This window comes from Manihot esculenta, chromosome 6, assembly GCF_001659605.2.
Source record: "Manihot esculenta cultivar AM560-2 chromosome 6, M.esculenta_v8, whole genome shotgun sequence".
Classification (NCBI taxonomy): domain Eukaryota; kingdom Viridiplantae; phylum Streptophyta; class Magnoliopsida; order Malpighiales; family Euphorbiaceae; genus Manihot; species Manihot esculenta.
In genome coordinates this window covers 5,792,916-5,865,004 of record NC_035166.2, presented here as the reverse complement: position 1 = coordinate 5,865,004, position 72,089 = coordinate 5,792,916, and the positions used below count along the sequence as shown (strand labels likewise).

At 38.6% G+C, this 72,089-nt stretch overlaps 5 protein-coding genes across 5 annotated transcripts; all 5 read right to left on the bottom strand.

The window, feature by feature from the left end:
- Nucleotides 1–16,227: 16,227 nt before the first annotated feature.
- LOC110617104 (putative receptor protein kinase ZmPK1) lies at nucleotides 16,228–18,802 on the bottom strand. The gene has a single exon (XM_043957321.1). The coding sequence runs from the start codon at nucleotides 18,715–18,717 to the stop codon at nucleotides 17,647–17,649; it is 1,071 nt and encodes a 356-aa protein (XP_043813256.1). The 5' UTR covers nucleotides 18,718–18,802; the 3' UTR covers nucleotides 16,228–17,646.
- Nucleotides 16,288–17,642, bottom strand: LOC122723835 (putative receptor protein kinase ZmPK1). The gene is made up of 2 exons (XM_043957724.1): nucleotides 17,614–17,642; nucleotides 16,288–17,554 (listed from the first exon to the last, which is right to left on the bottom strand). Exons 1-2 carry the CDS (start codon nucleotides 17,640–17,642, stop codon nucleotides 16,288–16,290), a joined length of 1,296 nt encoding a protein of 431 aa, XP_043813659.1.
- Nucleotides 18,803–48,797: 29,995 nt separating the features above from the next.
- LOC110618222 (putative receptor protein kinase ZmPK1) lies at nucleotides 48,798–51,412 on the bottom strand. The gene has a single exon (XM_021761347.2). The coding sequence runs from the start codon at nucleotides 51,353–51,355 to the stop codon at nucleotides 48,860–48,862; it is 2,496 nt and encodes an 831-aa protein (XP_021617039.2). The 5' UTR covers nucleotides 51,356–51,412; the 3' UTR covers nucleotides 48,798–48,859.
- Nucleotides 51,413–54,220: 2,808 nt separating this feature from the next.
- Nucleotides 54,221–56,787, bottom strand: LOC110608321 (putative receptor protein kinase ZmPK1). Its single transcript, XM_043957340.1, has one exon. The coding sequence runs from the start codon at nucleotides 56,764–56,766 to the stop codon at nucleotides 54,337–54,339; it is 2,430 nt and encodes an 809-aa protein (XP_043813275.1). The 5' UTR covers nucleotides 56,767–56,787; the 3' UTR covers nucleotides 54,221–54,336.
- A 1,466-nt stretch (nucleotides 56,788–58,253) lies between these two features.
- LOC122723834 (uncharacterized mitochondrial protein AtMg00810-like) lies at nucleotides 58,254–58,740 on the bottom strand. Its single transcript, XM_043957723.1, has 2 exons — nucleotides 58,511–58,740; nucleotides 58,254–58,383 (listed from the first exon to the last, which is right to left on the bottom strand). Exons 1-2 carry the CDS (start codon nucleotides 58,738–58,740, stop codon nucleotides 58,254–58,256), a joined length of 360 nt encoding a protein of 119 aa, XP_043813658.1.
- Nucleotides 58,741–72,089: the final 13,349 nt, after the last annotated feature.

The window sequence follows — 72,089 nt, the reverse complement described above, 5'->3', positions numbered from 1 at the left end:
AGGCAAGAGCCGATCTTAAGCTCCTTAGGTGTTTTACTAAGTTTTATGCAAGATCTATGGGTAGAAAGGCATGTTAGGTTATATGTTGAGTTATGGGTTAATATTGATGTTTTGAGCAATGTGTGTTGTTTGAGTATGTTTGAAGTGTTGTAGTTGGGGTATATGATTGTTTGAGACCCCTAGGAACTTGTATGCATGTTTTAGTTGAACTATATGCATGATTTGAGGTTTTGGGAGGCAAGAGGCTCATATGAGCCAAGTTTCTGCCCTTTTGGGAGAAACCAGGTTCGGCAGCCGAAGGAACTTTCGGCCGCCGAACCCCCTTGTGGAGGCAGCATTCGGCTGCCGAAGTTTGCCCCCGAAAGAAGACTTTCGGATCTGTCTGGGACTTTCGGCCGCTGAAGGTGCCGCCGAAAGTGCCTGACTTTCGGCTCTGGAGGGACTTTCGGCCGCCGAACCTGCCGCCGAAAGTGCCCTGTTCAGCCATTTCTTGCATATTTTTATATGATGTTTTAGGGGGTTTTTGGGGAGTATTTTAGAGTTATGTTCAAGTATGTTTGGTCCCTTATTTGAGTCCACCTGTGTAGGTTCAGACCCGAGGAACCGAGGACCCCAGCAGTGAGATCAGCTGCTTCGGTGTTGTCAGAGTCAGCCAGAGGTGAGTAGGACTAAACTTAATCCTTTAAATTAAATGTTTTATCATGTTTCATGCATCATGATTATGCAATAGGATGATTTCATTAGTTTTCACGAATATGCCGCATTGCATCGATTGTTGTTGATGTGGGTGAATGTCGGATGACCCAATTAGTCCATGACAGGAAGACCAGGCCCCATTCTACAGGCCTGGCACAGAGTAAGGAAAGACCAGGCCCCATTCTACAGGCCTGGCACAGAGTAAGGAAAGACCAGGATCCCATTCTATGGTCTAGCACGGGTATGGGACTCGAAGACCAGGAGCCCAGAGGAAGCCCTGGGGAAATGGTAAGTAATGTATGTTCTGACAGGAAAGACCAGGACCCCATTCTATAGGCCTGGCACAGAGTTAACTTGGACTAATTGGTGACAAGTTCACCCAACCCTTATGTGAATTGTTTGTGTTATGATGCATTTCATAGAGCATAGTGTTAATGTGTTTTAATAGCTCTACTCACTGGGCTTTTAGCTCACCCCTCTCCCTTTACCCCCAGGCTTGCAGGTATAGAATAGAAGAGGAAGTCGGTTAGAGTAAAGAAGTCATGTTTATGTAATAGCTAGCAATGGACATGATCAAATTGTAATGTAAAGTCTTAATCAGTATAGTCATGTAATGAGATGATGTATATGGATATTAGAAGTGTGCTTGACCATAGATTGTGCTATCCCGTTAATACATGATCTTAGAGATTTTGATGATGTTTATGTAAACCAACTCAACTTATGTTATGTCACCCCTTTTGGGGGCACTGATGAGATTCCACAGAGGGATCAATATTATGTTAATGTTTATGCACAGGTTGAGTTTGGTTGATGTTCATGGATAGAAAAGTTTAAATTTTTATATATGTTGTTGATCTTGTATGGGATTATACAGGTTTACAGGTTTCATGTCAGGCTTGCTACGGGTCCCGGCGGCCTTAAGCCGATCTGGATCCTAGCGCCGGTAGCGGTCCGATTTTTGGGTCGTTATAGAATGGTATCAGAGCCCTAGGTTCATATGGTCGGACCTAGAGTGTCGGGCTCATAGATGTTATAGAAGGTCAAGCACAATAGGAAAGATCATGTCCACTAGGATAGGATGTGGAGTCCTGTCTTGTATAATGATGTGAAATGCCATGATAATATGCATGTGCATTAATGATATGCTATGATATGTGATGTATGTGATGCGGGTTCATGTGTGCCCACATGAACCATATGATGCTAATGTTTGTGCTATGTGTACTGTTTTTCAGAAAACAGGATGAGGGGAACTCGTCGATCAGCAAGATTGACTGGAGTACCACCTGAGGATGAGGGCATGAGCGCCCGTCCTCCAGCATTGCCTAGGGCAATGTCTAGTAGGTCTAACCGAGAAAGAGCAGCAAGAGACCCTAGAAGGTCTTTGGATCTGGGTAGAAGCAGATCAGTCAGAGGAACAGTTCAGGGAGGAATGTCTGAGAGCATGGGGGATGATATGGATGTAGAGCAGAGGAGGGATGGCAGTCTAGGCGTTAGCATGTCAGAGGAAGGTATGGGAGAGTCCCAAGGAGGCACTCAGGCCTCGGGATTTGTACAGCCACCTCACTACCCACATTTCTCACAACATCCCGGGTATTCGATTGGAGGTACATCGGATTACCCTAGTTTCACCCCTTATCCCACACAGATGCCCTACCCACCATACTACCCACCATACTCTCAGTACCCAATGTATCCACCCCCACCATACTATCCAAATCCAGCAAACCCTACCTCAGAAAATGTTGCACCACCTCCACCACCTGCAGAACCAGCAGCCCCAGTTACTCAGCCTTCTAGACCTAGCTCAGCCAGTGAGAGCAAGGTCAAGATGACCGACTACATGAAATTGGGCGCTCCCCAATATGAAAAAGGGGATGACCCATTTGTATATCTGGAAAGGGTTAAAGTGATCACAGAGGAGTTAGGGGCTGATGATAGTAGAGCCATTCAGATGGCTGGGTTCACGCTTAAGTGCAAGAAGGCACGAGAGTGGTTCAAGAATTATATGAACCCGAGAGTGGACAGCATGACTTGGGAAGAGTTTGCAAACGAGTTTGCAGGATGGGCTTTTCCCGATAGTTCAAGGGAGCTGAAGATGATAGAGTTTGAGCAGTTGAGGCAGACGGATGAAATGAGTGTAGAGGAGTACACCGACAAATTTATGGAGCTGTTGCCTTTTTCTGGACAGAGTCTGGACACAGATTCAAAGAGGTCAAGGAGGTATGTCATGAAACTCCATTCCAGGTATTCCTCCTTGATTCAGTCAGTGGACAGGGAGAGCTTCCATGCCATAGTAGATATGGCCAGGAAAATGGAGGCCAGTGCCATTGTTCAGGGGACAGTTAAGCAGTCAGTGGCACAGTCTTCCGGTTCAAAAACTCCGGGTGGGGGAAGATTAGATCCCTCTACCCTGAGTGCAGCAGCTTCAGGCAGTAAGAGATGGGGTAAGCCCAAGGGTAAGAAGAATAAGTTCTGGAGTAAAGTCAAGTCCAGTCTGGGATTTGGGAGTGGCTCAAGCTCTGGTGCGGATAATGCAGTTTGTGCGAAGTGTGGTAGGCCACACAAGGGAGTGTGTCGGTTTGGGACGAACACCTGTTTCAGATGTGGTCAGGAGGGGCATATAGCTCGAGAATGTCCAAGAGTAGCCCCGATGGCTCAGTCCCAGCAGACAGCTTCGGGCAGTGTAGCACAGCCAGCAGCTCCAGCCATGACTCAGGCCAGTGGCAGAGGCAGAGGGAGAGGGGCAGCCTCTTCTTCAGCGGGTTTCAGAGGTGAAGGTCCATCAGCTCCAGCACGGATCTTCACAATGACACAGCAGGAGGCAGATGCATCTAACACCGTAGTGGCAGGTAACTTAATTATTGGTTGTTCAGATGTGTATGCCTTGATGGACCCTGGTGCATCTCATTCTTTTATTGCTCTGAGAGCCGTTCTGAGGTTGGGGTTGATGATCTCTGAGTTAGAGTGTCCTCTCTGGGTCAGTGGACCCAAGTGTGATCCATCAGTGGCAGAGTCAGTCTGCCAGTGCAGTCCAGTCTTTGTTGAGGGAAGATGCCTTTCCGCCGACCTTGTGGTTCTAGATTTGACAGATTTTGACGTCATTCTAGGGATGGACTGGTTATCTACCCATGGTGCTACCTTGGACTGCAGGGACAAGGTAGTCAGGTTCAGAGGTCAGGATGGGTCAGAGGTTGTCTTCAGGGGAGACAGAAGAGGTACACCTAGAGGTCTGATATCAGCTCTCCAGGCTCGTAGGTTGCTTAGGAAGGGATGTGAGGGGTATTTGGCTCACGTGAGAGAGCTTAGCAGTCAGGTTAGAGAGCCCGCCTCGGTGCCAGTGGTTAGAGAGTTCTTAGATGTGTTCCCAGACGAGCTGCCAGGTTTACCACCTGCTAGGGAGATAGAGTTCGAGATAGAACTGATGCCTGGAACCCGACCGATCTCTATCCCTCCCTACAGGATGGCGCCAGCAGAATTGAAAGAGTTGAAAGAGCAATTGCAGGAGCTGGTAGACAAGGGCTTCATCCGACCGAGTACTTCACCCTGGGGTGCTCCAGTTTTGTTTGTGAGAAAGAAGGATGGATCCCTTAGACTTTGTATCGACTATAGACAGTTGAACAAAGTCACTACTAAGAACAAGTACCCATTGCCAAGGATCGACGATCTATTCGACCAGCTAGCAGGAGCGGGTTGTTTCTCCAAAATAGATCTGAGGTCCGGGTATCATCAGCTGAGGATCAGAGAAGAGGATGTGCCAAAGACGGCTTTCAGGACCAGATATGGGCATTTTGAGTTCCTTGTGATGCCGTTCGGGTTAACCAACGCCCCTGCAGCATTCATGGATCTCATGAATAGAGTGTTTAGCCAGTACCTGGATCACTTTGTTATTGTCTTCATAGATGATATCTTAGTGTATTCCAGGAATGCAGAGGAGCATGCCCATCATCTGAGGATGGTTCTACAGACCTTGAGGGAGCATGGCTTGTATGCCAAGTTCTCCAAGTGTGAGTTCTGGCTGAGGAGCATTTCGTTCTTGGGGCATGTAGTGTCAGAGAATGGGATAGAGGTGGACCCCAAGAAGACAGAAACTGTGGCTAACTAGCCTAGACCCACTTCAGTGACAGAGATTAGAAGTTTCTTGGGTTTGGCAGGTTACTACAGGAGGTTCGTTCAGGACTTCTCGAAAATTGCAGCTCCTCTGACCAGGTTAACCAGGAAGAATCAGAAGTTTCTGTGGACCGATCAGTGTGAAGAGAGTTTTGAAGAGCTTAAGAAGAGGTTGACTTCAGCACCAGTGTTAGCTCTGCCATCTAGTGATGAAGACTTTACAGTCTTTTGTGATGCGTCCCGTGTGGGACTGGGTTGTGTGCTTATGCAAAATGAGAGGGTGATTGCTTATGCTTCTAGGCAGCTGAAGAAGCATGAGTTGAATTACCCCACACATGACCTTGAGATGGCAGCAGTAATCTTTGCACTCAAGATGTGGAGGCACTACCTCTATGGGGTAAAATGTGAGATCTTCACAGATCATAAAAGCCTGCAGTACATCCTGAGTCAAAGAGATTTGAACTTGAGACAGAGGAGATGGGTAGAGCTACTGAGTGACTATGATTGCAAGATTCAGTATCATCCGGGTAAGGCGAATGTTGTGGCAGACGCCCTAAGCCGGAAGTCACTAGGCAGTCTATCCCACATCACGACAGAAAGGAGACCAGTGGTGAAGGAGTTTTATAAGCTCATTGAGGAAGGTCTACAGTTGGAGTTGTCTGGTACAGGTGCTTTAGTTGCTCAGATGAAAGTGACACCCGTGTTTCTGGAGAGGTGGCTCAGAAACAGCATGAGGACCCAGAGTTAGTGAAGATTGCCAGGACTGTTCAGTCAGGCAAGGACAGTGAGTTCAGATTCGACAATAAGGGGATCCTCCGCTATGGGAGTCGATTGTGTGTACCAGATGACATAGGGCTAAAAGGAGACATTATGAGAGAGGCTCATAATGCAAGATACAGCATTCACCCCGGAGCCACCAAGATGTATCAAGATCTCAAAAAGGTTTATTGGTGGCCAGCTATGAAGAAAGAAGTGGCACAGTTTGTGTCAGCCTGCGAAGTTTGTCAGAGGGTGAAGCTGGAACATCAGAAGCCGGCTGGAATGCTTAACCCGCTACCTATTCCAGAGTGGAAATGGGAGAATATAGCTATGGACTTCGTAGTGGGGTTACCGGCGACGTCCAACAGATTGGACTCCATATGGGTGATTGTGGACAGACTCACCAAATCTGCTCACTTCATCCCTGTCAGGAGTGGCTATTCTGTGGACAAGTTGGCGCAGGTATATGTAGATGAGATTGTCAGGCTGCATGGGGTTCCTGTTTCTATAGTGTCAGATAGAGGGCCTCAGTTCACCTCCAGGTTTTGGCGGAGTCTGCAGGATGCCATGGGTACCAGGTTAGATTTTAGCACTGCCTTCCATCCACAGACAGACGGACAGTCAGAGAGGACCATCCAGACCATAGAAGATATGCTAAGAATGTGTGTGCTGGACTTTGGCGGTTCTTGGAGGCAGCATCTACCTTTGGTAGAGTTTGCCTACAATAACAGCCATCATGCTAGCATCGGGATGGCTCCATATGAAGCTTTATATGGAAGGAAGTGCAGATCACCTGTTTGCTGGGAAGAGATTGGAGAAAAAGCCTTGGCAGGGCCTGAGCTAGTAGAGATCACCATCAGGGTGGTACCCTTAATCAGAGAGAGAATCAAGACTGCTGCAAGCAGACAGAAGAGTTATGCAGACATCCGCAGAAGACTAGTAGAGTTTCAGGAGGGGGATCTGGTATTGCTCAAGGTGTCTCCAATGAAAGGAGTGGTTCGGTTCGGGAAGAAGGGTAAGCTGGCTCCGCGGTACATCGGACCCTTTGAAGTCCTGCAAAGGATTGGGAATGTATCGTACAAGCTGGATTTACCTGCTTCAATGGAGAGAATCCATCCGGTTTTCCATGTTTCTATGTTAAGAAAGTTCGTGTCAGATCCGGGCAAGGTTCTTAGTGAACCTGATGTGGAGATCCAAGAGGATCTCACCTATGTTGAGCAGCCGGTACGGATCCTAGACACCCAGATCAGAAAGCTGAGGAACAAGGAAATCCCGATGGTGAAAGTCCTTTGGAACCACCACAATCTGGAAGAATGCACTTGGGAGACACGGGAGTCTATGCTCCGGCAATATCCTCATCTCTTTTAAGGTTAGTCTCTATGTGTATTATGTGTATGATGTGATGGTTCTATGCATGTACTAGTTGAGGAACATTCGGGGATGAATGTTCTTAAGGGGGGGAGAATGTAATACCCGGCTAGACTCCGGTATCGGAATTCCTACCGTCCGGTGGAATCTCGGATGTCGGAAGCCTCTAGTAGGGTAAAATCATGTTCAATAAAAATGTTTTAATGTGTTTTATGATTTTAAGTATGAAATTAAATGAGTTTTTACATGAAAAGTCTTTGGAGGAAAATCCAGGTTCGGCCGCCGAAAGTCAAGTTCGGCCGCCGAACATGCATGCGTTTTGGAGGCACGTTAGGCCCCCGAAAGCATGAGTTAGGGAAGTCCAGTTTCGGCCGCCGAAAGTCAAGTTCGGCCGCCGAACATTGCATGGATGCGGAAGCGCATTCGGCCCCCGAACGTGGCCTGGCCAGCCACCTATAAAAGGGGTACTTAGCCGAAATGGGCGAGCTTTCTCCCATTTTCGGCCACAGCAAGCTTCCGACCTTCCCTTTGCAACTCTTGTGTTCTTCCTCCAAATCTCTTCCATTCTTCTTGAGTTTTAAACTCACATTGCAAGTTTTGAGCATTTAAACCAAGTTTTGGAGCTTTGGGAACTCAGGAGCTCATTTTCGTGGATCTCCAAGTTTAGGTCGTCTCCCTCTCGATCTTCAAGAGGTAAGAGCCGATCTTAAGCTCCTTAGGTGTTTTACTAAGTTTTATGCAAGATCTATGGGTAGAAAGGCATGTTAGGTTATATGTTGAGTTATGGGTTAATATTGATGTTTTGAGCAATGTGTGTTGTTTGAGTATGTTTGAAATGTTGTAGTTGGGGTATATGATTGTTTGAGACCCCTAGGAACTTGTATGCATGTTTTAGTTGAACTATATGCATGATTTGAGGTTTTGGGAGGCAAGAGGCTCATGTGAGCCAAGTTTCTGCCCTTTTGGGAGAAACCAGGTTCGGCAGCCGAAGGAACTTTCGGCCGCCGAACCCCCTTGTGGAGGCAGCATTCGGCTGCCGAAGCTTGCCCCCGAAAGAAGACTTTCGGATCTGTCTGGGACTTTCGGCCGCCGAAGGTGCCGCCGAAAGTGCCTGACTTTCGGCTCTGGAGGGACTTTCGGCCGCCGAACCTGCCGCCGAAAGTGCCCTGTTCAGCCATTTCTTGCATGTTTTTATATGATGTTTTCATGATGTTTTAGGGGGTTTTTGGGGAGTATTTTAGAGTTATGTTCAAGTATGTTTGGTCCCTCATTTGAGTCCACCTGTGTAGGTTCGGACCCGAGGAACCGAGGACCCCAGCAGTGAGATCAGCTGCTTCGGTGTTGTCAGAGTCAGCCAGAGGTGAGTAGGACTAAACTTAATCCTTTAAATTAAATGTTTTATCATGTTTCATGCATCATGATTATGCAATAGGATGATTTCATTAGTTTTCACGAATATGCCGCATTGCATCGATTGTTGTTGATGTGGGTGAATGTCGGATGACCCAATTAGTCCATGACAGGAAGACCAGGCCCCATTCTACAGGCCTGGCACAGAGTAAGGAAAGACCAGGCCCCATTCTACAGGCCTGGCACAGAGTAAGGAAAGACCAGGATCCCATTCTATGGTCTAGCACGGGTATGGGACTCGAAGACCAGGAGCCCAGAGGAAGCCCTGGGGAAATGGTAAGTAATGTATGTTCTGACAGGAAAGACCAGGACCCCATTCTACAGGCCTGGCACAGAGTTAACTTGGACTAATTGGTGACAAGTTCACCCAACCCTTATGTGAATTGTTTGTGTTATGATGCATTTCATAGAGCATAGTGTTAATGTGTTTTAATAGCTCTACTCACTGGGCTTTTAGCTCACCCCTCTCCCTTTACCCCCAGGCTTGCAGGTACAGAATAGAAGAGGAAGTCGGTTAGAGTAAAGAAGTCATGTTTATGTAATAGCTAGCAATGGACATGATCAAATTGTAATGTAAAGTCTTAATCAGTATAGTCATGTAATGAGATGATGTATATGGATATTAGAAGTGTGCTTGACCATAGATTGTGCTATCCCTTTAATACATGATCTTAGAGATTTTGATGATGTTTATGTAAACCAACTCAACTTATGTTATGTCACCCCTTTTGGGGGCACTGATGAGATTCCACAGAGGGATCAATATTATGTTAATGTTTATGCACAGGTTGAGTTTGGTTGATGTTCATGGATAGAAAAGTTTAAATTTTTATGTATGTTGTTGATCATGTATGGGATTATACAGGTTTACAGGTTTCATGTCAGGCTTGCTACGGGTCCCGGCGGCCTTAAGCCGATCTGGATCCTAGCGCCGGTAGCGGTCCGATTTTCGGGTCGTTACACAATTCTTCATCTGGTTCAAAATAGCTTCAATCCTTTGCAGCTTTACATGCAATTTTTTTGTCTCTTCATTAATCTTCATCAACTCTTCTTTAATCTCTGCAATCGTTCTTGATAAGTTGGCCTTGAATACCTCTAACCCTTCACCTATACTGTTTGATGTTGGAGAGTTCACATTTGTTGGAATGCACCACCCAAGAAATGACCCACATTTGTTATCTCGACAGTAATAATACAACTTGTTTGGATTACTAACAGATTCAGATATGCGAACCCCCGCTCTTTTTCGCCAGCAGCAATTCACATTCATGTAACCACCATCCCAGCTTCCCATTGATCCGCTGATGCCAGACATTCTCGCGAAGATTGAATGAATCCTTTAGGTGCTTGATCGTCGGCTATTATGAATGGAGGTGGGATCCTTTCACTGCTTCATCAATGTTGAAGATAGTCCCTCACAGAGAGTATGCTGAAAAGGGTAAAATTGGAGGTGAGAGAGTAAATGGAGGATTGTCTGCCGAGAGATGATGAGAGATTGTTTCTAGGGTTGTGATCGGACTGTATGACAAACCCAACCCTTTATTTCTGCTTAATAGAGATTGAAAAGGGTAAAATTGGATTTTCAAAATATTCTCTCCTTTTCATCTAATTTTTAACGGAAAAGAGGGTAAAAGTGGATGGAACGACTAATTTATTAACGGTTTGATTATGTAAGGACGTTTTAATATGTAGGGACTGACTTATTAATAATGGCAATACCCAGGGGCTAAATTATAAATCTCCCTTAAATTAATAATATGTTATTAACCGAATGTATATAAACTTAGATATTGGTAATAGATTTTCTTACTTTTAGCTACATTAATAAATGCAAGTAAAATACAACCATATATATAATTAAATAAATACATAGATAAATAAAAAAAATAAGTTGAAAAATAACAAATTAGCGGTAAAAAAATTAATAAGGGTGTAAATAAACCGAACTGAATTTTGAAAAGTTCAAGTTTAGTTCATCAAAATTTTTTCAAAATCGAGTCAAACTCGAGTTTTACATATTTGAAAATGGAGCAGAATATTAATAAATTCATATTTGGTTCATTTAATAAATAAACTAAAATGAGTCAAGTTTTTATCAAGTTTAATATTAAATAATTTATAAATAATTTAATTTATTATTAATTATAACAAATTTTAATTTAAAATTAATAAATTTATTAATTTTAGTTAAATAAATACATACACATATCAATTTGTAAATCTATAAAAAATAAAAAATTTTAAATTTTAATGAGTTAAATATCTATAAATTTTATCAAATGTAATTGAATCCAAAAAATCTAAATTTTAGAAAATTTATTCTTTACAAATGAAAATTTATATAGACTTGAATTTGTATTAATTTTTCTATGACATTAAATTGAATTTAATTAATAAATATGTTAATGATTTTACTGAAGTTTGAAAACGAGTGAAGCTCATAAGAGTTAACAAAAAAATTAAAAATTAAAAGTTAAATTCGGTTTTAATTCATTTAAAAATTAGCTTCGAGGATGGTTGAAAACGACACAACACGGAAAGAAAGGCATCGTTTTTCTTCATTGCATGCAAAATAAGGACCGCAGCATCGAGGGTATTCTCTCTCTTATTTTTTTTTATTATTTTTTTTTTTTTATAAAAAAAAATCATAACATATATTATATTATATACAACAAAATTTAATTTATGACTTATGGTAAAAATTATTTAGTTATTTCTATTTTCACAGACGCTAAATAGTGATATTATTATATTTTATAATTTTGTCAATTTTTTCATTTTTATCTGTTTTAAAATATAAATTAATTATTACACTCCTATTTACTTTTACCTTTTTTTTAGTATAATTCTTCATTTATTATTTATTTTTTTCAAATGGGAATACTCATTATCTGTTATTTCTTCCGCTCATAATTTTTATACATTTTATATATATTAAAAAAATAATTTTTTATTAATTTTTTAATTATATTCATTTTAAAAATATTAAATTTTAAGAATAATTATAAAAAATTATCCTGTAATTTATTTTTTTTTTCAATAATAAAAAAATTACATGGTTTCATTTCATTAGTAAGTGAGACATTTTTATCTAACATCATTAATGAATAGCACTTAAAAATTAATTAAAAATAATTTTTAATTAAAATACATTACATTTTAATCTTAAAATTCTATAAAATATATAATTTAATTTAAATATTTATAAATTTAGTTATAAAGTTTTATTTTATAATAAAAATCTTTGAGAAGGGAAAAGTTAAATTAGAAAGATCTCTTTAAACTTGAATTTAGATGCATAATGTACAGGATATTTAATTTTTATTTTATTAATTTATTTTAAAATATTAAATTTAATAAACATATTATATATATATATATATATATATATAAAAGTATTTATTGTAAATAATGATAATATTTAGGAACCGATTTACAAGAATATAGAAATGAAATATCAGATTTTTATCTTATTGTTTTTTATATGTAGGAACTAAAATTGTATAAAAAGAAAAATTAATTTATAAATATAAAAACTTATTAGTAATTATAATATTTAAAAATTAATTCATAAAAATATAGAGATTAATTTTAATTAAATATATAAAATTTAAATTAAAAGATTATTTTATTAATCAAATAAAATTTAATGTATTAAATTTAAAAATATAAAAATTAAAATACAATTTCATTAAATATTAAAAATTAAATTATAATTTATTAGTAATATTTAACAAAGTTAGAGAAAAAATCTCATTTTACTAACCGTGCGTAAAAGTTATAGAACTTTTTTTTATTATAAATTACAATACAGAATTTTACTTAAAAATGCATTAAACGATATGGTAGTTTAAATAGTAAAATATATTTAAACAGATGTTTTAGAAATAATATAAAATTAAATAGAATTATAATAATTAATTTATATATTTTTATGGTATAATAAAAAATAAATAATACTTTTAAAATAATAAAAAAAATATAGTCTAAATTATTATAGTCTTTAACAGTGTATTTTTATCTTTTTCTTATTTTATTAATTTTAATTTATTAAATAAATGTAGTTTATTATAAATAAATCCACTTTTTACTATTAAAAAAATATAAAAAATTTAAATTCTTAACGTGTGAGTTAATAATCATATAAGCTATTAATTCTTTTAAAAATTCAATTAATCCTTTAACTATCAAAATAAATAATATAAGACAAATTTTAAAAGATTATCAAATTAGCCTCAAGGGAGCCATTACCTCTTCAATTTCTGAAAAATAATTAAATAAGTCCTTACACTATAAGAACCTACGGAAATAATAATGAGTTTAAATATGTTATTAGTTCTTTAGTGTTTTATGGTTCGATACTCTCGTGTTTTCCTTTTCTTTAAACCTAATTTCTTTTTTTTCTTTTACTCATAAAAGACGATCTGCGTCAATTGACTTATAGAAGACGATTTGAGTTAATTGACTATTGATAAGAAGAAGATGTTGTTGTCTCTATTAAGAACTCCATAGATATTTCGATCGTCACTTATAATTTCTGTATGGTGGAGAGATTTCTCACGTACAATCCAATACATTTTGTTTTTGATGGAAACACAAATTTTTAATTCTCGTATAAAATTTTTTCATAATTTTTTATATTTTGATGGTTTCTTCTCAGTTAATAAGCAAAAATTGGAAGGAGACATTTTATTAATGTGGAAGAGTCATGTGTCTATTTCTGTAATTGACTTTTCTTCAAATTTTATTAATTCGTTTGTTTCGGAAGGTAATGTTCAATAGAAATTTACTAGTTATTATGAGTTTTCTGAATCGCAACGACGACGTCAGTTTTAAAATCTTATTCGAGTTTTATCTCGTAAAAACTCTTTTCTGTGACTTTGTTTGGAAGACTTTAATAATTTATGTTTGAGAGATGAGAAATAAGAAAGTGTATTTTTGCCAAATTATCTTATGTAAGGGTTTAGACAATCACTTGAGAAACATTTTTGCTAAATTATATTATACAGAGATTTGATTTTGAATGATTATAAATTTTTATTAGACTTTATAATTGATATTTCTGTTAGATGGATTCGTCGTCGACTCATACTTTAACTAGAGAATCTATTAGAAATAATCATATTTCTGTTTGAGATAATATCCATCGTTAATGAAATTTTATTAATATAATTAATAGTTTTACTTTTAAAAAAAATATGTTACTAATTAAATTTACTAATAAATTTTAAAATTTATTATTAAATTAATAATAAATTAGAATTAATTACTAAATTAATTATTAAATTTAATAATAAATTTTAAAATCTATTATTAAATTAATACGGATTCTAAACGTCATTAAATTTTGGAGGAGAATATCGTTTTTTATTTTTATTTTTAGTATTTCATATTTTTTTAATTTAATAATAAATTTAATGTCCTACTAATTCATTAATTAGTAATAAATTTCAGAATTTATTACTAAATTTTAAAAAATAATATCGTTTTTTTATTTTTAAAATTCCATATTTTTTGGATTTAAGAATAAATTAAATTTATTATTAATTTATAAGATTTAGCCTTTGATTTTAAACTGAACCGAAGTGAATAAACTGAAATTTTGGTATTTATAAAAACCAAACCAAATTGATTTTAATTAAAATTAAAATCGAACTGAGTTGGTCTGATTCAGTTTGATTTAATCAGTTTGAATTTTTAATAAATTTTCTATTTTTTAGTATTTTAAAATTTAATTAAAATATTTTAATTTTAATATAATATAATCTCTCTCTATTGAAAATAATATACTATTATCACTAATCGGTTCGGTTTAATTTTTTAAATTTTTTTCTAATCAAAACCAAACCAAACTAAAATAATTGAGATTTTTAAAATTAAAAATCAAATTAAATCGAAATAAATAAAAAAATCAAACTAAAATTTTAAATTAATTTAATTCGATCAATTTTTTCAGTTTAAACCGAATAATGCTATCTCCTACTAATTTACATATTTATATGTCTACACACATTTTTTTCTTTTATCATTTAATTTATTTAATTTCTTTCTCTCATACATACTCTCCTGATTTCCTTTACTTTTTTCTCATTTGATTATATTCTCCTGAAATTATCAAACTCTTCTCAAATTTTTATATTTTTCTTTTGTGTTCTCTCATTTTCTTTCATTTTCTTTTATTTTTTTTATCTCTTTTATTTTCTTCCATTATTTTTTTCTTTTATTTTCTTCCATTCTATTTTATTATATATATATATTATTTACACGTAATATTTGAATTTGCATTATAATATAAATGAGTTTTAATTTAACTTGAACAAAGAGATTGTACGTATATAAAGGGATAATTCAAAAGAATCATGCAATTTACAATTTTTTATTGGACAAATAGTACAAAAAATTTAAAATTTTTCATTTTTTTACAGGTTAATATAAATTTTTAAAAATTAATAAAATTATTTAAAATTTACGCTTCTATTCAACTTTATAACTAAAAGAAAAAGATAGAAAATGAGTTATTAGCTTTTTAGAAACGTGTAATTTAATATATAAGTAAATTAAATTAAAATTAAAAATTAAATAAATTAAAATTTTAATTTGGAGTATATATATTAAAAATAATTTAAAAGTATAATTATTAAAATTGATAAACTTTAAAATTTTTTGATAATTATTCATTGGCATGTATTAAAACGTGACATTTTCATTAAATTCAATTGTTTAATTGTATAAATAAATTTAAATAATTAGTTTAGGATATGTTAGTTAATTTTTATAGTTTACAGTATAACTATTAATGGAAAATAATTAAATATTTTTTTATTATCCATTTTATTATTATAAATTTTAAATAAATATAAACTTGATTATATTAGAATCTTTTTATATTTTGCTCATATAAAATTTTAAAATAAAATCAAGTGTTAGTAATTTTTTTGTCGTCATTCTTTCATTTAATATATATGAATAATAATACGACTAAATTTTTAAAATACACTTAAAGTAATAAATTTTATTTCTTATTTCTGAATATATTATTCACTCATATTATTATATTACTAAAAATATTTTAAAACTAATAATTTTTCTAAAAATATATTAAATCTATATTAAGAAGTTAATATAAATTATAAAGAAAATTTTTAAAAATAAGCGCATTATTTATAAAATAAAGGAACAACGAAAAAGATTTAAAATTTAAAATAAAAATATGTAATAAAATTAATAAAATTTAAATAATAAGTAAATGCAACAATTAAAAATGATGCGCTAAGCATATTAAAAAAAATTGTTAAAATATTTTTGAAAAAAATATCGTCTATCAAGTAGTAAAGCCTCAATTTATTTTTTTTTTATAAAATAAAATAAATTTATTATCGATAAAAAAAATATTTTTAACCGTATTTGATTCAAATTGAAAAAATCGACCCCACTGAATTAATTTAAAAATTCAGTTTAATTTTTTATTCATTTTAGTTCGATTTGATTTTTAATTTTAAAAATTTTAATTATTTTCATTCATTTTGATTTTAATCAGAAAAAAATTAAAAAACTAAACCGAACCAATTAGTGATAATAATATATTATTTTTAATAATATAAAAAGATTATATCATATTAATATTAAAATATTTTAATTAAATTTTAAAATATTAAAAATAAAATATAAAAAATAAAAAAATTATTAAAAATTTAAATTTATAAAATCAAATCGAAATAACCCACGATTCATTTCAATTAAATTTTTAATTAAAATTGATTCGATTTAATTAAATTTTCGATTTTTAAATCAAAGCGGCCGATTATTCACTCCTGCTTGCACATCATATTGAATTAAAGTAATTTATTACAAGTAGATGCATTAAAGCTGACACAAAATTGCAGATAAAACATACTAATTATGCCAATTCTTCTCTAAAGGAAGTTTGATTAATTTGGCTAATTAATGATCATTTTCAAGCTTTTGAAGCATCTCAACCACTTGGCTCATGGTGGGCCTATCATCTTTGCATTCCTCCACGCATTTCAATGCCACTCCCACAAGAACTTCCAATTTTCTTTTATCATAGTCCACTCCGATGGCAGGATCTATGATCTCTTCAACCCAGCAACTACTTGGAGAAGCTTCAAGTTTCTTCTCCCTCACCCATTCGACTGCCCTTTTGTTCTCCGCCACTCCACAACCATTTTCAGCATCATGGCCATCCATTGATGGGCTCCTTCCGGTCACTATCTCTAACACCACCACCCCATAGCTGTAGACATCCACTTTGGAGGTGATGGGCAGATTAAAGATCCACTCTGGAGCCATGTAACCTCTTGTTCCTCTTATCTTTGAGAAGCTTGAATTGTGAAGCTCGTGACCTCTGCTTAGTAGCCGAGATAGACCAAAATCTGATACTTTAGGTTCATAATTAGCATCCAATAGTATATTTTGTGGCTTTACGTCACAATGCAGAACCCACTCCAAGCATTCTTCATGCAAATAAGCTAGCCCTTTAGCAGTGCCCAATGCGATTTTGAACCTCTTTTCCCAATCAAGTTCCATGGAAGAGAGGTTTTTAGCCAATGATCCTTTCTCCATATTCTCATAGACCAAAAGCCTGTGCTTTTTGTCTGCACAGTAACCCCACATCTCTATTAAGTTCATGTGATTAAGCTTCCCAACAGTGCTTACTTCTGCTAGAAATTCAGCTTCTCCTTGGCTTGCATTGTTTAATCGTTTGATTGCTGCAACTCTTTGATCTGCTAATACCCCTTTATAAACTATTCCAGTAGCTCCTCTACCAATTTCTTCGATGAAATTTCTTGTTGCTTCTTTCAGTTCTGAGTAGCTAAATCTTCTGAAGCCAGTAGCAGCAAGAACGTATTCTTCAGAAGTTGCAGCTATCATTTGCCGGCTTTTAATGAAATAAAGCCACACCAAAACCATGGAAAGGATCTCAACTATCCCAGTTGCAATAACAAAACCAAGCAAGAACTTTAAGGACCTCTTTCCATCAGATTTAACATACCTTCTCTCAAGCTGCTTAGCAGCTCCAGCAAGACAAAGTAGAGTGAGCTCTTTAGCTGACCAGTGTTTGGAAGGACTGATTTTCGGCACTTTCAAATATAAATCTCCTTTGAAATTGGGCGCAATCCGCCCATTTAGCAATTGTAACTTTAGGAAACAATAAGGAATATTGTCAGGGTGGTTATGCTCGAAGAATCTGAATACAAACCCTTTACAATCATATCTTCCCAGGCACACTTTCTCACAGTTCTTCACAGAATAATTTTCAAACCGACGAAAATCATAGCCCTACATTTCAACGTTAGGTAATCCAATGAAGGTAGCCTCGGTCTCAACACTAGAAACCATAATCTCTGGTTCGCAGCCTAAAGACAAATCAGCAGGATTTTTAATTTTATATCCTGGAAGACAAGAACATTTCCTACCAAAGCTAGGGACACATTTACACACACTATTAGGTCCGCATGCTCCATGGATCTTGCACGGTTGAGAAAAGACTTGCACTGAAATTACCCAACTCCCATTTCTATTCTCTCTGCTATACAAGCGAAGATTACCATCAAAATCAAGGGTCAATCTTCGCTGAAGTTGCTGTCCATAATCTGCAGAAAAGAAACTGAAATTATCTGATGAAGTAAATTTACCAAAGGAGTCGAGTAAAGCGATTCTGGTGCTGTTGTAAGATGATCTGCCAGCTTCCCAGCTCAAAAGCCTAGAGTCTGGCCAGAAAGCACTTGAAAATTCAGGACCATCATAAACAAGACGAAGAACATTATCATCATGGAAAGATAGCTTGTAGAAACCAGAAGAAAAGTTTGTCAAGCTTCTTGAAGAAACAAGAAGAGAGTCTCTGGTGAGCGGTTGTAGTGGAAGAAGGGTATCTGTAGGTGAATCAAAGCTTTGCCATAGAATGACACGCTCTCTACTAGTAATTAGAACAAGATTTCCAGTATCATAAAGCTGTAAATAAGATGAAGAGAGAGAGAAAGTGTTGGATTCCCAAACAACGGATTTACCAGCATCTGTCAATATGAGATTTCCATTTTTAAGCAGAGACAGCTTTGAGTTTCTTCCATTAACGGGCAGATCTCGGTTTGCCATCCAGACTACAGTGCAACTATTAGAACAAGAGGGTTCAGTGAACCATATAGCGAAGGAATAAGCATTATCCCCGACTGGGTAAAAGCCAGCAGTGAAAATGGCATTAGGTGAAGTCAGAACATGGCCTGGCCTCTCTACGGAGAGAGATGATCTTTGGTTTAAAATGATAGAATCAGTAGGAAAAGTTGAAGATGAAGAAGACGCAGATGAAGGTGATCTAATAAGAAAGAAAACAATCAAGATGAAAGGAGTAGCCATAAGACAACACTAGTCAAATAGATTGGACCATTCATAGAATCCAAGGCTGTGGTGTCTTAATATCTTGCTTTCGTTTGATTAGGTTAGTCAGTACCCCACTAGATACAGTATTCAACAAGCCAAAGTAACCCTAGAATATAAAAAATTATATTATTATTAAGGCTATTCACGTCAAAAAATCTCCATCCTTACATTTAGATTTTAATCCACGCATTTTAATTTTGACATAATAAAAATTTTTAAAACTCTTGTAAATTTGATTTTAAATAAAAATTAAAGTGTAAGTATTTTATTTATGTGTGGAAACACCGTATATTATCTAAAAAGTTTATATGACACATTGATAATTATAAATAAAAAAACGTCTAATTCAAATCAATTCTAATTAGGTACGCATCAAATCAACTCTAATCAATTCTAATTAGACAACAAAATTCAATCTTAACTTTCAATTTCAACCAAATTAACCCAATAAAATCATTGAGCAAAAAATAAAAGATTATGCTAATCTAATTCAAGCAAACCCAGGCAAAATGATCAAACATTGCACCAAATTTTTCTTACATGCAACAACAATAATCTAATTAAAATAAATTATAATCAGAAAGGCAGAAATTTGCCGTTGAAATCTTAAACCAATGGACATGGAAAATTATGAGAATATGGAAAATGGATCTGAGATTTTAAGGAGAAGAGAAGGGAGATTGCAATAACAAAGATTCAACTTTCTTCAACCAGCAGAACAATTTAGGGGGTTAATTTTTTTGGGGTTAAGGGTTTTATTTTATTTCTTTTTAATTATGTTTAAGGTTAATTCTTAGTTAGTTGTATGGAAGACTACAGTAAATATATAATGTGTCACATAATAAAATAAACCAGATGGGGATATACTCTAATTTCAATTTGAAATTAAGATAAAATTTTTAAGAATAGTAAAAAATTAGCTTATTATTAAATTAAAAAACTAATTATTGAATTAGAACTTTTAATCAAATTGAAATCAATTATATATAAAATATCACAGTTGAATATCAATCAATTTTTTTTTTAAATACTGTTTTTGGTCAATTTCACTCTTTTACCCCAACGTTTTAATTGGAGGAAAAAAAATCTTGAGGAAATCTTGCAGTCTTCTCGAATTGTCAAGCAAGCACTAGCAATAATAATAATATATAAATTATTATTCTTAAAATAAAATTAAAAAAATAATAAATAAACATTAAAAAGCTTTGGTTTCTTCCTTAAACTAGAGCACTCACTTTTTTTTCTCACGACCAAATAGAAAAGCTCTATTATTTAAAAAAAAACATATTTTTATTAATCCAAATCTCCTCCCCTTACTCTAATCAATCCATGAACTTCTAAAATTCTCAACTAGATCTTTATTTAAATCAATATTTGAAAATTAAAATATGATAAGTTTTAATTAGACCCAATTAATGAGATTCTATTTTCTTTTGAATCGATGATTTTCATAGGTTAATCTCAATAATATTTATAATTTATTGTGTATTTTTGTTGAGCCTGTGTAATTTTGGGTGGTCTAGTTATACCGAAATATTATCGAATTTTTCTTAAAAATATATTGTAACGACCCGAAAATCGGACCGCTACCGGCGCTAGGATCCGGGTCGACTTAAGGCCGCCGGGACCCGTAGCAAGCCAAACATACATCCTGGAAACATGTTTAATCCCATACATGATCAAGAAAATACATAAAAATTAAAACTTTTCTTTCATACATTCTATCATACGCCAAACTCAACCTGTGCATGCACTGAACATATACATAATCATCATCATAACCTGACCCCTCCATGGGATCTCATCAATGCCCCCAATGGGTGGCATAACATGTGTTGAGTTGGCTAACATAGTTATCAATAAACATCTAGGATCATGTAATAAAAAGGGATTACAATAACTATGGTCAAGCACACTTCTAAACCTCAATATTATTACATTACACATCTATACATCATTATACAGTTTGTCATGTCCATATTCTAACTATTACATACATATGACTTTTACTCTTCTTGACTTCTCTGTCTAGCCCGTACCTGCAATCCTGGGGGATTAGGGAAAATGGGTGAGCTACAAGAGCCCAGTGAGCAGAATAATAGAAAACAATATTTAAATCTCATGCCATTATGTAATGCAACACATCACAACTAATCACATCTCGGATGGTATTGTCACCAATAGTCCTCTACATTTCCAAAGTGCCGGGACGTAGAATGGGTACAACCGGTCTTTCTCTTAACATAACATATCATAACATACCAATGTGCCAGGGACGTAGAATGGGTACAACCTGGACTTTCTCTTACATAGTGCCAGGGACGTAGAATGGATACAACCTGGACTTCCATACCATCTCATGCCGTAGCATCATCATACCATATGAGGACTAAAGGATCATTCAATAACCAATCCACATCAACATCATAAATGCAATGCAACATATTCGTGAATTCTAATGCAAACAACCTAATTCATCACATGGCATTCATGATGCATGAACGTGCTCAATTGTGTAATTCATTTGCTTTAAAAACATAAAGGTTTATTCTACTCACCTCTTGCTGAAGCTCTACTGACTCAGAAGCAGCTGAACTCACTGCTGGGGTCCTTGGTTCCTCGGGTCCGAACCTGCACAGGTGGACTCAAATGAGGGACCAAACAACCAGAACATAACTCTAAAAACATCCCTCAAAAACCCCCTAAAACATCTCAAAACATCCATGCAAAACATACAAAGAAAGGCTGGACAGGGCACTTTCGGCGGCAGGTTCGGCGGCCGAAAGTCCCTCCAGAGCCGAAAGTCAGGCAGGTTCGGCGGCACCTTCGGCGGCCGAAACTCCCAGACAGAGGCGAAACTCATGCATGTTCGGCGGCACCTTCGGCGGCCGAAAGTGCCAGACAGAGACGAAAGTCTCTTTTCGGGGGCAACTTCGGCAGCCGAAAGGCCTGCCTCCCTAGCCATGTTCGGCGGCCGAAAGTTCCTTCGGCTGCCGAACCTGGTTTTTGCCAAAGGGCAGAAACTTGGCTCCTTTATGCACATTTGCCTCCCAAATCCTTCAACATGCATATAACTCATCCAAATCATGCAAATATACATACATTGGCTCCTAGGGGCTTCAAACTAACTTAAACCCCAACTACAACACACAACAACAACAAATCCAACATACATGCTCAAAACATAACATTAACTCAAAAACCTAACTAAGAGCTAAACATGCATTCTACCCCATAGATCTTGCATAAAACTTTCTTTAAACATGAAATGAGCTTAAGATCGGCTCTTATCTCTTGAAGATCGAGAGAGAGACGTCCTAAACTCGAAGGTGGGAGAGATTTGAGTTCTTGAACCTCAAAGCTCCAAAACTTGCTCAAAACTTGCAAATCTTCAAAACAACATAAAAACTTGTGAAAAACTTGAAAGATTTGAAGGAAAGAACTCAAGGATGGTGAGGAATGGCGGAAGGACTCACCTTGGCCGAAAATGGGGAAAAAGCTCGCCCGTTTTCGGCTAAGGGACCCTTTTATAGTGGCTGGCCAGGCCACGTTCGGGGGCCGAAAGTGCCTCCACATGCATGCCATGTTCGGCGGCCGAACTTGAGGTTCGGCGGCCGAACCTGGGCTTCCCTCACTTATGCCTTCGGGGGCCTAAAGCACTCCCGAAGTGCATGCATGTTCGGCGGCCGAACTTTGAGTTTCGGCGGCCGAACCTGAGTTTCCTCCAAGGGTGTTTTTATTCAAAAACTCATTTCCTCTTTATTTAAAATCATAAAAAACATTAAAACATTTTATGAAAACATGTTTTTACCCTACTAGAGGCTTCCAACATCCGAGATTCCACCGGACGGTAGGAGATTCCGATACCGGAGTCTAGCCGGGTATTACATTCTCCCCCCCCTTAAGAACATTCGTCCCCGAATGTTCCTCAACTAGCACATAGTATGGCATACACATAACATACATACAAAACACATAGAACTCACAAAGAACTAACCTTAGAAAAGATAAGGGTATTGCTGGAGCATGGACTCCCGTGTCTCCCAGGTGCACTCTTCCATATTGTGGTGGTTCCATAGGACTTTCACCATCGGGATTTCCTTGTTTCTTAGCTTTCTGATCTGGGTGTCTATGATCTGCACTGGCGGCTCAACATAGGTGAGATCCTCTTGGATCTCCACCTCAGGCTCACTAAGAACCTTGCCCGGATCTGACACAAATTTCCTCAACATTGAAACATGAAAAACCGGATGGATTCTTGCCATTGAAGCAGGCAAATCTAGCTTGTACGACACATTCCCAGTCTTCTGCAAGATTTCAAAGGGTCCAACGTATCGTGGGGCTAGTTTACCTTTCTTCCCAAAGCGAACCACTCCTTTCATTGGAGACACCTTGTGTAATACCCGGCTAGACTCCGACATCGAAATTCCTACCGTCCGGTGGGATTTGGATATCGGAAACCTCTAGAAGGGTAAAAGCATGTTTTTATGAAATGTTTTCACGTTTTTAATGGTTTTAAGTATGAAATTTAATGAGTTTTTGCATGAAAAGTCTTTGGAGGAAAACCCAGGTTCGGCCGCCGAAAGTCAAGTTCGGCCGCCGAACATGCATGCGTTTTGGAGGCACGTTAGGCCCCCGAAAGCATGAGCGAGGGAAGTCCAGGTTCGGCCGCCGAAAGTCAAGTTCGGCCGCCGAACATGGCATGCATGCGGAGGCACTTTCGGCCCCCGAACGTGGCCTGGCCAGCCACCTATAAAAAGGGGCACTTAGCCGAAATGGGCGAGCTTTCTCCCATTTTCGGCCACAGCTAGCTTCTGACCTCCCTCTCCCCAAATCTTGTGTTCTTTCTTCAGATCTCCTCCATTTTTCTTGAGTTTTAACCTCACATTGCAAGTTTTGAACTTTTAAGACAAGTTTTGGAGCTTTGGAAACTCAGGAGCTCATTTGCTTGGGTCTCCGAGTTTAGGTCGTCTCTCTCTCGATCTTCAAGAGGTAAGAGCCGATCTTAAGCTCATAGTATGTTTTAAATAAGTTTTATGAAGTTTTATGGGGTAGAAATGCATGTTTGAGTTAGTTGAACTATGTTAGGTTTTATGTGATTTTTGAACAATGTGGCATGTTTGAGTATGTTTGAAGTGTTGTAGATGGGGTATATGTTTGTTTGAGGCCCCTAGGAGCTTGTATGCATGTTTTGGTTGAGTGGTATGCATGATTTGAGCTTGGGAGGCGAAATGTGCATAGGAGAGCTGAGTTTCTGCCATTCGGGAGAAACTCAGGTTCGGCCGCCGAAGGGACTTTCGGCCGCCGAACCCCCTTGTGGAGGCAGCATTCGGCTGCCGAAGCTTGCCCCCGAAAGAGGACTTTCGGATCTGTCCGGGACTTTCGGCCGCCGAAGGTGCCGCCGAAAGTGCCTGACTTTCGGCTCTGGAGGGACTTTCGGCCGCCGAACCTGCCGCCGAAAGTGCCCTGTTCAGCCATTTCATGCATGTTCTTCTATGATTATTTCATGATGTTTTAGGGGGTTTTTGGGGAGTTGTTTATGAGTTGTTTAGAGTATGTTTGGTACCTCACTGGAGTCCACCTGTGTAGGATCGGACCCGAGGAACCAAGGTGTTTAGCAGTGTCAGCCATTTCAGAATCGGTACAGAGCTAGTCTCAGGTGAGTGGAACTGAACCTTATGTTTTAAAATAAATCAAATGTTAAGCATGTTCATGCATCATAAAATGCCATGATATGTAGTAGGTTGTATTGCATTAGTATTCACGAATATGATGCATTGCATAATATGTTGTTGATGTGGATGAATCTTGAATGATCCTTTAGCCCTCAATACGATATGATATGATATGACATGCCATGGTATGATATGAGATAGAAAGACCAGGTCGCCCCTGGCACTATGTTATGTAAGCGAACACTAGGTGAGGCCTAATCGCCCCTGGTGTAGTTGGACATGTTATGATATGAGTTAAGTAAGCGAATACTAGGTGTGGCCTCATCGCCCCTGGTATAGTTGGACGTATTACGACACGTAGAGGGCTATGGGTGACAAATTCATCCTTGATGTGATATGTTTGTGAAGTGATGCATTCCATGATAGCATATGTTAAAATGAACTGTTTTCTTTATGGTTTCTACTCACTGGGCTTTATAGCTCACCCCTCTCCCCTAACCCCAGTTTTGCAGGGTCAGTGGTAGTCCAGGAAGTCAACAGGATATGGCTATGATTGTGTTATGTAATAGAATAGTAGTGGACATGATGTAATGTAAGTTTATGTAAGGATGTTAAAGAGTTGTATTGAAAAATGATGTTTTGTAATATGTTCAGAGTTATAGAATTGTGCTTGGCCCGAGTTGGATAATCCCTTTGTGCATGAGTTTTATTTTTATGCTTATGTATGTATTGAACCGAGTTTGACATAAGGTATGCTGACCCTAGGGGTTCTATGAGTTCAGTCATAGTGCATACATAGGTCAAACTGGTTAAAGGTAAAGTTTTTAATTGTTTTTATAAAATGTCGTTCATGTTTGTGATTATACTGACTATACAGGATGCAGAGTAGGCTTGCTACGGGTCCCGGCGGCCTTATGCCGATCTGGATCCTAGCGCCGGTAGCGGTCCGATTTTCGGGTCGTTACAGAATGGTATCAGAGCCCTAGGTTCACATGGTCGGACCTATAGTGTGTCGGGCTCATAGAGGTTATAGAAGGGCAAGCACAATAGGAAGATCATGTCCACTAGGATAGGATATGGAGTCCTGTCTTGTATGATGATGTGAAATGCCATGATGATGAGCATGTGCATTAATGCTATGATATGTATGTTATGTATGTGGAGCAGGTTCATGTGTTTCCACGTGAACCATATAATGCTAATGTTTATGTGCTATGTTATGCTTTCAGAAGTCAAGATGAGAGGAACTCGTCGATCTGAGAGATTGACTGGAGCTCCGCCAGAGAATGAGGGCATGGATGCCCATTCCCCTGCTCTGCAGAGGGCAAGATCTTGTAGGACGATCAGGGAAAGTACATCAAGGGACCCTAGAAGGTCTTTTGATGCAGGTCGGAGGAGATCAGTTCATGAAGGTATGTCAGCGGATGTGATGGAAACAGAGGAGGATAACCAGAGAAGAGATAGTAGTTTGGGCATGAGTATGTCAGTAGAGGATATGGGAGAGTCCCAAGGAGGCACTCAGGTCTCGGGCTTTGTTCCATCACAGTATCCACCCTACCCGCAAGGGCCAGGGTATCCGATGGGAGGTACATCAGATTTCTTCAGCTATAACCCATATTCCACCTTTATGCCCTATCCTCCCTTTTACCCACAGTACCCCATGTTTCCATCCTCACCCTTTTTCCCAGGTCCAGCAAACCCTAACCTAGGGAATGCTGCACCTCCTCCACCACCAGCAGAACCAATAGTCCCTGATGTCCAGATACCCAAACCTGGTTCATCAGTTGGGGGTAAAGTAAAAATGACAGATTACCTAAAGTTGGATGCCCCCAAGTTTGAATTAGGTGATGACCCTTTTGAGTACCTCAGAACGGTGAAGATGATAACTGATGAGTTGGGAGCAAGTGACAGTAGAGCCATTCAGATGGCAGGGTTCACATTGAAATGTAAGAAGGCAAGAGAATGGTTCAAAAACTATGTGAACCCAAGGTTGGAAGGCTTATCCTGGGAGCAGTTTGCCAATGAGTTTGCAGGATGGGCATTTCCAGATAGTTCCAAAGAACTGAAGATGATCGAGTTCGAGCTCTGGTTCAGGTAACTCCAGATGTACGAGGTGCAGTAGGCAGCACAAGGGAGTCTATTTGATTGGGACAACATCATGCTTCAGGTGCGGACATGAGGGGCACATGGCACGTGAGTGTCCCACCGCGACCTTGGTGGCACGGTCCCAGCAGACAGTTTCGGGCAGTGTAGCTCACCCAGTAGCTCCATCCATGTTCCAGGGCAGTGGTAGAGGCGGAGACAGGGGGACAGCCCCTTCTTCAGCAGGTTCCCGTGGGGAAGGTCCATCAGCTCCAGCACGGATCTTCGCCATGACCCAGTAGGAGGCTAACACATCGAACCCGATGGGATCAGGTAATCTCACTCCGGTATGTTCTGATGTGTCTGTTTTATGAACCCTGATGTTTCTCTTTTCTTTGTTTGCTTGTGAGCCCTTGTGAGGTTGGGTTGATAGCTTATGGGTTAGAGTATCCCCTTGGGGTCAGTGCACCCAAGTGTGATCCATCTGTGGCAGAGTCAGTCTGCCGGTATAGTCAGAGTATGTGTTGTGAGTAGATGCCTTCCAGCTGACCTAGCGGTTCTAGCTTTGACTGTTTGACGTCATTCTAGAGTTGGATTGGTTCTTCTACTAGTGGTACTACCTAAGTCTGCAGAGACAAGGTAGTCAAGTTCAGAGGTCAGGATGGATCAGAGGTAGTCCTTAGAGGGGACAGAATAGGGATACCTAGAGGTTCAGTATCAACCCTATAGGCTCGTAGGTTGTTCAGGAAAAAGTTGTCAGGGATTCTAGCTCTTCAGAGAGAGTATAGCAGTCGGGTCAGGGAGCCCGCCTCAGTGCCCATGGTTAGAGAGTTTAGATGTTTCCCCAGATTAGTTCCCAGGACTACCGCCTGTCAGGGAGATAGAGTTCAAATTAGAAGTAATGCATGGAATTGGACCAATCTCTATCCCTCCCCACATGATGGTATCAACAGAGTTAAAGGAGTGATAAGGATCAGTTGTAAGAGTTGGTAGACAAGGGTTCCCATCTAACTGAGCACTTCACCTAGGGGTGTTCCAGTGTTGTTATGAGGATGAAGGATGGATCCCTAGGACTTTATATCGACTACAAGTCGTTGAACAAAGTCACTACCCAGATCAGGTAGTTGTTACCGTGGATCGACGATCTAGTTGAAATCAGCTAGCAGGAGCTGGTTGCCTTTCCAAGATAGATCTGAAGTCCAGGTACCATCAGTTAAGATCAAGGAAGAAGATGTACAGAGAGCAGTGTTTAGAACCAGATATGGGCACTATGAGTTCCTAGGAATGTCGTTCGGGTTAATGAACGCCCCTACAACATTCATGGATCTCATAAGCAGAGTTTTAGTCGGTTTCTGGATCACTCCGTTATTGTCTTCATTGACGGTACCTCGGTGGATTCCAGAAATGCAGAAGGGTATGCCCATTATCTGAAGTCAGGATTGCAGATCCTGAGAGGACATGGCTTGGATGCCCAGTTCTCCAAATGTGAGTTCCGGTCAAGGAGCATACCTTTCTTAGGTCATGGTATGTCGGGGAAAAGATAAAGGTGAGGCAGACTCGAGAAAGTTGAAGTTGTAGCTGACTAGCCCAGGCCCATTGTAGTGACAAAGATCAAGAGCTTTTTGGGGTTGGGCAGGTTACCTACTGGAGGTTCGTCTGGGACTTCCTTAGAGTTGCTGCTCCTATGACCAGATGGGTCAAGAAGAACTAGAGGGTTGCGTGGTCTTCTCAGTACGAAGAGAGCTTTGATGAGCAGAAGGAAAGGTTGATGTCAGCGCCAGTGGTGGCTCTGTCCGCCAGTAATGAAGATGTCACAGTGTTCTGTTATACGTTCCGAGTGGAACTAGATTGTGTGTTAATGTAAAGGGGGCAGGATGATTGCTTATGCTTCTAGGTAGCTGGAGAAGCATGAGTTGAATCATCTTACACATGATCTAGAGATGGCAATGGAAGTCCTTACACTCAAGATGTGGAGGCGATACCTGTATAAGGCGTGATAGTAGATCCTTACAAATCGGAAGAGCTTGCAATACATCTTGAGTCAAGGGAGAAGGACATGAGGTATAAGAGATGGGTAAAAACTGCGTAGTGGTTATGACTTCAAGGTTTAGCATCTTTCGGCTGAGGTAGATATTTTTGATAGATGCCCTCAACCGAAAACCACTTGACAGCTTATCCCATCCCTTAGTATAGTAAGAAGAAGGCCAGTAGTCAAAGATGAGAAGAATCAGAACTGCTGTGAGTCAGCAGGAGAATCATGAAGTTGTCCGCAAGAGGCATGTAGAGTACCAGAAGAGAGAAGAGTTTTGTCAGAGTGTGCAGCGGAAGCATGTTGAGGTTCTCGAGGAAGATGAGGTGGCTGGAGGTGTCTCCTAAAGAGAGGGTGATTCGTTACGGGCAAAAAGGTAAATTAACTCTCTAATACATTGGACCCTTGAAATCCTGCAGAGGATTGGGAATGTATCCCACGAGTTAGATTTACCTACTTCAATGGAAGAGATCCATCCGTTTTTCCATGTTTCCACGGTATATAAGTTTGCGTCGGGTCCGAGTGAGGTTCTTGAAGGAACCAGAGGTGGAGATCGCAGAGGATCTCACCTATGTTGAGCAGCTAGTACAGACCGCAGACACGCAAGTTAGAAAGTGTGGAAACAAGGAAATTCTGATGGTGAAAGTCCCTTAGAATCACCTTAGATGATAAGTACACCAGGGAGACCGAGAGTTCATACTCCAGTGACACCGTGTTTCTTTTTAGATTAGAACTTATGTGTTGTTATGATTGTATGTTATGTTTTATGTTATGCATGTCCTAGTTGAGGAACATTCGGGGACGAATGTTCTTAAGGGGGGGAGAATGTAAGACCCGGCTAGACTCCGACATCGAAATTCCTACCGTCCGGTGGGATTTGGATATCGGAAACCTCTAGAAGGGTAAAAGCATGTTTTTATGAAATGTTTTCACGTTTTTAATGGTTTTAAGTATGAAATTTAATGAGTTTTTGCATGAAAAGTCTTTGGAGGAAAACCCAGGTTCGGCCGCCGAAAGTCAAGTTCGGCCGCCGAACATGCATGCGTTTTGGAGGCACGTTAGGCCCCCAAAAGCATGAGCGAGGGAAGTCCAGGTTCGGCCGCCGAAAGTCAAGTTCGGCCGCCGAACATGGCATGCATGCGGAGGCACTTTCGGCCCCCGAACGTAGCCTGGCCAGCCACCTATAAAAAGGGGCACTTAGCCGAAATGGGCGAGCTTTCTCCCATTTTCGGCCACAGCTAGCTTCCGACCTCCCTCTCCCCAAATCTTGTGTTCTTTCTTCAGATCTCCTCCATTTTTCTTGAGTTTTAACCTCACATTGCAAGTTTTGAACTTTTAAGACAAGTTTTGGAGCTTTGGGAACTCAGGAGCTCATTTGCTTGGGTCTCCGAGTTTAGGTCGTCTTTCTCTCGATCTTCAAGAGGTAAGAGCCGATCTTAAGCTCATAGTATGTTTTAAATAAGTTTTATGAAGTTTTATGGGGTAGAAATGCATGTTTGAGTTAGTTGAACTATGTTAGGTTTTATGTGATTTTTGAACAATGTGGCATGTTTGAGTATGTTTGAAGTGTTGTAGATGGGGTATATGTTTGTTTGAGGCCCTTAGGAGCTTGTATGCATGTTTTGGTTGAGTGGTATGCATGATTTGAGCTTGGGAGGCGAAATGTGCATAGGAGAGCTGAGTTTCTGCCATTCGGGAGAAACTCAGGTTCGGCCGCCGAAGGGACTTTCGGCCGCCGAACCCCCTTGTGGAGGCAGCATTCGGCTGCCGAAGCTTGCCCCCGAAAGAGGACTTTCGGATCTGTCCGGGACTTTCGACCGCCGAAGGTGCCGCCGAAAGTGCCTGACTTTCGGCTCTGGAGGGACTTTCGGCCGCCGAACCTGCCGCCGAAAGTGCCCTGTTCAGCCATTTCATGCATGTTCTTCTATGATTATTTCATGATGTTTTAGGGGATTTTTGGGGAGTTGTTTATGAGTTGTTTAGAGTATGTTTGGTACCTCACTGGAGTCCACCTGTGTAGGATCGGACCCGAGGAACCAAGGTGTTTAGCAGTGTCAGCCATTTCAGAATCGGTACAGAGCTAGTCTCAGGTGAGTGGAACTGAACCTTATGTTTTAAAATAAATCAAATGTTAAGCATGTTCATGCATCATAAAATGCCATGATATGTAGTAGGTTGTATTGCATTAGTATTCACGAATATGATGCATTGCATAATATGTTGTTGATGTGGATGAATCTTGAATGATCCTTTAGCCCTCAATACGATATGATATGATATGACATGCCATGGTATGATATGAGATAGAAAGACCAGGTCACCCCTGGCACTATGTTATGTAAGCGAACACTAGGTGAGGCCTAATCGCCCCTGGTGTAGTTGGACATATTATGATATGAGTTAAGTAAGCGAATACTAGGTGTGGCCTCATCGCCCCTGGTATAGTTGGACGTATTACGACACGTAGAGGGCTATGGGTGACAAATTCATCCTTGATGTGATATGTTTGTGAAGTGATGCATTCCATGATAGCATATGTTAAAATGAACTGTTTTCTTTATGGTTTCTGCTCACTGGGCTTTATAGCTCACCCCTCTCCCCTAACCCCAGTTTTGCAGGGTCAGTGGTAGTCCAGGAAGTCAACAGGATATGGCTATGATTGTGTTATGTAATAGAATAGTAGTGGACATGATGTAATGTAAGTTTATGTAAGGATGTTAAAGAGTTGTATTGAAAAATGATGTTTTGTAATATGTTCAGAGTTATAGAATTGTGCTTGGCCCGAGTTGGATAATCCCTTTGTGCATGAGTTTTATTTTTATGCTTATGTATGTATTGAACCGAGTTTGACATAAGGTATGCTGACCCTAGGGGTTCTATGAGTTCAGTCATAGTGCATACATAGGTCAAACTGGTTAAAGGTAAATTTTTTAATTATTTTTATAAAATGTCGTTCATGTTTGGGATTATACTGACTATACAGGATGCAGAGTAGGCTTGCTACGGGTCCCGGCGGCCTTATGCCGATCTGGATCCTAGCGCCGGTAGCGGTCCGATTTTCGGGTCGTTACACCTTGAGCAATATCAGATCCCCCTCCTGAAACTCTACTAGCCTTCTACGGATGTCTGCATAACTCTTCTGTCTGCTTGCAGCAGTCTTGATTCTCTCTCTGATTATGGGTACCACCCTGCTGGTGATCTCTACTAGATCAGGCCCTGCCAAGGCCTTTTCTCCAACTTCCTCCCAGCAAACCGGTGATCTGCACTTCCTCCCATACAAAACTTCATATGGAGCCATCCCGATGCTAGCATGATGGCTGTTATTGTAGGCAAACTCCACCAAAGGTAGATGCTGCCTCCAAGAACCGCCAAAGTCCAGCACACACATTCTAAGCATATCCTCGATAGTCTGGATGGTCCTTTCTGACTGTCCGTCAGTCTGGGGGTGGAAGGCAGTGCTGAAATCCAACCTAGTACCCATGGCATTCTGCAGACTCCGCCAAAACCTGGAGGTGAACTGGGGCCCTCTATCAGACACTATTGAAACAGGAACCCCATGCAGCCTGACGATCTCATCCACATATACCTGCGCCAACTTGTCCACAGAGTAGCCACTCCTGACAGAAATGAAGTGAGCAGATTTGGTGAGTCTGTCCACAATCACCCATATGGAGTCCACTCTGTTGGACGCCGCCGGTAACCCCACTACGAAGTCCATAGCTATATTCTCCCATTTCCATTCTGGAATAGGTAGTAGGTTAAGCATTCCAGCCGGCTTCTGATGTTCCAGCTTCACCCTCTGACATACTTCGCAGGCGGACACAAACTGTGCCACTTCTTTCTTCATAGCTGGCCACCAATAAACCTTCTTCAAATCCTGATATATCTTGGTGGCCCCGGGGTGAACGCTGTATCTTGCATTATGAGCCTCTCTCATAATGTCTCCTTTTAGCTCTATGTCATCTGGTACACACAATCGACTCCCATAGCGGAGGATCCCCTTACTATCAAATCTGAACTCACTGTCCTTGTCTGACTTAACAGTCCTGGCAATCTTCACTAACTCTGGGTCCTCATGCTGTTTCTGAGCCACCTGCTCCAGAAACACGGGTGTCACTTTCATCTGAGCAACCAAGGCACCTGTACCAGACAACTCCAACTGTAGACCTTCATCAATGAGCTTGTAAAACTCCTTCACCACTGGTCTCTTCTCTGCCGTGATGTCGGATAGACTGCCTAGTGACTTCCGGCTTAGGGCGTCTGCCACGACATTCGCCTTACCCGGATGATACTGAATCTTGCAATCGTAGTCACTCAACAGCTCTACCCATCTCCTCTGTCTCAAGTTCAAATCTCTTTGACTCAGGATGTACTGCAGGCTTTTATGATCTGTGAAGATCTCACATTTTACCCCATAGAGGTAGTGCCTCCACATCTTGAGCGCAAAGATTACTGCTGCCATCTCAAGGTCATGTGTGGGGTAATTCAACTCATGCTTTTTCAGTTGCCTAGAAGCATAAGCAATCACCCTCTCATTCTGCATCAGTACACAACCCAGTCCCACACGAGACGCATCACAAAAGACTGTAAAGTCCTCATCACTAGATGGCAGAGCTAAAACTGGTGCTGAAGTCAACCTCTTTTAAGCTCTTCAAAACTCTCTTCGCACTGGTCGGTCCACAGAAACTTCTGATTCTTCCTGGTTAGTCTGGTCAGAGGAGCTGCTATTTTCGAGAAGTCCTGGACGAACCTCCTGTAGTAACCTGCCAAATCCAAGAAACTCCTGATCTCCGTCACTGAAGTGGGTCTAGGCCAGTTAGCTACAGTTTCTGTCTTCTTGGGGTCCACCTCAATCCCATTCTCTGACACTACATGCCCCAAGAACGAAATGCTCCTCAGCCAGAACTCACACTTAGAGAACTTGGCATACAAGCCATGTTCCCTCAAGGTCTGCAGAACCAACCTCAAATGACGGGCATGCTCCTCTGCATTTCTGAAATACACCAAGATATCATCTATGAAGACAATAACGAAGTGATCCAGGTACTGGCTAAACACTCTGTTCATGAGATCTATGAATGCTGCAGGGGCGTTGGTTAACCCGAACGGCATTACAAGGAACTCAAAATGCCCATATCTGGTCCTGAAGGTTGTCTTCGGCACATCCTCGTTCCTTATCCTTAGCTGATGGTACCCCGATCTCAGATCTATTTTGGAGAAACAACCTGCTCCAGCTAGCTGGTCGAATAGATCGTCGATCCTTGGTAATGGGTACTTATTCTTGGTAGTGACTTTGTTCAACTGCCTGTAGTCGATACAAAGCCTAAGGGATCCATCCTTCTTTCTCACGAACAAAACTGGTGCACCCCAAGGTGAAGTTCTCGGTCGGATGAAGCCCTTTTCTACCAACTCTTGCAACTGTTCCTTCAATTCTTTCAACTCGGCTGGAGCCATCCTGTAGGGAGGGATAGAGATCGGTCGGGTTCCAGGCATCAATTCTATCTCGAACTCTATCTCCCTAGCAGGTGGTAAACCTGGCAGCTCGTCTGGGAAGACGTCTAGAAACTCTCTAACTACTGGCACCGAGGCTGGCTCTCTAACTTGACTGCTAAGCTCTCTCACATGAGCCAAATACCCCTGACATCCCTTCCTAAGCAACCTACGAGCCTGAAGAGCTGATATCAGACCTCTAGGTGTACCCCTCCTGTCTCCCCTGAAGACAACCTCAGACCCATCCTGAACTCTGAACCTGACTACCTTGTCCCTGCAGTCCAAGGTAGCACCATGGGTAGATAGCTAGTCCATCCCTAGAATGACGTCAAAATCTGTCAAATCTAGAACCACCAGGTCGGCGGACAAGCATCTTCCCTCAACAAACACAGGACTACATTGGCAGACTGACTCTGCCACTAATGGATCACACTTGGGTCCACTGACCCAGAGAGGACACTCTAACTCAGAGATCATCAACCCCAACCTCTGGACGGCTCTCGGAGCAATAAAAGAATGAGATGCACCAGGGTCCATCAAGGCATACACATCTGAACAACCAATGACTAAATTACCTACCACCACGGTGTTAGATGCGTCTGCCTCCTGCTGAGTCATCGTGAAGATCCGTGCTGGAGCTGATGGACCTTCACCTCTGAAGCCCGCTGAAGAAGAGGCTGCCCCTCTCCCTCTGCCTCTGCCGCTGGCCTGAGTCATGGCTGGAGCTGCTGGCTGAGCCACACTGCCAGAAGCTGTCTGCTGAGACTGTGCTCCAAAAGCTGCCCTAGGACACTCCCGAGCCATGTGTCCCTCTTGACCGCATCTGAAGCAGGCTGCTGTCCCAGCCCGACAAACTCCCCTGTGTAGCCTACCACACTTTGCGCAAACTGCATTATCCGCGCCAGAGCTTGAGCCACTCCCTAGTCCCAGACTAGACTTGACCTTGTTCCAAAACTTGTTCTTCTTGGGCTTCCTAGTGGTGTTACTCCACTTTTTGCTACCTGAAACTGCTGCACTGAAAGAAGAAGAGCCTGGGGTCTTAGAACCAGAAGGCTGTACCACTGACTGCTTAACTGTTACCTGAACAATGGCACTGGCCTCCATTTTCCGGGCCATATCCACTATGGCATGGAAGCTCTCCCTGTCTGTTGACTGGATCAAGGAGGAATACCTGGAGTGGAGTTTCATGATATACCTCCTTGACCTTTTCTGATCCGTGTCAAGATTTTGCCCTGCAAATGGCAACAGCTCCAAGAATCTGTCTGTGAACTCCTCTACACCCATATCCTCGGTCTGCCTCAACTGCTCAAACTCTATCATCTTCAGCTCCCTTGAACTATCTGGGAAAGCCCATCCTGCAAACTCGTTTGCAAACTCCTCCCAAGACATGCTGTCTACTCTGGGGTTCACATAATTCTTGAACCATTCCCGTGCCTTCTTGCACTTAAGTGTGAACCCAGCCATCTGAATGGCTCTACTATCATCAGCCCCAATCTCATCTGTGATCACCTTGACCCTCTCAAGATACACAAACGGGTCATCCCCTTTTTCATACTGGGGAGCACCCAACTTCATGTAGTCGGTCATCTTGACCTTGCTCCCACTGGCTGAGCTAGGTCTAGGAGGTTGAGTAGCTGGGGCTGCTGGTTCTGTAGGTGGTGGAGGTGGTGCAACATTTTCTGAAGTAGGGTTTGGATAGTAAGGTGGGGGTGGATACATTGGGTATTGTGAATATGGTGGGTAGTAGGGTGGGTATGGCATCTGTGTGGGATAAGGGGTGAAGCTAGGGTAATCCGATGTACCTCCCATCGAATACCCGGGATCTTGTGAGAAGTGTGGGTAGTGGGGTGGCTGCACAAATCTCGAGGCCTGAGTGCCTCCTTGGGACTCTCCAATTCCCTCTTCTGACATACTAACTCCCAAACTGCCATCCCTTCTCTGCTCTACATCCATATCATCCCCCATGTCCTCTGACGCTCCTCCCCGAACTGTTCCTCTGACTGATCTGCTTCTACCCAGATCCAAAGACCTTCTAGGGTCTCTTACTGTTCTGTCCCTATTGGACCTGCTTGAAATTGCCCTAGGCAATGTAGGAGGACGGGCGCTCATGCCCTCATCCTCAGGTGGCACTCCAGTCAATCGTGCAGATCGACGAGTTCCCTTCATCCTGTTTTCTGAAAAACAGCACATCACATAAACATTAGCATCATATGGTTCATGTGGGCACACATGAACCCTCATCACATACATCACATATCATTAACGCACATGCATAAAATCATGGCATTTCACATCATCAAACAAGGCAGGACTCCACATCCTATCCTAGTGGACATGATCTTCCTATTGTGCTTGACCTTCTATAACATCTATGAGCCCGACACTCTAGGTCCGACCATATGAACCTAGGGCTCTGATACCATTCTGTAATGACCCGAAAATCGGACCGCTACCGGCGCTAGGATCCGGGTTGACTTAAGGCCGCCGGGACCCGTAGCAAGCCAAACATACATCCTGGAAACATGTTTAATCCCATACATGATCAAGAAAATACATAAAAATTAAAACTATTCTTTCATACATTCTATCATATGCCAAACTCAACCTGTGCATGCACTGAACATATACATAATCATCATCATAACCTGACCCCTCTATGGGATCTCATCAATGCCCCCAATGGGTGGCATAACATGTGTTGAGTTGGCTAACATAGTCATCAATAAACATCTAGGATCATGTAATAAAAAGGGATTACAATAACTATGGTCAAGCACACTTCTAAACCTCAATATTATTACATTACACATCTATACATCATTATACAGTTTGTCATGTCCACATTCTAACTATTACATACATATGACTTTTACTCTTCTTGACTTCTCTGTCTAGCCCGTACCTGCAATCCTGGGGGATTAGGGAAAAGGGGTGAGCTACAAGAGCCCAGTGAGCAGAATAATAGAAAACAATATTTAAATCTCATGCCATTATGTAATGCAACACATCACAACTAATCACATCTCGGATGGTATTGTCACCAATAGTCCTCTACATTTCCAAAGTGCCGGGACGTAGAATGGGTACAACCGGTCTTTCTCTTAACATAACATATCATAACATACCAATGTGCCAGGGACGTAGAATGGGTACAACCTGGACTTTCTCTTACATAGTGCCAGGGACGTAGAATGGGTACAACCTGGACTTCCATACCATCTCATGCCGTAGCATCATCATACCATATGAGGACTAAAGGATCATTCAATAACCAATCCACATCAACATCATAAATGCAATGCAACATATTCGTGAATTCTAATGCAAACAACCTAATTCATCACATGGCATTCATGATGCATGAACGTGCTCAATTGTGTAATTCATTTGCTTTAAAAACATAAAAGTTTATTCTACTCACCTATTGCTGAAGCTCTACTGACTCAGAAGCAGCTGAACTCACTGCTGGGGTCCTTGGTTCCTCGGGTCCGAACCTACACAGGTGGACTCAAATGAGGGACCAAACAACCAGAACATAACTCTAAAAACATCCCCCAAAAACCCCCTAAAACATCTCAAAACATCCATGCAAAACATACAAAGAAAGGCTGGACAGGGCACTTTCGGCGGCAGGTTCGGCGGCCGAAAGTCCCTCCAGAGCCGAAAGTCAGGCAGGTTCGGCGGCACCTTCGGCGGTCGAAACTCCCAGACAGAGGCGAAACTCATGCATGTTCGGCGGCACCTTTGGCGGCTGAAAGTGCCAGACAGAGACGAAAGTCTCTTTTCGGGGGGCCGAACTTTGAGTTTCGGCGGCCGAACCTGAGTTTCCTCCAAGGGTGTTTTTATTCAAAAACTCATTTTCTCTTTACTTAAAATCATCAAAAACATTAAAACATTTTATGAAAACATGTTTCTACCCTACTAGAGGCTTCCGACATCCGAGATTCCACCGGACGGTAGGAGATTCCGATACCGGAGTCTAGCCGGGTATTACATATATATATAAAATATATTTAAAATTCACATTTTACGTTTTATATTTTTATTCTAGAATATTTATTTATCATATAATATATTATTTTTCTTCTTGATTTTAGGGGAGGACTCAGTTTCCACTTTAGATAATAGGAGTGTTCCTGCGAACTAAACCTATTTTGTTCTCAGTACATGTGGGTGGATAAATATAGAACATTGATACTTTTCTTAAACATATATATATGTGTTATTTTATTTATTTAAAATGGGAATGGATAAAATGAATTCATATTTTTTGAATGAATGAAAATTGAATTTAAAGCACAGCTGAATAAATAACCGATTACATTCTATATGTGCACCAAACATATAACACCTTGATGACAGGTGATTTGTTTTAAGCTTAGTATATATTTATATTATCTTTGGGACAACGCTTGATATACAGACAACCTTTGGGGCGTATATCAGGTGGTCACCCTTTAGGTAGCTCTGCACATATGTATGACCAGTATTTTATTAGCTCTTGGACCAATATTGTCATCATAGAACCTAAGATGTCAGCATTGCTCTCAAGTTGTCATTATTTTATTTTATCACACCTGAGATGTCAGCATTATCCACAAGGAGCATGTTATGAGTGTATGCAGATTTTATTTTTTATATTTATAATTTTTGGATTTATTATCCAGCAGTGAAATCTTAGCAATTTATATTCAGCTTATTTTATATTAATTGAATGATATTGTATTTATTCAGCTGACTTATTTTAGCTAAGTATTTAGTACTATTAAGTATCTAAAATATATATTTTCCTCTTTGTTATTTATTTATCCGCTCACTGAGTAGATTGTACTCACCCCTTATACTTTTAATATTACAGATCCTTTTTGGTGATCCACTCCTAGCAGTCTTCATCTTCTAGTTTTGTCCTTCCTTCCACTTTGTCTACTCAGAGTCTAGTGGAGGTCAGGCCAATCCTAAGTCCTTTGTAACTTTTTGTAATTTTGGAAGATAATATATAAATTGTCTATTTAAGTGCTGGATGTATTTTGTTGGGTGTAAAAATATTATGAATTGACTAGACCAGCCATCAGTCCTCTCTTCTATATTAATATTTTAAAAATTATAGCAGGTTATACGTATTTATATATATACATATCAGGGGAAATTCTATCAGTTTTTCGAGTCATATCCGTCTCTACAGATTAGAAAATGGGTGTGACAATTTTTGGTATCAGAGCTTAGGTTTGTAGATTCTGTAGACTTTTCTTGAGTTAGTATTCTTAATTATATTCTGATAATTCTTTTCGTATTTTCGTTTGTAGGACAATGCCACCCAGAGTAGGTAATAGAAGTCGAGGCCGTGGTATTCGTACAGCTATATTAGCTGATATTGGTCAACCTCATAGGGATCCTACAGTTACACCTCCACCTCTAGAAGGGGTGGCAGATCATGTTTTATCTGAGAGCGGAGAAAGGCATAGAGATTTTGTTTCTCATGGTGTTGAATCAGGAGCATATCCGACTGCACCACCACCTCCATCGGCACCCGCAGTTGCACCTCCTGTCACACCTGCAGCTCCACCTCTTGTTCCACCTGTAGCACCAGCCATTCCTTTTCAGATAAATGCAGACCTGGGTGCTTTTGTGGCACAAGTAGTTACAACAGCTGTTACAGCTAAACCTAGAGATCCGTGGGAGATAGTGGATCGTGTCAGACGTTTGGGGGCTTATGATTTTAAGGGTTCTTCTGATGCTGATATTGCAAATAAATGGTTAAAGAAAGTGATAAAAGTGTTTAAATTAATGAAGCTGACTGATGCATATAAGGTAGATAATGTACATGGATTGCTTCAGGGTAAGGCTGAAATTTGGTTTGATAGCATACGTCGCATACATGGAGTTAGATTGACTTGGGATCAATTTATATATGAATTTCGCCAGGAGTATTTGTCAGAAAGTTACAGAAAAGGAAAACATGATGCATTTTTCAGGTTGTTTCAAGGAAGCCTCTCAATAAGAGAGTATATTGACAAGTTTGAAGACATCTATTGCTTTGTTTCAGACATATTGCCTTCTGAGGAAGCTAAATGTGACAGATTCAGATAGGGTCTACATGTCAATATCAGATCATCTATGACCTGGTTCAGAGGTAATAATTTTAGAGAGTTGATGGAAGCAACCTTGAACATTGAGAAAGTTAAGCAAGAAGAGAAAGAGTATGAGCAGAAGATGAGTAGAAAGCATACGCAGGTTTTACAGGGGTTCAGAGAGAGACCAGCTAAGAGAGGAAGCAGTTCATTTCAGTCCAAAACTGAATACAATGATAGTGGTAGAGGTTCTTTTGTCAATACAAAGCAGTAGATTACTCGACCACAATTTAGTAAGAGTTCAGTAGCACAACCAGTAGGTAGTTCCTTTGGGGCACAGAAACATGGGCAAAGGCAAGGATATAATTTTGGGTTTGAACAAAAGAAGAGACATTTTCCTCAATGTGTCACTTGTGGTAAATATATATCGTGCTGGGGAGTGCAGAAAATTCGATAAGAGTTGCTTTAAATGTGGTTCTTCGGGACATTTTGAGAAAGATTGTCCATTGCTGATAGCTAGAGACAGTGGTTCTCAGCAAGGATCAGTGGCACCTCAGAATCTAAACTATAGTATGACACCATCACAGGGTGTACCTACAGCACAAGCTGGGCCTAGCACAAGCAAAGCCAATGGAGTTACTTCATCTTCTCAGTCTAGACAAATGATACAACCTGATAGACCTCATACGCAGGCCAAAGTCTTTGCTATGACACAACAGGAGGCATGAGCATCTCTAGAGGTGGTGACTGGTATGTTAACTATTTTTGATAAAGATGCACACATTCTTATAGATCCTGGTTCCACTCACTCTTTCATAACTCAATCATTCTCTGTGCACGTTGATAGATAATTAAAACCCCTAGATTGTGGATTAGCTGTGAGTACTCCAGTTGGGGATTCTGTTGTATGTGAACATGTGTATAGGAATTGTGTTGTTTAGTTGGGCAATCATGAGCTGTTAGTGGATCTAATTCCTTTGTATCTACAAGATCTGGATGTTATTCTAGGTATGGATTGGTTATCCCATTATCATGCCACAATAGATTGCTATGAGAAATCAGTGGTATTTAATAGTCTAGAAGGATCCAAGTTCACTTTTTTTGGGGAGAGGCGTTTACTTGATCGCTAGAAAGATGCTTCGAAAGGGTTGTCAAGTGTACTTAGCCTATGTAATGGACAATAGCCTAGAAGGACCTAAATTGAAAGATATACCAATAGTAAGCAAGTTTCCTGATGTATTCCTTGAAGAGCTTCCTAGGTTGCCTCCAGATAGAGAGATTGAATTCTCTATTGATTTAAATTCAGGTACAACTCCTATTTCTATGGCACCATACAGAATGGCTCCAACAGAATTGAAGGAGTTAAAATCACAATTATAAGAGCTACTTGATAAAGGTTTAATAAGACCCAGTGTTTCGCCTTGGGGAGCCCCTATGCTATTTGTGAAGAAGAAGGATGGTTCCTTAAGGCCATGTGTTGACTATAGACAATTGAATCGAGTCACAGTGTGAAATAAGTATCCTTTACCCCGCATTGATGATCTTTTTTATCAGCTCCAAGGTGCTAAGGTATTCTCTAAGATTGATTTGCGGTCTGGGTATCATCAATTGAAGATCAAGGAGTCTGAAATACCCAAGACAACCTTTAGAACTCGTTATGGGCATTATGAGTTTCTTGTTATGCCTTTTCGATTAACTAATGCACCCACTGCTTTTATGGATCTCATGAATAGGATATTCAAGCCCTACTTGGATAGTTTTGTTATTGTATTTATTGATGACATCTTAGTATATTCTCATAGCAAGGAAGAGCACGAGATGCATTTACGGATAGTACTGCAAATTTTGAGGAATAAGCACATGTATGCTAAATTGAGCAAATGTGAGTTCTGGCTTGATCGGGTGGTTTTCTTGGGACATGTTATCTCAGCAGATGGAGTTTTGGTTGATTCTAAGAAGATTGAAGCAGTAGTCAATTGGGACCCTCCAACTAATGCTACAGAGGTTAGAAGTTTTCTAGGCTTAGCAGGGTATTATCGTTGCTTTGTTAAGGATTTCTCCATCATTGCAGCACCATTGACTAAACTCCTTCGAAAGAATGCAAAGTTTGAATGAACATATGAATGTCAAGAGAGTTTCGAAAAGCTTAAAACATGTCTTACATCAACTCCAATCCTTACCTTAACCTTGGGTACAAGTGGATTTATGGTGTACAGTGATGCTTCTCGCAAGGGTTTAGGCTGTGTACTCATGCAACATAGGAAGGTGATAGCTTATGCTTCTAGACAGCTTAGACCACATGAATTAAATTATCCCACCCATGATCTGGGATTAGCTGCATTTGTGTTTGCATTAAAGACATGGAGGCATTATCTTTATGGCGGGACTTGCTAGATATTTACAGATCACAAGAGTTTGAAGTATCTTCTCACACATAAGGAGTTGAATTTAAGGCAGAGACGGTGGATTGAATTACTTAAGGACAATGACTATACCATTGAATATCATCCAGGCAAAGCTAATGTGGTAGTTGATGCCCTTATTCGCAAGTCCTTTAGTAATTTAGCTTATCTCAAAACAGTTCGGCTTCCCTTGTTACTAGAGATAAGATCCTTAAAGGTAGAACTAGCAGTGGATGATGCAAGAGCATTATTGGCAACTCTCAAAGTTCGACCAGTTTTGATAGAAAAAGTCAAAGAAACCCAAAATCAAGATGAGCAGTTGAGTAAAATCAATAATGAAGTAAGAGATGGCACCCGTACCGACTTTTTCCTATGGGAGGATAGAACTTTAATGTTTGGTGATAGATTATGTGTACCCAAAGTGGAAAGCTTGAAGAGAGAGATTATGGAGGAAGCCCATCGTTCTGTTTACTCTATGCATCCAAGTAGTACAAAAATGTATAGAGATCTTAAGGAAAATTATTGATGGCCAGGCATGAAGAAAGAAATAGCTGACTTTGTGTTCACATGCTTAGTATGCCAACAGATTAAAGCAGAACATCAACATCCAACAGGAAAGCTGCAACCGCTCTCTATTCCAGAATGGAAGTGGGAACACATTACTATGAATTTTATTTCTGGATTGCCTCGTATTTTGCATGGACATAATGCAGTATGGGTGATAGTTAATAGATTAACCAAGTCAGCACAATTTTGCCTATCAGGATGGATTATTCTTTAGACAAATTAGTAGAGATCTATGTCAATGAGATTGTAAGACTCCATGGTGCTTCAGTTTCTATTGTTTTAGATAGAGATCCAAGATTCACTTCTCGATTTTGGCCTAGCTTACAAAATGCTTTAGGCACCAAGTTGAAGTTTAGCACTTCCTTTCACCCTCAAATAGATGGTCAATCAGAAAGAACTATTCAGACATTGGAAGATATGCTGAGAGCTTGTGTGATGGAGTTTAGAGGAAGTTGGATTAGGTATGTGTATTTAATGGAGTTTTCTTATAGTAATAGATATCATGCTAGTATCAGCATGGCTCCTTATGAAGATTTATATGGGAGGAGATGCAGAACACCATTGTGTTGGAATGAAGTAGGGGAAAGACAATTATAAGGCCTAGAATTAGTGCAACACACTATAGATAAAATTCAGACAATCAAAAGTAGATTAAAAGCAACACAAGACAGACATAAGAGTTATGTAGATCTAAAGAGAAGGGATATTGAATATAATGTTGGTGACAAGGTATTTCTAAATATCTCTCCTTAGAATGGGATTGTACGTTTTGGTAAACGTAGAAAATTGAGTCCACGATTCAAAGTACCATATGAGATTTCAGAGAGAATTGGACCAGTTGCTTATCGTTTAGCACTACCTCCAAAGCTATCACAGATTCATGATGTCTTTTACGTATCTATATTAAGGAGATACAGAAGTGATCCTTCCCACATCCTCCAAAAACAACCTATCGAGTTGAGAGAAGATTTAACATATGAAGAGGAACCAGTAGAGATCACTGCCAAAGAAGAAAGGTTTTAAGGAGCAAGATAATACTCCTAATTAAAGTTCGATAGAGTAACCACTCTACTAAATAAGCTACTTAGGAAAAAGAAAAGAATATGCGAATTCAATTCCCGCATTTATTCCCTTCACCAGGTATGTAAAATTTCGAGAACGAAATTTCTTTTAGGAGGAGATAATTATTATACCCGGCCCATTAAAATAAAAAAAATCCATAAACTTATATATATATATATATATAAAAATTATTATTATTAAAATAAAATTAAAAAAATAATAATAATAATAAATAAATAAATAAATAAACATTAAAAAGCTCTGGTTTCTTCCCGAAACCAGAGCACTCACTTTTCTTCGTCACCTTTTCTTCTCACGAAGAAACAGAAAAGCTCTGTTATTTTCTTAAAAAAATTTCTTTTTATTAATCCAAATCTCCTCCCCTTAACCCAATCAATACATAAATTTCCAAAATTCTCAGCTAGGTCCTTATTTAAACTAATATCCTGATCAGAAATTCAATAATTTTTTCCAGAGCCTCCAATAATTGGATAGGTGAGTTTTATCCCTTTTATTCGAATTATTACGATATAATTTATTTTCTCTACTATTAAATAGTGATTTTGTGATTTGAAAATTAAAAGGGGATAAATTTTAGTTAGACGCAATTAATGAGATTCTATTTTCTTTTGGATCGATGATTTTCATAGGTTGATCCAAATAATATTTATAGTTTATTGTGTATTTTTGTTGAGTTTGTGTAATTTTGGGAGGTCTAGTTATGCCGAAATATTGCCGAATTTTTCTTTAAAATATATATAAAAAAATATTTAAAATTCACATTTTACGTTTTATATTTTCATCATAGAATATTTATTTATCACTTAATATATTATTTTTCTTCTTAATTCTAGGGGAGGACCCAGCTTCTAGTTTAGATAATAGGGGTGTTCTTGTGAACTAAACCTATTTTGTCCTCAGTACAGGTGAGTAGATAAATATATAATATTGATACTTTTCTTAAATATATATTTATATATATATGCTATTTTATTTATTTAAAATGGGAATGGATAAAACAGATTTATATTTCTTAAATGAATGAAAATTGAATTTAAAGCACAGCTAAATAAATAGCCGATTACACTCTGTATGTAACGACCCGGAAACCGGACCGCTACCGGCGCTAGGATTCAGATCGACTTAAGGTCGCCGGAACCCATAGCAAGCCTACTGTGCATCCTGTATACCTGATAAAATCCCAAACATGAATTTTCATAAAAATTTAAACTTTTCATATACCAAGCTCGACCTGTACATTCCTCATAAACTGTAAACATAAAATCCACACTAGAGCTCTCATCAAATACTCTAGTATGGTCAACATCATATACATCAAGCTTGGATCAACATAACTCAATATTAAAGTTTTACATAATAATCATGTTCACTGGGACTTACAGAAACATAAACTAGGGCAAAGCACAAATCTATCCATTATATATTACCTGTCCACTACTAACTATTACATAAACTATAAGCCTCTAGCCGACTTCCCGAGCTATTCTTGACCCTACAAACCTGGGATTAGGGGAAAGGGGTAAGCTACAAGAGCCTAGTGAGCAGAACCATAAAAACAGTTTAATAAACATATGCTTTGCCATGAATATGTTAGGGATAATATTGAAGAGTTTTGCCATGAATATTACACTGTGTAGTGCTATTCAAGAGTTTATGCAGGTGCCATACATCTTGTTCCTCAAACTAAGCTTGAACCTGATAATGAACACCCATCAATGTTGCCACCTCCTTTGAGGAGGCAACCAGGAAGGCCAAGGAAGGCTAGAAAGAGAGATGAGAGTGAACCACCAGCAAGAGGAAGGAGGACAACAACTGTCACTTGTGCTAGGTGCTTACAAACAGGCTACAATAAGAGAACTTGTCAATATGCTACTGTTGGGGTAGCTATACCTTTGTTTGCTTGCATATAATGAATCTATTTTAACTTTTTTAACATTTTTATGTATTTCTCTAATTGCAGGCAAGTATGGCTGCAAGTCAAAAGAAGAGAAAACACACTACTGCATCAGGTACGGGGACTTCAAGAGGGGTTAATACTAACCAAGTGGGATCAAGTGCTGGACCAACTATCTAAAGGAGCCTTTGGAATATCAAATAATCATTTTGAGAATGTTGTTAGTTGATAGGTTATAATTTGTACATTTTGGGAAAACATGTATTTTGGGGCATTGTATTGAGCTTTTTGTCTATTTGGAAATATTGTAAATCTGTGCACAAATTCTTTTTTGGGGGAGTTTATCATAGATATTGGTACAGTGCTAGAGATATTGGTCTTACTTGACCATTAAAATGGCAGTAATAGATGTATGACATTGTAATGATCAAGTCTGATTTTGTAAAGTCTCATTTTGTAATGCATATTTGAACAAAAAGGACATATTAATGAAGTTATGCTTTTAATTTCATTTGCTCAGCTCCAATTTTATTCATTGTGCATTTATAAAATTTGTTTGTACTTGATATTAAGTTACAGTTAGATAAATGTAACATTATCACTCTTCTATTACTTTTAATTTTATAACTTTTTAGTCCATCTATTTACGTATTCAAAATTTCTTAGTCCTTTAAGTTTTGAAGTTTACAATTTTTCAGTCCTTATATATTAAATTTTGAAACTATTAGGTCCTCCAGTTTTGAATCATTACAACTGTTTGGTCCTTCATTTTAATCATTCACTTACAAGAAACTAACATGCTAAAATTCCACTCATCTAACTTAGATAAATAGTACAGAATTCATTCATGCATAAAGAACATACTAAATCTGGTTCAAAATAACTTCTATCTTCTGCAGCTTTATATAGTGCATCTAAACAACTTTTTACGCTATTTTTATAGCAAACACTATCAAGAGTAACAATATAATTATCATACAATCCTTCATTTGGTTCAAAATAACTTCAATCTTTTGCAGCTTTACATGCAATTTTTTTGTCTCTTCATTAATCTTCATCAACTCTTCTTTAGTCTCTGCAATCATTCTTGATAAGTTGGCCTTGAATACCTCTAACCCTTCACCTATACTGTTTGATGTTGGAGAGTTCACATTTGTTGGAATGCACCACCCAAGAAATGACCCACATTTGTTATCTCGACAGTAATAATACAACTTGTTTGGATTACTAACAGATTCAGATATGCGAACCCCCACTCACTACTCTTTTCCCACGGCAGCAATTCACATTCATGTAACCACCATCCCAGCTTCCCATCGATCCGCTGATGCCAGACATTCTCGCGAAGATTGAATGAATCCTTTAGGTGCTTGATTGTCGGCTATTATGAACGGAGGTGGGATCCTTTCACTGCTTCATCAATGTTGAAGATAGTCCCTCATAGAGAGTATGCTGAAAAGGGTAAAATTGGAGGTGAGAGAGTAAATGGAGGATTGTTTGCCGAGAGATGATGAGAGTTTGCTTCTAGAGTTGTGATCGGACTGTTATGACAAACCCAACCCTTCATTTCTGCTTAATAGGGATTGAAAAGGGTAAAATTGGATTTTCAAAATATTCTCTCTCCTTTTCATCTATTTTTTCACGGAAAAGAGGGTAAAAGTGGATGGAAGGACTGATTTGTTAATGGTTTGATTATATAATGACGTTTTAATAGATTTCTGAAAATGCAGGGACTGACTTGTTAATAATGGCAATATCCAGGGACTAAATTATAAATCTCCCTTAAATTAATAATATGCCGAATGTATATAAACTCAGATATTGGTAATAGATTTTTTTACTTAGCTACATTAATAAATGCAAGTAAAATACAACCATATAAATAATTAAATAAATACATTGATAAATAAAAAAATGAAGCTGAAAATAACAAATTAGCGGTAAAAAAAATTAATAAGAATGTAAATAAATCGAATTGAATTTTGAAAAGTTTAAGTTTAGTTCATCAAAATTTTTTCAAGATCGAGTCAAACTCGAGTTTTACATATTTTAAAATGGAGCAGAATATTAATAAATTGAGGTTTGGTTCATTTAATAAATAAACTAAAATGTGTCAAGATTTTATTAAGTTTAATATTAAATAATTTATAAATAATTTAATTTATTTTTAATTATAATAAATTTTAATTTAAAATTAATAAGTTTATTAATTTTAATTAAATAAATACGTACACATATCAATTTGTAAATTTATAAAATATAAAAATTTTTAAATTTTAATGAGTTAAATATCTATAAATTTTATCAATGTAATTGAATCGAAAAAATCTAAATTTTAGAAAATTTATTCTTAACTCATGTGGTTGAAATTTGGTTTTAATTCATTTAAAAATCAGCTTCGAGGATGGTTGAAAACGACACAACACGGAAAGAAAGGCATCGTTTTTCTTCATTGCATGCAAAATAAAATAAATAAGTTAAAAGACAAACAATCCCAAAATGAATCCTTAATTTTTCTACAATCAGAAAATGACCCATATTTATAAAAATTTCTTTGACTTCTTCCTTGATAAAAAGAAGAAAGCAACCTTTACTTTTTAAGATCACCGTTGATATAAAATACTATAAAATAACAGCAAATTCATTTAAAAATTTATATATTTATATCAAATTAATATAAATTCAATCTAAATTAAAATTTAAAAATTTATATATTTATATTACAAATTAATATAAATTCAATCTAAATTAAAATTGTCCTCGTGCGAATTCAATTATGACAAGACATTGAGCAAAGGAATTCGCAATTAAGCCATATTATTAATTGATTAATTAGGGTAATGATCATTTTCGAGCCGTAGAAGCATCTCAACGACTTGGCTCATGGTGGGCCTATCATCTCTGCATTCCTCCACGCATTTTAATGCCACTCCAACAAGACCTTCCAATTTTCTTCTATTATAGTCCATTCCAATGGCAGGATCAGTGATCTCTTCAACCCACCAACTCTTTGCAAACGCTCCATGTTTCTTCTCCTTCACCCACTCGACCAACCTTTCGTGTTCCACCAATCTGCCTTTATCAGCAACACGTCCACCCATTGATGGGCTCCTTCCGGTGACCATCTCTAACACCACCACGCCATAGCTGTAGACATCCACTTTGGAGGTGATGGGCAGATTAAATATCCATTCTGGAGCCATGTAACCTCTTGTTCCTCTTATCTTTGAGAAGCTTGAATTGTGCAGCTGACCTCTGCTTAGTAGCCGAGATAGACCAAAATCTGATACCTTAGGCTCGTAATCAGCATCTAGCAGTATATTCTGTGGCTTTACGTCACAATGTAGAACCCACTCTAAGCATTCTTCATGCAAATAAGCTAGGCCTTTAGCAGTCCCCAATGCGATTTTATACCTCTTTTCCCAATCAAGTTCCATGGAAGAGAGGTTTTTAGCCAAGGATCCTTCCTCCATATTCGCATAGACCAAAAGCCTGTGCTTTTTGTCTGCACAGTAACCCCACATCTCTATTAAGTTCATGTGATTAAGCTTCCCAACTGTGCTTACTTCTGCTAGAAATTCAGCTTCTCCTTGGCTTGCACTGTTTAATCGTTTGATTGCTGCAACTCTTTTATCATCTAATACCCCTTTATAGACAATTCCAGTAGCTCCTCTGCCAATTTCTTCACTGAAATTTCTTGTTGCTTCTTTAAGTTCTGAGTAGCTAAATCTTCTGAAATCAGTAGCATGAAAGTAGTCTTCAGAAGTTGAATATATCTTTTGCTGTCTAGTGAAGTAAAGCCACAACAAAACCAAGGAAAGAATCTCAATTATCCCAGTTGAAATAACAAAACCAAGCAAGAACTTTAGTGACCAGTTTCCATTTGATTTATCATACCTTCTGTCAAGCTGCTTAACAGCTCCAGCAGGACAATCTAGGTTTTGTTCTTTAGCTGACCAGTGTTTGGAAGGACGATTTTTTGGCACTTTCAAATAGAAATCTCCTTTGAAATTGGGCGCAATATACCCATTGAGCAATTGTAACTTTGGAAAACAATAAGGAATATTGTCAGGGTGGTTCTGGTAGAAGAATTTGAATATGAATCCTTTACAATCATATCTTCGTAGGCATACTTCCTTGCACATCTCCAGAGTATAATTCTCAAAGATATCAAAATCATAGCCGTACATTTCAACGTGAGGTAATCCAATGAAGGTAGCCTCGGTCTCAACACTAGAAACTTCTGGTTCGCAGCCTAAAGACAAATCAGCTGGATTTTTAATTTTATATCCTGGAAGGCAAGAACATTTCCTACCAAAGCTAGGAATATATTTACACACACTATTAGGTCCGCAAGCTCCATGAATCTTGCAGGGTTGAGAAAAGACTTGCCATGAAACTACCCAACTTCCATTCCCATTTTCTCTGCTGTATAATCGAAGATTACCATCAAAATCAAGGGTCAATCTTCGCTGAAGTTGCTGTCCATAATCCATAGAAGAGAAACTGAAATTATCTGATGAAGTAAAATTACCAAAGGAGTCGAGTAAAGCGATTCTGCTGCTGTTGTACGATGATCTCCCAGCTTCCCGGCTCAAAAGCCAATGGTCTGGCCAGAAAGCACTTGAGACTTCAGGACCATCATAAACAAGACGAAGAACATTGTCATCATCAAAAAATAGCTTGTAGAAACCAGAAGAAAAGTTTTTCAATCTTCTTGAGGAAACTAGAAGAGAGTCTCTAGTGAGTGGCTGTAGAGGAAGAAGGGTATCTGTAGGTGAAGCAAAGCTTTGCCATAGAATGACACGCTCTCTACTAGTAATTAGAACAAGATTTCCAATATCATAAAGCTGTAAATAAGATGAAGAGAAAGAGAAAGTGTTGGATTCCCAAACAACGGATTTACCAGCATCTGTCAATATGAGATTTCCATTTTTAAGCAGAGAAAGCTTTGAGTTTCTTCCATTAACGGGCAGATCTCTGTTTGCCATCCAGACTACAGTACAACTATTAGAACAAGAGGGTTCAGTGAACCATATAGCGAAAGAATAAGCATTATCTCCAACTGGGTAAAAGCCGGCAGTGAAAATGGCATTAGGTGAAATCAGAACATGGTCTGGCCTATCAATGGAGAGAGATGATCCTTGGTTTAAAGTGATGGAATCACCATGAATAGTTGAAGTTGAAGAAGAAGCAGGTGGAGGTGATATAATAAGAAAGAAAACAATCAAGAGGAAAGGAGTAGCCATATGTACTGAACTTGCTGAAAATTGAGAAAAGGAAGATCGTGCTTCATCTTCAACAAGCCATAACGATGGCTGCATGTATAATTTAAAAGGGATCACTGATCAAATAGATTGGATCATTTCCTTAATATATTGCTTTTGTTGGATTATATTGTGATAATAACTATATGAAAGGTACACTTGGAATTGAACGTTGGACTTTAGACTATTCAACGAGCCATAAGGACCGCAACATCGCGAGTATTCTCTTCTTCTTTTTTTTTTTTTTATCTAATATTGTTAATGAATGCTGATGTAGCATTTAAAAATTAATTAAAAATAATTTTTAATTAGAATACATTACATCTTAATCCTTAAAATTTTATAAAATATATAATTTAATTTAAATATTTATAAATTTAGTTATAAAATTTTATTTTATAATAAAAATCATTGAGAAGTGAAAAGTTAGAATAGAAACAACTTTTTGGACTTGAATTTAGATGCATGTTGTACAAGATGTTTAATTTAATTTTTATTTTATTAATTTACTTTAAAATATTAAATTTAATAAACATGTCAGATTAATTTAATATATATATATATAAATTTAATATATATATATATATATATATATATACTTATTGTAAATTTGTAAGAATATCGGAGTGAATTATAACTAAAAAGAAATATCAGATTTTTATCTTATTATTTTTTATATATAAAGTATTAAAATTGCATTTTAAAAAAATTAATTTATAAATATACGAACTTTTTAGTAATTATAATATTTAAGAATTAATCTATAAAAATATTGGGACTAATTTCAATTAAATATATAAAATTTAAATTAAGAGATTATTTTATTAATCAAATAAAATTTAATGGACTAAATTTAAAGATATAAAAATTAAAATATAATTTTATTAAATATTACGGAGTAATTTGTAATTTATCAGTGATATTTAGTAGAGTTAGAGAAAAATCTCACTTTATTTTTTTAGAACTGAAAATTGGAGGAGGAGAACAATTTTTCAAATTTATTCTGATGCACTTACTACATATTAAATTAAATTTGTAAGTGCGAAAACCTCACTTTATTAATTGCATAAAAGTACATGATCTTTTTTATTATAAATTACAATATAGAATCCTACTTGAAAATGTGTTAAATCTAGGGGTGAGCATTTGGTACCGAACCGAACTAAATAAACCAAAAATTAAAATTTTAGTGTTTATGAAAATCGAACTGAATTGATTTTGGTCAAAAACCGAATCGAATCGAATCGGTCTGATTCAGTTCAATTCGATTCGGTTTGATCGGTTTCGATTTTTAATAATTTTTTTACACTTTAGTTTTAGTATTTACAAATTTAATTAAATATTTTAATTTTAATATGATTTAATTTCTCTATATTATTGAAAAAACATATTATTATCACTAATCGGTTCGATTTTTTTGATTTTTTTCTGATCAAAACCGAACCGAATCGAAATAACCAAAATTTTTGAAATTAAAAACCGAACCAAACAGAAATGTATAAAAAGCTGAACTAAATTTTTAAATCAATTCGATTCGATCGATTTTTTCGGTTTGAACCGAATACTGCTCACCTACCTCTAGTTAAATCACATTGTAATTTAAATACTAAGATATATTTGGAGAGATGTCAGAAATAATATAAAATTAAATATAATTATAATAATTAATTTATATATTACTATAATATAAAAAATAAAAGTGAATAATAATTTTAAAATAATTAAAAAATAATATAAAAATTATTGGATGGATAAAATAATATTTTATATATTTTCACATATATCTCAATTTCACATATTTCAATTAACTAAATATATTTTTCATTTAATAATAATTAAATTTTTTATAATTAAAATAATTACTATTAAAAAAGTAAAAATGTATAAAAATTATGAAAAGGCCAAAATTATTAATAATTACGGACTTTTTTTTATAGAAAAAGGTTGGCTCTAAATTCCTATATTCATTATAGTGTATTTTCATCCTTTATTCTAAAAAGGAAAAGGAATGTTTTGTGATGATTTAATAGTTAGATACAATAAAAATTAAACAAATTAAAATTAATAATGTTTAGTACTATAATTTTTATTATTATATTACTAAAAAAATTTTAAAACTAATAATTTTTCTTAAAACATATTAAATATCGATATATTAAGAAGTTAATATAAATTATAAAGAAAAATTTTCAAAAATAAGCACATTATTTATAAAATAAAGGAACAACGGAAAAAAATTTAAAATTAAAAATAAAAATACGTTAAAAAAATTAATAAAATTATAAATAAAATTTAAATAATAAATAAATACGACAATTAAAAATGATTTGCTAAGCATTAGAAAAAATTATTAAAATATTTTTTCTAAAAAATATCTTTTATCAAGTAATAAAGCCTCAATTTATTTATTTTTTTTACAAAGTAAAATAAATTTATTATGGACGAAAAAATATTTTGAGCGGTATTCAATTTAAACTGAAAAATTTAATCGAATTAAATTAATTTAAAAATTCAGTTTAATTTTTTATTAATTTCGTTTCGGTTTGGTTTTTAATTTTAAAAATTTTAATTATTTTAATTCAGTTTGATTTTAATAAAAAAATAAAAAAATTGAACCGAACCGATTAGTGATAATATTATTATTTTCAATAATATAAAGAAATTAGATCATATTAAGATTAAAATATTTCAATTAAATTTTAAAATATTAAAAATAAATTATAAAAATAAAAAAAATTATTAAAAATTTAAATGAATCAAATCGAATTAAATCGAACTAAATCAGACCAATTCAATTCGATTCAATTTTTGATCAAAATCAATTCGATTTAATTTTTTCGATTCTATATTTATTTTATTCAATTCTATTTTAAATCAAATCAACCAATTACGTACGTAGGATATTATATTAAATTAAAGTAATTTATTTAAATTAATTTATTAGTAAGTAAATGCATTAAAGCTGTCAACGAAATTACAGATAAAACATACTAATTATGCCAATTCTTCTCTAGAGGAAGTTTGATTAATTTGGCTAATTAATGATCATTTTCAAGCTTTTCAAGCATCTCAACCACTTGGCTCATGGTGGGCCTATCATCTTTGCATTCCTCCACGCATTTCAATGCCACTCCAACAAGAACTTCCAATTTTCTTCTATCATAGTCCACTCCGATGGCAGCATCTATGATCTCTTCAACCCAGCAACTACTTGTAGAAGCTTCAAGTTTCTTTTCCCTCACCCATTCGACTACCCTTTTGTTCTCCGCCACTCCACAACCACTTTCAGCATCATGGCCATCCATTGATGGGCTCCTTCCGGTCACTATCTCTAACACCACCACCCCATAGCTGTAGACATCCACTTTGGAGGTGATGGGCAGATTAAAGATCCACTCTGGAGCCATGTAACCTCTTGTTCCTCTTATCTTTGAGAAGCTTGAATTGTGAAGCTCGTGACCTCTGCTTAGTAGCCGAGATAGACCAAAATCTGATACTTTAGGCTCATAATTAGCATCCAATAGTATATTTTGTGGCTTTACGTCACAATGCAGAACCCACTCCAAGCATTCCTCATGCAAATAAGCTAGCCCTTTAGCAGTGCCCAATGCGATTTTGAACCTCTTTTCCCAATCAAGTTCCATGGAAGAGAGGTTTTTAGCCAATGATCCTTTCTCCATATTCTCATAAACCAAAAGCCTGTGCTTTTTGTCTGCACAGTAACCCCACATCTCTATTAAGTTCATGTGATTAAGCTTCCCAACAGTGCTTACTTCTGCTAGAAATTCAGCTTCTCCTTGGCTTGCATTGTTTAATCGTTTGATTGCTGCAACTCTTTGATCTGCTAATACCCCTTTATAAACTATTCCAGTAGCTCCTCTACCAATTTCTTCGATGAAATTTCTTGTTGCTTCTTTAAGTTCTGAGTAGCTAAATCTTCTGAAGCCAGTAGCAGCAAGAAAGTATTCTTCAGAAGTTGCAGCTATCATTTGCCGGCTTTTAATGAAATAAAGCCACACCAAAACCATGGAAAGGATCTCAACTATCCCAGTTGCAATAACAAAACCAAGCAAGAACTTTAAGGACCTCTTTCTATCAGATTTAGCATACCTTCTGTCAAGCTGCTTAGCAGCTCCAGCAGGACAAATTAGAGTGAGCTCTTTAGCTGACCAGTGTTTGGAAGGACTGATTTTCGGCACTTTCAAATAGAAATCTCCTTTCAAATTGGGCGTAGTCTGCCCATTTAGCAATTGTAACTTTATGAAACAATAAGGAATATTGTCAGGGTGGTTATGATAGAAGAATTTGAATTCAAACCCTTTACAATCATATCTTCCCAGGCACACTTTCTCACAGTTCTTCAGAGAATAATTTTCAAAGCGACGAAATTCATAGCCGTACATAACAACGTGAGGTAATCGAGTGAATGTAGCAGCGGTTTCAACGCTAGAAACAATAATCTCTGGCTCGCAGCCGAAAGACAAATCAGCAGGATTTTTGATTTTATATCCTGGAAGGCAAGAACATTTCCTACCAAAGCTAGGGACATATTTACACACACTATTAGGTCCGCATGCTCCATGGATCTTGCACGGTTGAGAAACGACTTGCACTGAAATTACCCAACTCCCATTTCCATTCTCTCTGCTATACAAGCGAAGATTACCATCAAAATCAAGGGTCAATCTTCGCTGAAGTTGCTGTCCATAATCAGCAGAAAAGAAACTGAAATTATCTGATGAAGTAAATTTACCAAAGGAGTCGAGTAAAGCGATTCTGGTGCTGTTGTAAGATGATCTACCAGTTTCCCAGCTCAAAAGCCAATGGTCTGGCCAGAAAGCACTTGAAAATTCAGGACCATCATAAACAAGACGAAGAACATTATCATAATGGAAAGATAGCTTGTAGAAACCAGAAGAAAAGTTTGTCAAGCTTCTTGAAGAAACAAGAAGAGAGTCTCTGGTGAGCGGTTGCAGTGGAAGAAGGGTATCTGTAGGTGAATCAAAGCTTTGCCATAGAATGACACGCTCTCTACTAGTAATTAGAACAAGATTTCCAGTATCATAAAGCTGTAAATAAGATGAAGAGAGAGAGAAAGTGTTGGATTCCCAAACAACGGATTTACCAGCATCTGTCAATATGAGATTTCCATTTTTAAGCAGAGACAGCTTTGAGTTTCTTCCATTAACTGGCAGATCTCGGTTTGCCATCCAGACTACAGTGCAACTATTAGAACAAGAGGGTTCAGTGAACCATATAGCGAAGGAATAAGCATTATCCCCGACTGGGTAAAAGCCGGCAGTGAAAATGGCATTAGGTGAAGTCAGAACATGGCCTGGCCTCTCTACGGAGAGAGATGATCTTTGGTTTAAAATGATAGAATCAGTAGGAAAAGTTGAAGATGAAGAAGATGCAGATGAAGGTGATCTAATAAGAAAGAAAACAATCAAGATGAAAGGAGTAGCCATATGACAACACTAGTCAAATAGATTGGACCATTCGTAGAATCCAAGTCTGTGATGTCTTAATATCTTGCTTTCGTTTGATTAGGTTAGTCAATTAGCAGTACCCCACTAGATACAGTATTCAACAAGCCAAAGTGACCATATAATATAAAAAATTATATTATTATTAAGTCTATTCACGTAAAAAAATCTTGACACATGCATTTAAGTTTTAATCCACACATTTTAATTTTGGCATAATAAAATTTTTTAAACCTCTTGTAAATTTGATTTTAAATAAAAATTAGAGTGTATGTCTCCTATCTACGTGTCTTATTGAATGCATTTGTTAATTTAAAAGAAAAACTAATTATTGAATTAGACCTTTTAATCAAATGAAAAAATTGCAACATAAACTTTAATCTATAGGATTTAATCGATGTGGTTGGATTTAGTATTCACTTTATTTTATAAATTCTATTTATTTATATAGGAAGGTGGTATACTTTATTTAAGAAAAATATAAATTTAAGCATAATGAGAGTTCATTTAACCTAAAAAAAAAAAATACTTGAACTTGGTCAAAAGTTCAGAGCACGTTAATTTGGTCCTTTCTCCATATGAAATTGTTTTATTAATAAATTTTAATTTAATGATATTGAATCACAGTTGAATTTCAGTCAATTTTTTTTTTAAAATATTGTTTTTGGTCAATTTCACTCTTTTACCCCGACGTTTTAATTGGAGGAAAAAAAATCTTGAGGAAATCTTGCAGTCTTCTCGAATTGTCAAGCAAGCACCAGCAGAGAGACCATTATGATAGTCCTTTTCCTTGTAAGGCAAAATGATACGGATTAATATTAATTATTAAGGACTAAGGGCAGCTGCAGCCTAATGAATTATCTCTTAAATGCTGCCATTGACCAACCTGCTACGAGGTCAAGAAGAAGAGAATTGAACAATGAGAATCTCGTGTATGAATTGTTAGCTACATGGCTTGTATACACAATCAAAGGCTGGTGCTAAGTTACCAACTCAGCTAACTGTATAAGTTACATTTCACTAACTAAGCTAACAAGCCAACTAACTAATTCTAACTTATTTTTGGCCTTCTTAGTTTGATACTCCCTCTCAAATATATATATACATTAGTAATGTTTAACTAGCTCATGGGATATTTGAATTGTGCAGGATTCAAGACTTTAGTGAATAGATCTACCATTTGCACTTTTGTGTTTATATATTCTAGTTAAATCACACCAATCAACATTTTTTCAGGTATAAAATGACAATTAATCTCTATGTGTTTGGTTCTTTCATGCAAAATAAGATTTTTAGAGATGTGAATAGCAGACATGCTATCACAGAGCAGCTTAACTGGGCTAAGGAACCACTATATTCAAATTTGTCAAGAATGAAAGCAACCAAAGAACTTCTGAAGTAACAATAGCCATGAATCTATACTTTGTCTCTCCTAAACTTTGTGAAACAATAGTTTTCTTTTCAAATTTTCAGCTGATCAAGGATTTGCCAAGAAATATATAGAAGTCTGTTAAAGACCTCCTTGTCTCTGCACAGCTAGCCCAGTCACTTTTAGAGTAAGCAGTCAACCTCATTTCAGAATTTGCAATAAATCTTGACCTAGAGCATTCTTTAAGTACTTAAGCATTCTATAACCAACATCTAAGTGTGTCTATGAGGGCTTGTTCATGAGCTAAGATAGTACATGTACACTATATGCAATGCCTAGTCTGTCAATGTAATATACATTAGTTTTCCTAACATTTGTCTGTAAAGAGTAGGATTAGGAAGCACATTTTCATTTGTATATCCCATTTTCAAGTTCGCTTCCATTAGTATTGAATAAGGTTTAGCACCAAGCAACCCATACTCTTCAAACATATCCAAAATGAACTTCCTTTGTGATATAACTATGTCTTTAGTAGACCTTGCAACTTCAATATCCCAAAAATAATGAAGTGAATCCAAGTCTTTCATCTTAAAACAAGTTTTGTATTGTTCAATAAAGAATCTACTACTGCTGCCAACTATAATATCATCTACATTACACTAATACTGTAACAAAACCACCTTCTACATGCTTAGTGAAGAGTGAATAATCATTTTTGGATTGAATAAATCCTTCCTACAACAAAATTTCAGTGAATTTTATGTTCCATTGCCTTGATGCCTGTTTTAGACCATATAAGGATTTTTGCAACTTGCAAACCAGCTTGGACTTATCCACATAATCCTCCTTAATCTCATATCCCTAGGCAATTTCCATATAGACTTTCTCATTCAAATCTCCATTCAAAAATACATTGTTGACATCTAATTGAGACAAATACCAATCACGTATAGCTGCAAGAGCTAAGAAGGTCCTGACAGTAGTGTGCTTAGCTATTGGGCTAAAAATTTCTTGAAAATCAAATTATGCCATTTGAGTGTAATCCTTTGTAACTAACGTAGCTTTATATCTCTCCATAGTGCCATCAAAGTTGAATTTAACTTTATACACCCACTTGCAACCTACAACCTTGGGTCCTACAAGTAAAGTGGTAATAATTAATGTCTTATTTACTTCAAGTGCATCAAGTTCCTACTGCATAGCATGTTTTTTGTAACGACCCGAAAATCGGACCGCTGCCGGCGCTAGGATCCAGATCGGCTTAAGGCCGCCGGGACCCGTAGCAAGCCTGACATGCAACCTGTAAACCTGTTAATCCCATACATGATCAACAATCATACATAAAAATTAAAATTTTTCTTTCATTCATTCCTCATACACCAAACTCAACCTGTGCATGCACTAAACATAATCATAATCATAAACTTGACCCCTCTGTGGGATCTCATCAATGCCCCAATGGGCGATATACATGTGTTGAGTTGGCTAACATCTAAATCATGTATTTAAAAGGGATAACAACATCCATAGGGTCAAGCACAACTTCTAATCCTCAATATCATTATATATAACATGACTATACAAACTTTACATCATTATACAATTTATCATGTCCACATCCTATCTATTACAAACATATGACTTTACTCTTCTTGACTTCTCTGTCTAGCCCGTACCTGCAATCCTAGGGGATTAGGGAGAAGGGGTGAGTTACTAGAGCCCAGTGAGCAGAATAATAGAAAACAATATTTAAAATCTCATGCCATCATGTAATGCAACACATCACAGCAAATCACATCTCGGATGGTATTGTCACCAATAGTCCTCTACATTCCAAAGTGCCGGGATGTAGACTGGGTACAACCGGTCTTTCTCTTAACATAACATATCATACATACCAATGTGCCAGGGACGTAGAATGGGTACAACCTGGACTTTCTCTTACATAGTGCCAGGGACGTAGAATGGGTACAACCTGGACTTCCATACCATATCATGCCGTAACATCATCATACCATATGAGGACTAAAGGGTCATCCAATAACCAATCCACATCAACATCATAAATGCAATGCAACATATTCGTGGATTCTAATGCAAACAACCTATTTCATCACATGGCATTCATGATGCATGAACATGCTCAACTGTATAATTCATTTGCTTTAAAAACATAAGGTTTATTCTACTCACCTTTGGCTGAAGCTCTACTGACTCGGAAGCAGCTGAACTCACTGCTGGGGTCCTCGGTTCCTCGGGTCCGAACCTACACAGGTGGACTCAAATGAGGGACCAAACAACTAGAACATAACTCTAAAAACATCCCCCAAAAACCCCCTAAAACACCTCAAAACAATCATGCAAAAACATGCAAAGGAAGGCTGGACAGGGCAGGTTCGGCGGCACCTTCGGCTGCCGAAAGTCCCTCCAGAGCCGAAACCCAGGCAGGTTCGGCGGCACCTTCGGCGGCCGAAAGTCCCAGACAGAGACGAAAGTCTCTTTTCGGGGGCAACTTCGGCAGCCGAAAGGCCTGCCTCCCCAGCCATGTTCGGCGGCCGAAAGTCCTTCGGCTGCCGAACCTGGTTTCTGCCAAAGGGCAGAAACTTGGTTCCCTTTGCACAAAAACTTCTCCTTCCCATTCCAACATGCATATAACTCATTCCAATCATACAAATGTACATACATTGGCTCCTAGGGGCTTCAAACTACCTAAAACCCCAACTACAACACACAACAACAACACATTGCTCATAAACACAACATAAACTCAAAAACCTAACTATGAGCTAAACATGCATTCTACCCCATAGATCTTGCATAAAACTTACTTAAAACATTCAATGAGCTTAAGATCGGCTCTTACCTCTTGAAGATCGAGAGAGAGACGACCTAAACTCGGAGATGGGAGAGATTTGGGTTCTTGAACCTCAAAGCTCCAAAACTTGCTCAAAACTTGCAAATCTTCAAAACAAAGCAAAAACTTGTGAAAATCTTGAAAGATCTGAAGGAAATGACTCAAGATTGGTGAGGAACGGCGGAGAACTCACCTTGGCCGACAATGGGGAGAAAAGCTCGCCCATTTTCGGCTAAGGGACCCTTTTATAGTGGCTGGCTAGGCCACGTTCGGGGGCCGAACGTGCCTCCGCATGCATGCCATGTTCGGCGGCTGAACTTGAGGTTCGGCGGCCGAACCTGGGCTTCCCTCACTTATGCCTTCGGGGACCTAAGGCTCACCCGAAATGTATGCATGTTCGGCGGCCGAACTTTGAGTTTCGGCGGCCAAACCTGAGCTTTCCTCCAAGGTTGTTTTTATTCAAAAACTCATTTCCTCTTTACTTAAAAATCATCAAAAAACATTAAAACATTTCATGAAAACATGGTTTTACCCTTCTAGAGGTCTCCGACATCCGAGATTCCATAGGATGATAGGAATTCCGATACCGGAGTCTAGCCGGGTATTACATTCTCCCCCCTTAAGAACATTCGTCCCCGAATGTTCCTCAACTAACACATAGCATGGCATACACATATCAATCATGCAAAGCACATAAAACTCACAGGGAACTAACCTCAGAAAAGATAAGGGTATTGCTGGAGCATGGACTCCCGTGTCTCCCAGGTGCACTCTTCCATATTGTGGTGGTTCCACAGGACTTTCACCATCGGGATTTTCTTGTTTCTCAGCTTTCTGATCTGGGTGTCTATGATCCGCACTGGCTGCTCAACATAGGTGAGATCCTCTTGGATCTCCACATCAGGCTCACTAAGAACCTTGCCCGGATCTGACACAAATTTCCTCAACATTGAAACATGGAAAACCGGATGGATTCTTGCCATTGAAGCAAGCAAATCTAGCTTGTACGACACATTCCCAATCTTCTGCAAGATTTCAAAGGGTCCGATGTATCGTGGGGCTAGTTTACCTTTCTTCCCAAAGCGAACCACTCCTTTCATTGGAGACACCTTGAGCAATACCAGATCCCCCTCTTGAAACTCTACTTGCCGTCTGCGAATGTCTGCATAACTCTTCTGTCTGCTTGCAGCAGTCTTGATTCTCTCTCTGATTATGGGTACAACCCTGCTGGTGATCTCTACTAGCTCAGGCCCTGCCAAGGCCTTTTCTCCAACTTCCTCCCAGCAAACAGGTGACCTGCACTTCCTCCCATATAAAGCTTCATATGGAGCCATCCCAATGCTAGCATGATGGCTGTTATTGTAGGCAAACTCCACCAAAGGTAGATGCTGCCTCCAAGAACCGCCAAAGTCCAACACACACATTCTAAGCATATCCTCGATAGTCTGGATGGTCCTTTCGGACTGTCCGTCCGTCTGGGGGTGGAAGGCAGTACTGAAATCCAACCTGGTACCCATGGCATTCTGCAGACTCCGCCAAAACCTGGAGGTGAACTGGGGCCCTCTATCCGACACTATTGAAACAGGAACCCCATGCAGCCTGACGATCTTATCCACATATACCTGCGCCAACTTGTCCATAGAGTAGCCACTCCTGACAGGGATGAAGTGAGCAGATTTGGTGAGTCTGTCCACAATCACCCATATAGAGTCCAATCTGTTGGACGCTGCCGGTAACCCCACTACGAAGTCCATAGCTATATTCTCCCATTTCCACTCTGGAATAGGTAGCGGGTTAAGCATTCCAGCCGGCTTCTGATGTTCCAGCTTCACCCTCTGACACACTTCGCAGGCTGACACAAACTGTGCCACTTCTTTCTTCATCGCTGGCCATCAATAAACTTTCTTCAAGTCTTGATACATCTTGGTGGCTCCGGGGTGAACGCTGTATCTTGCATTATGAGCCTCCCTCATAATGTCTCCTTTTAGCCCTATGTCATCTGGTACACACAATCGACTCCCATAGCGGAGGATCCCCTTACTGTCAAATCTGAACTCACTGTCTGTGCCTGACTGAACAGTCCTGGCAATCTTCACTAACTCTGGATCCTCATGCTGTTTCTGAGCCACTTGCTCCAGAAACACAGGTGTCACTCTCATCTGGGCCACTAAAGCACTGGTACCAGACAACTCCAACTGTAGACCTTCATCAATGAGCTTGTAAAACTCCTTCACCACTGGTCTCCTCTCTGCCGTGATGTGGGATAGACTGCCTAGTGACTTCCGGCTTAGGGCGTCTGCCACGACATTCGCCTTACCCGGATGATACTGAATCTCGCAATCATAGTCACTCAGCAGCTCTACCCATCTCCTCTGTCTCAAATTCAAATCTCTTTGACTCAGGATGTACTGCAGGCTCTTATGATCTGTACAGATCTCACATTTTACCCCATAGAGGTAGTGCCTCCACATCTTGAGTGCAAAGATTACTGCTGCCATCTCTAGGTCATGCATGGGGTAATTCAACTCATGCTTCTTCAGCTGCCTAGAAGCATAAGCAATCACCCTCTCATTCTGCATTAGTACACAACCCAGTCCCACACGGGACGCATCACAAAAGACCGTAAAGTCCTCATCACTAGATGGCAGAGCTAAAACTGGTGCTGAAGTCAACCTCCTCTTAAGCTCTTCAAAACTCTCTTCGCACTGGTCGGTCCACAGAAACTTCTGATTCTTCCTGGTCAGTCTGGTCAGAGGAGCTGCTATTATCGAGAAGTCCTGAACGAACCTCCTGTAGTAACCTGCCAAACCCAAGAAACTCCTGATCTCCGTCACTGAAATGGGTCTAGGCCAGTTAGCCACAGTTTCTGTCTTCTTGGGGTCCACCTCAATCCCATTCTCTGACACTACATGCCCCAAGAACGAAATGCTCCTCAGCCAGAACTCACACTTAGAGAACTTGGCATACAAGCCATGTTCCCTCAAGGTCTGCAGAACCAACCTCAGATGATGGGCATGCTCCTCTGCATTCCTGGAATACACTAAGATATCATCTATGAAGACAATAACGAAGTGATCCAGGTACTGGTTAAACACTCTGTTCATAAGATCCATGAATGCTGCAGGGGCGTTGGTTAACCCGAACGGCATTACAAGGAACTCAAAATGCCCATATCTGGTCCTGAAAGCTGTCTTCGGCACATCTTCTTCCCTTATCCTTAACTGAAGGTACCCCGATCTTAGATCTATTTTGGAGAAACAACCTGCTCCGGCTAGCTGGTCAAATAGATCGTCGATCCTAGGCAACAAGTATTTATTCTTGGTAGTGACTTTGTTCAACTGCCTGTAGTCGATACAAAGTCTAAGGGATCCATCCTTCTTTCTCACAAACAAAACTGGTGCACCCCAAGGTGAAGTGCTCGGTCGGATGAAGCCCTTTTCTACCAACTCTTGCAACTGTTCTTTCAATTCTTTCAACTTAGCTGGAGCCATCCTGTAGGGAGGGATAGAGATCGGTCGGGTTCCAGGCATCAGTTCTATCTCGAACTCTATCTCCCTAGCAGGTGGTAAACCTGGCAGCTAGTCTGGGAAGACGTCTAGAAACTCTCTAACCACTGGCACCGAGGCGGGCTCTCTAACCTGACTGCTAAGCTCTCTCACATGAGCCAAATACCCCTGAAATCCCTTCCTAAGCAACCTATGAGCCTGAAGAGCTGATATCAGACCTCTAGGTGTACCCCTCCTGTCTCCCCTGAAGACAACGTCTAACCCATCCTGACCTCTGAACTTGACTACCTTGTCCCTGCAGTCCAAGGTAGCACCATGGGTAGATAACCAGTCCATCCCTAGAATGACGTCAAAATCTGTCAAGTCTAGAACCACAAGGTCGGCGGAAAGGCATCATCCCTCAACAAAGACTGGACTGCACTGGCAGACTGACTCTGCCACTGATGGATCACACTTGGGTCCACTAACCCAGAGAGGACACTCTAACTCAGAGATCATCAACCCCAACCTCTGGACAGCTCTCGGAGCAATAAAAGAATGAGATGCACCAGGGTCCATCAAGGCATACACATCTGAACAACCAATGACTAAATTACCTGCCACCACGGTGTTAGATGCATCTGCCTCCTGCTGAGTCATCGTGAAGATCCGTGCTGGAGCTGATGGACCTTCACCTCTGAAACCCGCTGAAGAAGAGGCTGCCCCTCTCCCTCTGCCTCTGCCACTGGCCTGAGTCATGGCTGGAGCTGCTGGTTGAGCCACACTGCCAGAAGCTGTCTGCTGAGACTGTGCTCCAAAAGCTGCCCTAGGACACTCTCGAGCCATGTGTCCTTCTTGCCCGCATCTGAAGCAGGCTGCTGTCCCAGCCCGGCAAACTCCCCTGTGTGGCCTACCACACTTTGCACACACTGCATTATCCGCACCGAGCTCGAGCCACTCCCTAGTCCCAGACTAGACTTGACCTTATTCCAAAACTTGTTCTTCTTCGACTTCCTAGTGGTATTACTCCACTTTTTGCTGCCTGAAGCTGCTGCACTAAAAGAAGAAGAGCCTGGGGTCTTAGAACCAGAAGGCTGTGCCACTGACTGCTTAACTGTTCCCTGAACGATGGCACTGGCCTCCATTTTCCGGGCCATATCCACTATGGCATGGAAGCTCTCCCTATCTGCTGACTGGATCAAGGAGGAATATCTGGAGTGGAGTTTCATGATATATCTCCTTGACCTTTTCTGGTCTGAGTCAAGATTTTGCCCTGCAAATGGCAACAGCTCCAAGAATCTGTCTGTGAACTCCTCTACACTCATATCATCGGTCTGCCTCAACTGCTCAAACTCTATCATCTTCAGCTCCCTTGAACTATCTGGGAAAGCCCATCCTGCAAACTCGTTTGCAAACTCCTCCCAAGACATGCTGTCTACTCTCGGGTTCACATAATTCTTGAACCACTCTCGTGCCTTCTTGCACTTAAGCGTGAACCCGGCCATCTGAATGGCTCTACTGTCATCAGCCCCAATCTCATCTGTGATCACCTTAACCCTTTCAAGATACACAAATGGGTCATCCCCTTTTTCATACTGAGGAGCACCTAGTTTCATGTAGTCGGTCATCTTGACCTTACTCCCACTGGCTGAGCTAGGTCTAGAAGGTTGAGTAACTGGGGCTGCTGGTTCTGTAGGTGGTGGAGGTGGTGCAACATTTTCTGAGGTAGGGTTTGCTGGATTTGGATAGTAAGGTGGGGGTGGATACATTGGGTATTGTGAATATGGTGGGTAGTAGGGTGGGTATGGCATCTGTGTGGGATAAGGGATGAAGCTAGGGTAATCTGATGTACCTCCCATCGAATACCCGGGATTTTGTGAGAAGTGTGGGTAGTGGGGTGGCTGAACAAATCCTGAGGCCTGAGTGCCTCCTTGGGACTCTCCCATTCCCTCTTCTGACATGCTAACTCCCAGACTGCCATCCCTCCTCTGCTCTACATCCATATCATCCCCCATGCCTTCTGACATTCCTCCCTGAACTGTTCCCCTCACTGATCTGCTCCTACCCAGATCCAGAGACCTTCTAGGGTCTCTTACTGCTCTTTCTCTGTTAGACCTACTAGACATTGTCCTAGGCAATGTAGGAGGACGGGCGCTCATGCCCTCATCCTCAAGTGTCACTCCAGTCAATCTTGCTGATCGACGAGTTCCCCTCATCCTGTTTTCTGAAAAGCAGCACATAACAAGCAAACATTAGCATCATATGGTTCATGTGGGCACATATGAACCCTCATCACATACATCACATATCATTAATGCACATGCATATAGTCATGGCATTTCACATCATCAAACAAGACAGGACTCCACATCCTATCCTAGTAGACATGATCTTCCTATTGTGCTTGACCTTCTATAACATCTATGAGCCCAACACTCTAGGTCCGACCATATGAACCTAGGGCTCTGATACCATTCTGTAACGACCCGAAAATCAGACCGCTACCGGCGCTAGGATCCAGATCGGCTTAAGGCCGCCGGGACCCGTAGCAAGCCTGACATGCAACCTGTAAACCTGTTAATCCCATACATGATCAACAATCATACATAAAAATTAAAACTTTTCTTTCATTCATTCCTCATACACCAAACTCAACCTGTGCATGCACTAAACATAATCATAATCATAAACTTGACCCCTCTGTGGGATCTCATCAATGCCCCAATGGGCGATATACATGTGTTGAGTTGGCTAACATCTAAATCATGTATTTAAAAGGGATAACAACATCCATAGGGTCAAGCACAACTTCTAATCCTCAATATCATTATATATAACATGACTATACAAACTTTACATCATTATACAATTTATCATGTCCACTTCCTATCTATTACAAGCATATGACTTTACTCTTCTTGACTTCTCTGTCTAGCCCGTACCTGCAATCCTGGGGGATTAGGGAGAAGGGGTGAGCTACTAGAGACAAGTGAACAGAATAATAGAAAACAATATTTAAAATCTCATGCCATCATGTAATGCAACACATCACATCAAATCACATCTCGGATGGTATTGTCACCAATAGTCCTCTACATTCCAAAGTGTCGGGACGTAGACTGGGTACAACCGGTCTTTCTCTTAACATAACATATCATACATACCAATGTGCTAGGGATGTAGAATGGGTACAACCTGGACTTTCTCTTACATAGTGCCAGGGACGTAGAATGGGTACAACCTGGACTTCCATACCATATCATGTCGTAACATCATCATACCATATGAGGACTAAAGGGTCATCCAATAACCAATCCACATCAACATCATAAATGCAATGCAACATATTCGTGGATTCTAATGCAAACAACATATTTCATCACATGGCATTCATGATGCATGAACATGCTCAACTGTATAATTCATTTGCTTTAAAAACATAAGGTTTATTCTACTCACCTCTGGCTGAAGCTCTACTGACTCGGAAGCAGCTGAACTCACTGCTGGGGTCCTCGGTTCCTCGGGTCCGAACCTACACGGGTGGACTCAAATGAGGGACCAAACAACTAGAACATAACTCTAAAAACATCCCCCAAAAAACCCCCTAAAACACCTCAAAACAATCATGCAAAAACATGCAAAGGAAGGCTGGACAGGGCAGGTTCGGCGGCACCTTCGGCGGCCGAAAGTCCCTCCAGAGCCGAAACCCAGGCAGGTTCGGCGGCACTTTCGACGGCCGAAAGTCCCAGACAGAGACGAAAGTCTCTTTTCGGGGGCAACTTCGGCAGCCGAAAGGCCTGCCTCCCCAGCCATGTTCGGCGGCCGAAAGTCCTTCGGCTGCCGAACCTGGTTTCTGCCAAAGGGCAGAAACTTGGTTCCCTTTGCATGAAAACTTCTCCTTCCCATTCCAACATGCATATAACTCATTCCAATCATACAAATATACATACATTGGCTCCTAGGGGCTTCAAACTACCTAAAACCCCAACTACAACACACAACAACAACACATTGCTCATAAACACAACATAAACTCAAAAACCTAACTATGAGCTAAACATGCATTCTACCCCATAGATCTTGCATAAAACTTACTTAAAACATTCAATGAGCTTAAGATCGGCTCTTACCTCTTGAAGATCGAGAGAGAGACGACCTAAACTCGGAGATGGGAGAGATTTGGGTTCTTGAACCTCAAAGCTCCAAAACTTGCTCAAAACTTGCAAATCTTCAAAACAAAGCAAAAGCTTGTGAAAATCTTGAAAGATTTGAAGGAAATGACTCAAGATTGGTGAGGAACTGCGGAGAACTCACCTTGGCCGACAATGGGGAGAAAAGCTCGCCCATTTTTGGCTAAGGGACCCTTTTATAGTGGCTGGCCAGGCCACGTTCGGGGGCCGAACGTGCCTCCGCATGCATGCCATGTTCGGCGGCCGAACCTGGGCTTCCCTCACTTATGCCTTCGGGGGCCTAAGGCTCACCCGAAATGCATGCATGTTCGGCGGCCGAACTTTGAGTTTCGGCGGCCGAACCTGAGCTTTCCTCCAAGGTTGTTTTTATTCAAAAACTCATTTCCTCTTTACTTAAAAATCATCAAAAACATTAAAACATTTCATGAAAACATGGTTTTACCCTTCTAGAGGTCTCCGACATCCGAGATTCCACAGGATGGTAGGAATTCTGATATCGGAGTCTAGCCGGGTATTACATTTTCAATGGTCAAATTGGGTTTCGTGGGAATAGGCAGTAGGTTCAAAGGTAAAAGATACATTAAATATAAAAGATCTGTAGGATGAAGACAATCTGTGATATGATAAGAATTGTTGAATGGGATATGAGGTACATGAAAGAGTGGACTGAGGACAAGAAGACTTCTTTAGATTGAGATGATAATATTGGAGGTACATGGGAAGTTTTGATGGCCTGGAACTTTTTCTAAGAACAGGAGTTTGGACTTGGCAATCTGGAACTTAAACAGGAGATTGAATGGAAACTGTACTTTCTAGAGAAAGTGAAACAGAAATGGAATCTAAAGGTGTTCATATATGAACAAGGCTTCAGTAGAGACATGAATTATAAGTTGAGGATCACCATCATGAAATGAACTCAACTTCAGGAATGATAGGTAACACAAAGTCAGAAACAGAAGAGGAATTGAGGTGCATATGAGAAGACCTTTTAAATGGAAAAATCTGCTTATAAAACATAACATCCTTTAAAATAAAAATATCTTTGGTATCTAAATCATAAAGCTTGTAACCCTTAAGTCGAATAGGGTAGCCAATTGATAATATACACAATTATGTAATTTTAATATTTTAAAATACTTAGATATTGAGATTGATTTCGTTTAAAATAGGTTGATTCGTTTAAATTTTATTATCTTGGTAGGATTGAAAAATAACAAGGGAAAAATTTAATTTGGACTATACATTCTGAGATCAAACGTGGTCACAGTCAAATTCATAGAAGGATAAGGAACAGAGTCGTACTTGAACTCTAATTTCCAGATGAGCTGTGTTATGGAATACGTTATGGGCATAAACATACTTGACGAACAGAGTTCAGCTTCAAATCCGAGAACCAAGCAGATAACTCTCATCTGCCAAGTTGTACTCTATTTTGATTTTAGCTACTTGTATTTAGGTTAAATTAGGACTCTTAGCACTATAAAAAGGGGGCATTTTGATGTATCTGATATCTCATCTTATCTTTCATCTCCCATTCTTAGCCATGAACATGTGTAGCTAAGTTTCTTCTTTTCAGTTAAAGGATAATTAAAGTTCCAGTTCAATTGGTTGTGAGATTTATGTGATTCTATAGTTTTCTCAATTATTCTTGGTATTTATATTATTCATGTGTCTATCGCTTAATATCATTCTGTGAGTTATTGCATTAAGGTGCCATTGCTCAATTGATAGAATGGTATATTGCTATTCAGGTTAATTAAATCCGTAATTGTTTAGTTAAACTGAAATAAGTAGTGAATTAGGTTGCGTAAGGCCTTCCTAAGAAATAGTATAATCTAACTTAAATGAACCGAGAGTTTTGTATTTGTTAGTTAGAATCAGATCATTTTAATTCTTAATACAATAACTGGATTAAATTCTAGGAGTGTCTCCTACGGTTGTCCAAGAGTTAAAACTAGTTAACGAGCGTCTCTTAACCAATTTAAAATCTAAGGAAGGATTGGATACCTAAAACGTCTTCGATATCTATAACTGGTTTATCAATAATTAAATTGAAATTATTTTTATTTTTTATCTGTGATCAACCCACAAAAACTGGAATTATAATTATTCCTTTAACTGAATGTTTCTCTTAAATTTAAATTGTTTCTTCCTTTGAATTGATTTTATTTATTCCTCTACATTCAAAACCTCCCCCACTTTATTTTATTTTATTTTTGTTCATTCAATAGAATTAATTTACTTACCAGTTTCTGTGAGATCGACCTTGCTTACCATTATCACAAGTTTTATTTTAAAGTAGAAATTTATTTTTGGTGGTTTCGATGCCCATCACCAATGAAGACACATCTTCTGGATCTAAAGTCAAACTTGTCTATAAGTAAGAAGATTGGAAGCATAACAAAAGCATCTAAATGATTTAAGACGAGCATAAAAAAGAAAGCTTATGGAACAATAACTCAAAAGGAGTCTTATTGCCAAGTTTAGGAGTTGAAATTCTATTAATGAGATAACTGGCAGTAAGGACTATAGATCCCCAAAATTGAATATGTGAGAATGGAAACGAAAAGCACTGGCCACATTTAGAAGGTGTTAGTATTTCCTCTCAATCACACTATTTTGCTGAGGTGTGTAAGCACAACTAGTGTGATTAACGATGTCACTTGTAGTAAGAAAAGAATAAAGCAAAAATTCAGTGTCATTATCTATCCTTATATACTTGACAGAAGCCTTAAAGCGATTCTTAATATACTGATGGAATTGAGGAACAAGAAAGGCAATACTTCAGACTTTGTTTTTATGATAAAAGTCCATACATATCTAGAGGAATCACATATTATAGTAAGATAGTAATGATTCTTATTAATGTCTGCTTGTGAATATGGTCTCTATACATCCATGTGAAGCAGTTCAAAAAATTCTCAGAAACATGATCAGAAAAAGTTGACCTTTTCTACTTAGCCCTAAAATGTGTAGTATAAGTATAACTTGACTTATTTGAGAAAAACAATGATTGTGATTGCAAAAGAAACAATCTATCATCTAAAGGATGACCCATCCTGTGATGCCACAAATCAAAAGAAGGAGATGCAAATGTTAATGAAGAATAATGTGTTAAGAAAGTTATCGGTTTGCACTCTAATATATATGAATAAGCAATTTTTTTTATTAGCTTTCCCAATCATCTTCTATATGGAAAAGTCTTGAATGATACGTCAATTATTCATGAAGATGAAACGTATTTTTCTATTAGTAATCAACTTACTCACTAATAGCAAATTAAAACTAAAGTCTAACACAAACAAAACATCTTGAAGAATAAGTAATGGAATTAAATGAATATTACCAACACCTTTAACTTGAACCTTTTGACCATTTGGCAAAGAGACAAATGAATAAAATGATAG

Excerpts from the sequence above, each read along its gene's own strand:
- LOC122723835 (XM_043957724.1), bottom strand. The coding sequence starts at position 17,642 with ATGATTTTCGTCGGTTTGAAAATTATTCT. Across the intron at positions 17,555-17,613 it reads GTCGGTTTGAAAATTATTCT|ATTCTTCGAGCATAACCACC; the intron begins GTGAAGAACTGT and ends GTTTGTATTCAG.
- LOC110617104 (XM_043957321.1), bottom strand. The coding sequence starts at position 18,717 with ATGGCTACTCCTTTCATCTTGATTGTTTTCTTTCTTATTAGATCACCT.
- LOC110618222 (XM_021761347.2), bottom strand. The coding sequence starts at position 51,355 with ATGCAGCCATCGTTATGGCTTGTTGAAGATGAAGCACGATCTTCCTTT.
- LOC110608321 (XM_043957340.1), bottom strand. The coding sequence starts at position 56,766 with ATGGCTACTCCTTTCATCTTGATTGTTTTCTTTCTTATTAGATCACCT.
- LOC122723834 (XM_043957723.1), bottom strand. The coding sequence starts at position 58,740 with ATGAAAGACTTGGATTCACTTCATTATTTTTGGGATATTGAAGTTGCA. Across the intron at positions 58,384-58,510 it reads CAAATGTTAGGAAAACTAAT|GTCAAGATTTATTGCAAATT; the intron begins GTATATTACATT and ends AGAATGCTCTAG.